Raw genomic sequence first — 72089 nt, 5'->3', positions numbered from 1 at the left:
TACTTATTATCAGTTAGTCAGTACTCGCCGTTGCCGGGCACGGTCTGTTGAATTAAAAAATGTTCTTACTCTGCGAAAGTTTTTAAGTTTAATTGCAGGTTATATCGATCTTGTATATCAATTATTAATAGGGTTATCAATTGCAGGTTATACTAATTTATGATTACTTTTGTATTTGTTCAAAGTATAAATTAAGAATGAGTTTGAATGTGGAATACATTAAGAACAATAGGTCGAGTTTTGAAAACAAAGTGATAATAAAAAATGCCTGTCCACCTAAAATCTGAACTGATAATAAAACAAGAGTGAAAATCTGGATCGAAGAAGTTAACACGATCATTTAACAAAACAATGTATAACAAAGCTTCGTAGCTCTGTGCATGTGATCAATTGAATAGTTTATTTTGTTTTACGTGTTTAATTTACGATGTTGATTCAGTTTGGACAATCGGCGGTGTTACTGATGTAACTCACCTTTCTTAAAAAATCAAAAAACATAATTCTTGTCATTTAAATTTACAAAAAGTTTTGAGCTTAAAGGTTTTAGGAAAAGTTGACATCAGAATGCAATTGGATTCTGGCTACCGTGCCTAAGTTAAACACCATAATGAGCTATTTAATAAAAATCGATACAGGTGAAATTTCCCAGAACATGATTTCAATGTTACGTTTAAAACGCATGACTTCCTAAATAAAGTTCAGTAAAAGTGAACTCTGTAGAATTTACGCCCGCGACGATTTTTCAAAAGCTAACGGCCCTTTATCAATTTTACAAATTTTTTATAGTACTTGTTTATTAGAAGACTTTCCCGAGACTGTGAAATTACTAAAACTTTTGTGCACCATTCATGACCTTTGGAATGACCTCAGTTGAAAGCTAAAGATGTTTCTCAACGTTAAAAAGAATAAAATCTTTTTTAAACACGTTGAGCCAGGACAGACTGAACGCACTATCAGTGTTAAGCATTGATAGAGGTCTTCGCTAAACAAAAGGAGCAGAGAATAGAACTTCTTTATAAATAGGTATGTACCTTTATTTAATTTATTTTATGACTTAATGTTGTAATCCGGTGAACCCCAATATATTTTGACCACCGGCCGCCACTGACCGCCACCCCGGGAATCATTCACAGGATGACCTGCCTTAGATATACCCAAGGTCTCGGTGGCGGATTTGTCTGCCCACTAGCTGCGATTTGACCTCTCCAGCCGGACTCTCTCTCGACCTATCGCCTTGCACCACACCACAGTGGAAGGGATGGATTCATATTACGTCCGTCACTATTGAACACACTGACCTCAAGATTCCTATCCACCCCACATAACTATTTCCTTTTCAGAATTTTCTCGCCTTCAGCACTCCCAGAGAGAAGTTATTTTCCTCATATCCTACCGTATCTAGTTAAAGTTTTAAAATATCTTAATAAATGGATATTTTGGTCGGAAATATCTTTTGGGAAGATTGGAATCCTACTGGGAGTGGTTTATTGAAGAAATGATTCCATGTTATCGTTTACATGCTTTCGTGTATAGGATCAACGAAGTATGTATGAAGAATGAGTTAATGATGAATGTAAGTAACTCTAAAGTAATGGTGTTTGAAAGAGAGAGTACGAAAACAGTGTGCAATATAGCTGTGAATGAGGAATACTTGGAGCAGGTGGATGAGTTTGTGTATTTAGGAAGCGTGTTCTAGAGAGATGGGAAGGCTGACAGAGATATTGAAACAAGGGGAAATGCAGGGAACTCCATTCATGGAGGACTGAACGCAGTTGGCGCTAACTAAACACTGTCCAAAGAAGCCAAGCTAGCAGTCCACAATGGAGTGCTGGTACCTACCCTGATGTAGGAAGTATGTTCTAGAGAGATGGGAAGGCTGACAGAGATATTGAAACAAGGGGAAATGCAGGGAACTCCATTCATGGAGGACTGAACGCAGTTGGCGCTAACTAAACACTGTCCAAAGAAGCCAAGCTAGCAGTCCACAATGGAGTGCTGGTACCTACCCTGATGTAGGAAGTATGTTCTAGAGAGATGGGAAGGCTGACAGAGATATTGAAACAAGGGGAAATGCAGGTAACTCCATTCATGGAGGACTGAACGCAGTTGGCGCTAACTAAACATTGTCCAAAGAAGCCAAGCTAGCAGTCCACAATGGAGTGCTGGTACCTACCCTGATGTAGGAAGTATGTTCTAGAGAGATGGGAAGGCTGACAGAGATATTGAAACAAGGGGAAATGCAGGTAACTCCATTCATGGAGGACTGAACGCAGTTGGCGCTAACTAAACATTGTCCAAAGAAGCCAAGCTAGCAGTCCACGATAGAGCGCCGAGTACTAACTCTGACATGACACCACGTAAGTTAATAAAATTGGAATGGAAAAGCTGGATCGTGTCAATAATCAGAATAACAGAGGAGTTTGAGACGAAGTATGAATGTGAATGAAGTAAAATGAGTGTTTGTCAAGACAGATTGATATGCCTGGTCTCTCTGCCTATCCTTACAGAGAACCGGATTGATGGTAAGCTTTATTAGTGAAAAGTTACACATATATTCAACGCCGTATCGGTGTTTTCGTTTAAAGCGTTGACACTATAAGCGAGCGTACATACAAAACAGAATACGGAAGCCGTACAAACGGTCAACAAAGCGTTATATCAGGTTACAATCCGTTCCTTTCGTGTAAAATCCCAAGTTAACCCCTCGTGTGCCAAGAAATAGAACCTAGTAAGTAGCTCACTAAATATATTTGATTCTCTTGGCGAGGAAACAGTGTATCTTAAGGCGATGCACTACGTCGTGTAATATTTTAAACCGAGCCGCTATCAATAACACCCCTTACGTGTAGAAGGCGTTAAGGTTCCCGCTTAACACCATCCGCCTGTTTTTATTTATGCAAGAAAAAAACATGGCCAAAAAGTGCCTTTTTTTGTTGGATGTTCAGGTATAAATATTTAATTTTTTTCCGATCATTTTATAAATAACTTAATTTGCCTCATTATACAATAAAATCATAGCCGAAAATGGGTTAGTAAGTAGGAGATTTTGAACTTTAAAGCAGTTTTTTATAGACCTTATACATTATTTGTTTCTGGGCTTATAAAAAGACTTATGTAAAAAATACTCGATTATTTCAAAGGCCAAGATGTATTCTACTCGCAGTATTTAATTAAAGCATCTGAAACATTTCAAGGGGACCAAATTTTCAAACCAAAAACACATGATTTTGCATTACTACGTAGTGCACCGCCTTAATATTGTTCTAGATTTTCGTCACTGGCAAACATGTTTATTTTATTTCAAGTCAACGATTTCAAACGTCAAAAATTTACAGGAAATCTATTCAATTAAATTTATGTTGGAAAATATCATTTAAAAATATATATATGTTATATTGGCTATAAGTGTTTTGTTTTGTTAATTTTTCGTTATAATATATAATCTTTTGTTTTGCACATATTTTTTAATTCATATTTTCTAACAAATTTAATTTACTTATTCCTTATTATGCTGTCTCTAGAGGTAAAGTCACCATGAGAAAATCCATAATTGGTTTTATTTTGGCTATATAATACTTATGTACAAACTGATTTCCCGAAAATTAATAAATAAATATTACACTAGCTGATCTTCCCGGCGATGCCCGGGTTTATGCAGATTTTTTCGAAATCAGAAAGTAATTTTCGTCTTATTTTGTACGTCAAATGTTCAAAAATTCGTCAAGTAGCATCAAACTACTGCTTTAGGAGGTAGGAAAAATAAATGGGGTGGTTTTTCGAATTCTCATATAGACAGTGACCTTCCCCTTGTTTTGTAGGTCAAGTGTGCAAATTTTCATCAACCTCGAGATAAAATTGTAGATTTTTATAGAAATCAAATCAACGCCGCCAACCAGCTACAAAAAGACTATTAACTTTGTATAATAGACTAGCTGTGCATCGCCACACATTGCTGTGCAGATAGAGAAACAATATAGCGTGTTGTCACCACATGTCACCACTGTTTTATCCTTTGTCAAAGTTTGAAAACCCATCTGGCAATATTTTGTTCGAGTTTCATTGAATAATGTACGTACGTACCTACGTTGGCGCGATTTTACAATCACAACGAAATGGCACGGCACCATTCGTCTCATTTTTAACTATTATTATTTAGTGTGTACGAAAGAGCGAGGACACTTTTTGACACACTTGCTAATAACAGCTGTTGAACACGAGATTCAATGCAAATGACAGTGACGGAGTGTGGATTTTTTATTTATTTTTTGTTTTTAATGGATAAAAACGTTACCGGACAGCAAAGCGCCCATAACATTTTTTACTCCAAATGTGCTGAGGAATAGCTGGTTAAAGTTTGTCGGGTACGTGCCGATACACCCTATACAGGGTGTCCGGAAACTCGTAGTACAAGCGGGAAACTGGTGAATCTACATCACATTTGGAGTCGATTTTGTAGTATATATTTTTTTTATTTGAGCTTTCGTTATCGAGTAAATCGAGTTTGAAGTTGATTTTTTTTTTTTTTTTTTAATCAAATTCTTATAAATTATTACTGAAGATCAAAGTACCCAACTAATTAAAACTATTTGAAAGTAAAACAAATGAAGAAACTCGGATTTGAAGCATTATTTTGAAATCACCCTTCATTTAACCCAGTGTAATCATAAAATATTTCTGCTCTGCAGGGTTAAAACATCTGTTATTCAACCCTAAACACCAGAAAAAACTTTAACCCTAAAATAGCCGAAAAATATTTTTTTTTGGTTTTTTTTTTTTTTTTTTGAAAATGCTCAAATCAAAAAACTTTATGTTTTTTTGGGTTCCCCATGTGGTGTAGATTCTCCAGTTTCCCGCTTGTACTACGAGTTTCCGGACACCGTGTATAGAATATTTTTGTTATAACATTAGAGAAAAAAAAATCTCTGAATATAAGTAGCATTCCTGGGTAAAGTAGGCAGAATAAATATAAATATTTAAAATAAGATCCATGAGGCGTATGTATGGTAAAACCATCTTCGATCGTGTGAGGAAAAACCATGTATGATCGTGTGAGAAATGTGGAGATCCGCAAAGAGTGCAAGGCTGATGTAAGCGTAATGAGTAAGATTAAGAAAGGGACGCTTAGATGGTTTGGGCACGTAGAGCGAATGAGCGAAGATAGGAGTGTAAGGAGGATATATGATGCAAATGCGAATGGTAGCAGAATTCGGGGACGCCCGAGGAAGACATGGCACGACCAAGTGAATCAGATACTTGAGTCGGGCCATGTCAAGAGTTAGAACAATAGAAGAGTATGTATGAGACGATGTATGAATGTGAATGAGGCAAGGAGTGTGTGGTGTGACCGAGTTGTTTGGCGGTCCGTCCTCTCTGCCTACCCCTGCGGGGAAACGGCGTGATGGTTAGTTAGTTAGTTCTTATGAGAAATACACAAGCCGAAAATATTATTATTGTGCCTTATATCACCACTAATGTAGGTAATAAGCTTAAAAATCGCTTGTCCAAGCACGCTGGATTTTAGCGTAAAAGTGGTTTTAATGTATTTTATGAATATTTTTTTAAGAAAGAATAAAAATAATCAAGGAAAACTGTCACAGATAAAATTAGCAATAATTTACTTTTATTTTTTTATAGTAAAGGAAACAACTTTTAAAAAAACAGTATTATAGCTAAGATTATCTGTGACAGTTTCACATGATTAACTTTTTTGCTTTCTTATAAAATTATTTACAAAATAAATAAAAACCAGTTTTTTTGCTTGAAATCGAACGTTTAGAATCCGTTTGTCAAGCGATATGAATGCCTATTACCTACAATATAAGGTATACCAAGAATATACACATTTTTGGCTTGTAGCTTCCTCTTAAGAAATTGCCAATACCATAGACATATGAATATTAGTAGACCTGCACTAAGTGATTAAAAGCGTATTATCCCCACTCCCCATACCGGTTCCATTGGAGCCGGCTGGGCTCGCGTATGGCCTCAAGTGAAATTTGAAAACGTGACGTCATCATTCTTGTGCGAACTATGGTCGAGGCATCATCGGTTCATTTTACGAAATAACACTGCAAAATGTTGTCTTGTGATATGAAAACTTGTAAAAATAGATGTGAAAAAGAGAATAAACCCAATTGTCGTATTACATTCCATAAGTAAGCATTATTTTACTTTATTTTAAGCTTATTCACACCGTATTATATGGATCAGTTTTAGAAACATATACTATCACATCACAATGTAGCGATTCTCAAGTGTGCTCATCGTTGTTTACTGGGGTAAGTAAATTATGAAACATTTGTAAAAGTGTCTTAACTAAATACTCTGAAACTAACTACGACTCTGAAAATAGAAGCTGCCTTACTTTGCCGAATTTGGACTTCGCAAATTAGTTCATAACGTGGCGAGTAATTTGCGCTCCCATGTAAAAATGTCTATTCATTCAAAAGCAGATTTTACTTTTAAGAAGTAAATGGTGATATTATAATGCGAGATGCCTATTTACTGTCAGATTGATTTATTGACGAATCACAGTCAGCTTCACTCCCTTCGTTCTTCAACAGTTGATTTTACCCCTCGCCATTATCTTCTCATCTATTAATTTCTATGTCTGTGGCCAATACTAATTTTTCTCCGTGTACTCGCTTGATAAACTGAAACTCCCATTCCAAAAAACGAATAGCAAACATTGATAATTTAAATAAATAAAGATGTATGTATGTTTGTTTGTTTTCTTCAGCCTCTCTAAGGATTATCGAAGTAATAAAAATTTCTATATTTATTTCTTATCTCAGTATTGTTTATCTAACGACAGTAAAAGTTCATGTAATAAGGCGTGTGGTTAAGTGGAATGGTTTTACTGGTTGCCGGGACGTTATCGCTTCGATAAGATGGCAGACAACGCCCCAAGAACCAAAGCAGTCGATATTCTGTATCACTCTGCTAGACAAACATTCAGAATCAAAACATTTAGCTTGAAATTACTTCTGCTGCGTTTACTGAATAGATTTGAATAGTTAATAATAATAATAATAATTGGATAATTTGTAGAGCGCCGTTTTTGTGAAAAATCACCTCAAGGGCGCTGTACAATTTATTTCCTAGGATCTACATTTGTTATTTAGACCAACTGTGCCAGCACGAGGTTCGTCATCCGTTCAGGCATGTGTCTGCCGCCAATATAGCGCTGACATGTGTCTGCTGCCAATAAAGAGCGCCGACACAACATCCTCACATAGACAACAAACCTTGGCAGCACCGCTGTGACGCTCGACAAAGACAGAAGATGGAGACTCTGCTGCAAGAGTCCTAGGTAGCGAAGGAACTGTACCAGCTGCTGCAGGGAGAGAGACTACCCCGTCCACCAACTGTGCCAGCACGAGGCTCGTCATCCGCTCAGGCAAGTATCCGCCACTAATATAGCGCTGACATGTGTCTGCTGCCAATAAAGAGCGCCGACACAACATCCTCACATAGATAACAGACCTTGGCAGCACCGCTGTGCAAAATCACCTCATCCTAGTCTACCTTAGTCTCTCCAGTCACCTCTCAGCCTTCCATGCCACCTAGTGCATCCTCTCGACCCTTTCAGACTCCTTCCTGGCTCCAATACCTAAATAAAATCCAGCAAAAAAATTAAATTCTTTCTATTGTCGTGATCCGACGATTTCACACCTCTGTCTCAGACCCTTAGGGCTTGCTTATCGCAGGCTATCATAAGCAAAATCTTGAACCAAAGTCAAAGTGAAGTTTATGTGTGTCATCTGTAACAAAATACATAAACAAAAACAGAAAATAAAAACAAAATATGGCTTATCTGTCCTCCAGGCAGACATCCTCGGTTGAAAAAATCCCGTAAATCCCGACACCACTTGACACTTGAGTCAGGTATAAAATCTTCGACTGCATTGAGAATCTTTGTTCTAGGTTCACTTTCAAAATTTAATCGGTTTAAAATGCTATAATAATTGCAAATTCCGGCTAAACGGTAGAAGTTACGCGCATTTCGTGAAATAAGAAGGTAAGCACTATATAAAACACGGATGCTGAACATTTTTCAGCGATCTCTTAACAAGGGAAACCTTCTGAAAGGATTAAACAAACCGGAGCGGTTAAAACACGTCCACTCTCGTAAGGGTACGTAACATGAGCATTAATCTTCGCTTTCTAGGGGATACCAAACTTGTGTAATAATCACAATAAATCTCCAAATATCACACTCCTATGCGACGGATTCAACAGCTAGGAAACATATACTAAGATGTTGTTGATAATTTCAATATATGAGCATACCATATTGAAGTTTTTTTTCATCAAGTAGTGGAATATTTTAATAAAGGTATTTAATTTGATTTGACTAACACATAATAATTTTGTCAACTGAAACAGAAAAAAATATTTTGGATTTTTTTATGTTTTGTGCCTGCATGCTGTGTAGATCAAGTTCAGTGATATTTTGAATTTATATTTATTTTTCTACAATTGTTTTAAATAGTCGTTTCCTGCACTATTTCCGTGTATAATTTCGTAAATATTTTCTATATATATATGTATGTAAAAGCTTTAATAGGCGTGAAATAAATAAAAATAAAATAAAGATAGAGACAGACTCCAATCATTTGTCCCGGAACCACCCCACCTCACTACCCACTAGAGGGGAGGTTCCCACCCTTGCTGGGTCCATTGTCCACTCTACAAGTACTGGGTTTTCCAATAAGAGGTGTTTTTTGATATTCAATCGTAAAATATCAATGGTTTCGTTGCTTGTGGGGCACGTAGCGCCGTCTTGTCGAAAGTAAACGTTGTCCAGATCAATACCATCCAATTCCTGCCATAAAAAAATCATTAATCATCTCTCGATAGCGCAATCCATTCACCGTAACTGTTGCTCCAGCCTCATTTTCGAAAAAGTAAGGTCCAATAACTCCGCCGGACCATAAACCGCACCAAACAGTCACACGTTGAGGGATAGAGAGACTTTTAATTTTTAAACAATAACTCTTGGGTTTTCCGAGCCCCAGATGCGACAACTTTGCTTGTTGACGAAGCCACCGAGGTGGAAATGGGCCTCATCACTCAAGATGATTTGCATTTGATTCACTCAAGTGAATTTTAATAATTTCAATGCGTTGTTGAAGCGTGTATCGTTCCATTGTTATTAATGGCGTGGTAAAAAAATGACAGCTTCAAAAGTAACATCTACCGAAATAACGGGCTATTCAAAATAACACCTCTTATTGGAAAACCCTGTATAATATATGTACAATGCTCTATCTTATTACTAACTATAGACTAGACAAACTATTATCAACAGATTGATGCACCGGTTATTCCATCACTAGTACAAAACTGTACGTACAATGCATTTGACTAATGAACTTGGTGCTTCGTTAGAATGTGAATATATATTATTTATTTATATTCTGTACAGGATCATATTTATTCCAATCTGACGCTCAAAATAAGAGTAATAATTGAAAACGAACCAAAACTCCAAGAGTCAAAGTTCAAAAGCGATATCTCAAATAAATTCTAAAATGAAAAGTGTCAATTGATAATTGTTCTTATCGTTTTTATAGAAACGGAATCACAATATTACGTAATTATTATAAATACACTATAATATACGATAACGAGGCGTATAATAAGTCGGAGGAAGACATGACCTCTGTCATCCTTGGGAATGCTGTGTGGATGCTCTTTTTGAGAGGGTTCTCAACAAAGACCCATGTTATTTATTATTATTTATATATATATATACGCCTAAAAAGGCTTTAAGGCGATGCACTACGTAGTAATGCAAAATCATGTATTTTTGGTTTGAAAATTTGGTCGCCTAGAAATGTTTCAGATGCTTTAATTAAATACTGCGAGTAGAATACATCTTGGCCTTTGAAATAATAGAGTATTTTTTAGATAAGTCTTTTTATAAGCACAGAAAAAATAATGTATAAGGTCTATTAAAACTGCTTTAAAGTTCAAAATCTCCTACTTACTAACCCATTTTCGGTTATGATTTTATTGTGTAATGTGGCAAATTAAGTTATTTATAAAATGATTGGAAAAAAAATAAATATTTATGCCTGAACATCCACAAAATAAAATAAAAGGCACTTTTTGGCCATATTTTTTTCTTGCATAAATCAAAACAGGCGGATGGTGTTAAGCGGGAATTTAAACCTTATCGCCATCTACACACATCCCAACCTTTCTCTTTCCCTCCCCACTACCTTCAGCCTTTTTTGATTTTCCAGATTTAAAAATGTAACGAATTATGAATTAATTAGTTCGCAGGCCGGGTTCGGCTCGCGGGCCGTAGTTTGCGAGCTCTGCATTAGCTCATACGAGAACTGTGACATAAATTGAACACATCCGATTTGCATTAGTTAACGAAGCGAGCGCAGAACTTGATTCGTTACATAATATGCAAATATCGTAAAATAAATATTTCAAAGCGTCATAACTCCGGATTAAGATGACACAGAAAGTTGAAAATAGGTGCATTGACCTAGAAAATCAAGGCACAAAAATCTGTACAAATCAAGTTCACGACGCCAGAGCTCACCGTTTGAGAGTTCTCTCTAGTTTTTTTGCCATTTTTTCCGATGGTAGCAAATTACTCAAATTTTGTCTATGCAGAAAACGTAATTAGGTAAACAAATTTCATGATATCAGAGCTCAATGCTCAAAGATCTGCTGTAAAATTAATGAACCTACAGCATGGCATTGTGGGCGTTTCCATGTGATTAATTTTTGTATGTTATTTCTGCCGAAATCGATAAAAACATTTTTTTTCTCGAGCAGATAAACAATAATTGAGTTTGACCGCCTGGGACCCAGGAGTCGAAAGTCGTATATATATTAATATATAAGTTTTCTTTCAAAGGTTCCAAAGGCACCACTCAGAATTGAAACATTTGTCACAAGTTAAACGGTCTCGAACATCTGATTCCTATCAAATCGATACAGATTACACATGGGATGGGTTGTTTCGTAGAATTTGAACAATTCATCAAATTTCAACGTTCATTTTAGGGTTCTGTGGAAGTCCTATTCAAGTTCTGTTATTATATCATTATAAGCTAGTTGCTTGACAGAACTAAAATAATAACAGAACATGAAAAAATCTTTTACAGAACTTGAAAATTAATTAATTAATTGAATTGTTCAAATTCTCAGAAACAACCCGTCCTTACAATACCATAACGTGTTAATAATAGATTTACTTATAAATACTATATTCATTGTAATATCAATATATTAATTAAATTGATACAAAATGGGTTCATTTTATAAATATGTTTGTCAATTATAGTTTGTGCTCGCAAAACTCGAAAAGTAGTCGAGCGATATCGCTTAAAATTTCAAAGTTTGTTCTTGTTAATGCCAGGAGTGTTTTGAGAGTGGTTTGATTGGTAGAAAAAGTCGGGGACGCCCGAGGAATAATATTTAATGCAATAACTCTGTCAAAAGTCAGCCTGCGCTTGTTTGTGTCGCTAAATAAATAACTACAATAATGCACTGTGTACTCTTCCAAACACAAGATAACCCTTCTATGGAAGAGTAGTAATGTACTTACTACAACACGTAATACCTATCATATTATTAATTAATTGTAAATAACTACATTAATGTACTGTGCACTCTTCCAAACACAAGATAACCCTTCTATGGAAGAGTAGTAATGTATTTAATTCAACACGTAATACCTATTATATAATTAATTAATTGTAAATAACTACATTAATGTACTGTGCACTCTTCCAAACACAAGATAACCCTTCTATGGAAGAGTAGTAATGTATTTAATTCAACACGTAATACCTATTATATAATTAATTAATTGTAAATAACTACATTAATGTACTGTGCACTCTTCCAAACACAAGATAACCCTTCTATGGAAGAGTAGTAATGTACTTACTACAACACGTAATACCTATCATATTATTAATTACTTATAAATAACTATAGTGATGTACTATGCACTCTTCCAAACACAAGCTAACCCTTCAATGGAAGAGTAGTAATGTACTTTACAATACGTAATACCTTTCGTATTATTAATTACTTATAAATAACTACATTAATGTACTGTGCACTCTTCCAAATACAAGGTAACCCTTCTATGGAAGAGTAGTAATGTACTTACGATGGAAAGAATAACCCGGCGTTGCCCGATAATACGTATTGTTTTTTCGGTGACCGGACAACTCAGGACAGTGGCAATTCAACACATTTCAACTTGACAGTTGGTTTACTTGATCGTGACATGTCTTCCTCGGGTATCTGAAGTGTAGTTTTTTTTAAATGGTAACAATGTAGATGTCGATGACGTCTGTGTAAGACATGACACGATCAAGTGAAACAGATACCTTTTACAATACATTAATGTTATTTCACTTGAGCTGTCAAATACACCAAAATTTGCCCATTTATAAGTCCCCGAGCAAGGCCGGGTAAAAGTCAGCTAGAATAACAAATCAAAACTAAATATTCATCTGAAATCATGAGATAAGTAGGTACTTAAATATATGTATACCTATATTTTATGCAACTTTTTTTTCAAATAAGGAATTATACAATCAGTCCAAAGAAACATCACTATCTCAATGACAATTTTTTTACAACAAATTTACAGACAGACTAAATTCATAACGGCCGAGTTAAAACAGGACTTCGTTACGCTCTAGAACGACACACTTATATTTGTAGTCGAGCTTGTCGTCGTGGTAGATATTTTGAATACAAAGGTTTCAAAAATACTGCGTTCTTTCGTTGATTCCTGTTTTTAAAGTAAATAACGCACAAAAGTCCCAATTGCCCGGGGCAAGTGGAATTATGGTAACTGGATTGAGGATTGAAAGTAGTGGGGGAGTGGAGGAGAAGTGGTAGATGAAGGTTGGTTAGTAACTGGAATTATTTAAACCCGGTCAAAACGTTACATTAAAGTTCTTCATCAAAGGCTTAATTTGTTTGGCTTTGGTAACAGTTCAACATATAAATAGTTTTCTCCCTCACTGTAATATTTACAAATATGAACTAAACAGTATTAGAAAGAGAAAACACCACGCTTTATATTAAAATATAGCAGTCAACAGAATAATTAAAATGTACACACCTATCAAATCAAAGGTTCCGACCGCAATTTGAGATAAATTGATGACATTTCAGAAACAGTTTTTAGTTTGAGAATACATTTAGAAATATACTTATTATTAGTCTGAAATATTTGTTATTTGTCTGAAATATAACGTTCAATATGCCAGTGGCCCGAGGGAATGAAACGAAGATGTGACTTCCCAGATGCAGTCACTAAACATAGCTAAAAGTCCGAAAATCCACTAGTACCAACCAAGTTTGAGAAATTTAAAGAACAGCGTTTGTTGGAGTAAATAAATAACAATATTACGTTTGTCCTTCCAGCGCCCTTTCCATTCGGAAGTTGGCCAACATCAGGACAATCTGAATGCAGCCCGCAATAATTGCACTAATATCGGTCATGTTTAAGTTTGCTTCAGTTTAGTGTGAATGTATAATAACGTACGTCGGTTGAACTAAATAACAGGTCGCCGGCAGTATGTCCTTCATTGCCTGTCATCGTCTAAAAATGGTTCCAGTCGACACACCCACCGCCCAATTTAACCAATTCAACTAATTCAACCACTCCACCGTTAATATCCTCGCCCCTAACACACCTTACAACCAAACACAACACTCAAACACAACCGATATCACATTTATAAAACATTAAACAACATTATAAAACTACTCACCGACAAAATCCAAAAATCCAAACCGCACAAAACTTCACTGGACGAATATTATTTTTTTTTGTCGAACTTTGAGTCGCTTGTTTATATGGAAAAACTTCACGGAATCTAGTGAAAATTAGCACAAAACACTCGTTGGACCTTCGCGCGTATTTTTCGGTTTATTATTCGTGATTTCGTCGGGTTTTAAAGGAACTGAGACATTAAACGGTGTCGGTCCCTTTTCACTTTGAGGAGCGTCTCTAGTTCTGGCAGGCGATGGTGGCTTCACCCGTTTCCGCTGCCGCAGATGCGTGCGCAACGAGCTAGGGATGTGCGTTTAATCGAAACACTCGATTATTATTGTAAACAAGCTGATTTTAATTTATTCATTATTATGTTAATCAGGTGAAAAATCACACAATAACTGTAAATAAGTCCGAATAGTGAAAAACTTGATTTATAACCATGGCTTAGTTAAACCGGATGACAGGAGGTGCGTAAGATTCTAATTATGATAGGTACAAGATGATGCAGGTACCTATTGCAATTTTTTTTATTTGAAGAAGTATAAAACAATATATATTTTATAATACAGAATGCTTGGTGAAATACTTTATCCACCCTAAATCTTGATTTAGATTTTGTAGTTCATTAAAAAACTTAAATTCAATAAAAAAAATGATGTCGAGAAGATTTGTTTGTAGCATTGAGCATATTTGAGATTAAAATGCGGTCTTATTTTGTCAAGAGGAGTCAACAACAATAAAATGAACAAGAATTGCTAATTACAGTAAAAGTGAACAATGGCGGGCAAGATTATTATCACGCGTACTGTGCCAGAATTGGCCGGGCATTAAAAAAAAAACTTTAAAAAATTATTATTACTATGAAAACTACATTTATTAAAAAAAAAATGGTGTTTACGTAAGAAAGAGAGTATTCATTAAGAATATTGACTGTAATTCCTTATTGGCATTCATAATTCGTGCGGAAAAGTTTTATTTTAAGAAAAGACCCCATAGATGGTTTGGATATGTGAGGCGGATGGGCGGTGAAATGCGTGGCAGGAGAATTTATTTTATGCGAGTACCACTAAAGAGTCCCAACTGATCCTAACTTGAGGCTGAAGGTAGTGGGGAGAGGAATTAGATGGGAAAGAGGAAGGTTAGGAGGAACCTGACTATTGAGATCTTAACACAAAACACGGCTTATTTTCCATTCGTGAAACGTTTCTGAAGAGTGGACTTTGACCAGAGAGTTACTGAAGGTATTTAACACTCTGCAACATGCCGCCAAAACACTTTATATTGTTTTGAATTAATAAATTGTGAAATAACACAAATTTATCAAATAAAATATACTTTTTCGCACTTTGAACCTGTGACCTCCGGATTCGTAGCCGAGAATCGCAACCACTCGATCACAGAGGGCGTCAATGATGCAGAAGTTAATAATATGTAGAGAAAGCCCTAGGAAGTGATGGCACGACCAAGCTGGTGTCGAGAGTCAGAATAATGAATGGATTGATGGAAATGCGACGGTGACCGGATAAATCATCAAAGTGATAATTCATCACATCTTTAAAACGTTATATAAAGTCATGGAAAGTGATGAAACAAAAATTTTATTTAAGTAGGTAAGGTTAAAAAAAAATTACTTTATATCACTTTTTAAAAGTGTGTTGAATAGACACTGTGTTGAGTTAGCATGGAACCTTATTAGACAATGCATGAAGCAGGACAGAGCTTTTCAACGGTCTATCTTATCTGCCTACCCCTCCTGGAAAATAACATGGTAGTAAACTGGTTACTTAAAGCTGACGTGTACCCAGCGTTGCTGGGGGTTATTCTTAGAAGAGAGACATATATCATAGTGGACTGTTCTGTAAACATTTTTAAGATATACAATTCCACAGTAAATTATTTTGACTTATCTCATGAGATTTAGCCAGCTTTAGCAATGTAATGCCCGAAAATATATTTTTACGTCTTGATTATAAAACATCGACTTTTCTCTACTTTCTATAAATATAATATGCACGTCTTATAATTATGTGTAAACCTTCCGGAAAAAAATCTCTTAATGATAGTGAAAACCATATTAAAATCCGTTGGGAAGTTTAGAAGAACTAAGCGCACAAACAGAAATACGCGGATAGCGACTTAATTTTATACTATTTATTAGAGATGATAGATAACTTTTCACAACAATATTAAAATTATTTAAACGAATAAATTGTTTTATTTGCAAGCCCTTACGGCATAAACTAATAAATATCCAGTTGTTAAGTTGCAAATTTTTAGTACACTTAAAATGTATTATGTCGTAATAAAATGTTAAAAAAATATGAGAGTATTTGTGTAAAATCGTACAATCTCGATTACGAAACAGTCGATTAACTCAAGTCCTCGATTAAATTACACCATCACTAAAACGCATCGCTCAAAAACGCCAAAAAACACTCAGTTCAAATTCATCCAACGCTCTACAATAATTATTATTTAATTTACTCAAAAAAATGATTACAAATCAATTGGAATTTTTAATAAAATGGTTAATTATTCTATCAAAAAAAAATAAAAGCATTTAAAATATATTTAAATTCCTCTAATAATTATTAAAAAAATGTTTTTAAAATTCTCGAGTAGTTTTTCGCGATACTAGTGACATCTATCGGGAAAAATGTGAACTAAAGAACTTTTTGCTAGGATTGTTTTGTTGACGTCTGTCTCGAAAGTCTGAACTGCAAATCCAGATGTCGCGGGTTGAAATCCTAGCGTGCGCAAGTAAATAATTTGTGTGGTAGGTACGTTCCAGAATCGAAGATGCTTCCAGTATCGCCCTGGTGTAGGACCACCATTCTGAATTGAAATGTTGCTTGAAACGGCTTTAACCGTGTTTGGTGACTAGATCTGAATAGAATGGTGCTTCCCTACGATTGGGGATGCTGTACAGGGCCGCTCCGGGAGCCAGATCGCCGAGGCGCTGATAATACTTAACACCTAACAATCTTAACACATCACCCTAGTGATTAGTTTTCATAAAAACGACACACAGTGGGCTGAAAATCGCCTTTCATAGACATAGAGACTTGAATTTTCAAGGGTATTTTTTTTGGCTAGAAATGGATTCTGCTGGATTATGCTTTGTCTAGTTTACAATATTTTATTTACACTGCAAGCCTACTCATATGTAAAGCATTTAAGCATTAAAATGAATCATCAACATTCAAAAGTGTTTTTTTCAACTTGAGGATTTAAAAAAAAAAATCGCAAGTTGCGCCACAATACGAAGTATGTAAAAAAACTACAAATAAATAGTAGTATATCTGTGTGTAAGGATAGAACGGCCAACCTTATGATTCCAGAGATAGCCTCATTTTTAATGTCAGTGCCATACAAATTTTTCTTTAAAAAAATGACAACGCCTTCATTTGTACGCGCAATTGCGTCGTACGAAATTTTATAGCATAGTAATGATCAGCAGAATCCATTTCTAGCCAAAAAAAATACCCTTGAAAATTCATGTCTCTATGTCTATGAAAGGCGATTTTCAGCCCACTGTGCGGCGCCACATAAATTTTATTTTTAAATTAAATATACCATTCCTGAGAGAAAGTCCAGTTATATCCAATTATGTCCTCAATCCTGTATCTAAATTTCGCTAATAAACCATTAGTTAATAAATGTTAATTAAGTGTTAATCTCAAGTGACCTACCAGGTAAGTATTGTACTGTATATTATCTCAATATATAGTTAGTAATAACATAGATCATTGTAGAAATGTATTATATATTTGTACAGCTCCCTTGAGTTGATTTTGCACAAAAACGGCGCTATACAAATTTGGTGATCTGGTGAGGAGGCACAAAATGAAAGATGTCGTGAAGGTCACAGTGTTTTATTTGAGTCAGCATGACGTATATGAGATGACTTGAGGACCGATGATGAAGACTCCGGATGCAGGCGGTGAAGTGCTGGTTAAGCGCGGGTCAGTGAGTTGACGCCGCTGCTGGTGAACGGACTCCTTGACTGTCAGGAACTGGTGAAGAGCGTGGGTCTTCCAGGTGCTCCAGTGCTGAACAAGGAAGCCGAAAGGTGCGGTGTACCTGGTCGGTGGTTGTGCGGGAGGTGCATAGATCAGCGAGGATGCCGCATGGTCTAGGAGCGTGGATGTAGCGCTGGTCAGATGTCCTGGAATCAGGGCGCTGTGTGATCCGATGTAGCGCTGGCCAGGAATGATGGGGCCAGGGCGCTGTGATCCCGTTGGAGTCCATAAATGAAGCATTAATGATAACAAAACAAATATTGAACGATATAAAAAATATTTTAGGTAAATCAATAACAAAGAAACTGATTCCACTAGTTTCACTTGAAAATCTTACAAATTATCCTACTACACTCTATATATCCTCCATAATATATGTATATTTTTTTCTTCCTTCCAAATACAATTTTTTTTAAACTTCCGATTTTGTTGTCCGGGTTAAATCTTCCCCAAAGGAAAAACTAAACCCTTCCACACACTTTTCCCCAAATGATCATCTAGTCAATCAACATTATGCAAGTGCATTATATAAGCAAAATAAATACAAAACAATACAAGAACAACACGTCAACTCACCAGAGATCAAATGGGAAAATAATTCACCGACTCCAGATATTTTCATATCAGAGGGTTCGGCTCGGTAAAACTCCTAACAGGGCCTATAAATCCTACTGATCCCTCAACATAAATATTTTAAAAATCTTTTGTTATCCTACATGTATTCAAAATGACCGACTTTTGCATCTTTATATATAATTTTTTTGAAAGATCTAATACGCCTAAATGTTGAATGAGAGAGCTAGGTATAATGCCAGTAGCCGAAATAATGAATGGTAATATTTTTATAGTCTGAGAATGCCAAATTCTTTTTATTTCATTTCCTAAATCTGTGTATTTTCTTATTTTTTCATTAACAGATTTTTGAATATTACAGGAATTTGGAATAGCGACATCAATGATATAAGTTATTTTTTTAATTTTGTCATGTAAAACTATATCGGATCTATTATAACTAATTTGTATGGATTTTAATTTTGTAATTTTTTTTAATTTGTAACCTAGTTATATTATTTATTTGCAAATGTACACTCCTCTTCCATCCACAAGCAAATGCTTTTAATGGAAGTGTAGTAGAAAAATTAAAACAGTATGACTTGTAAACATTGTATACTTATTGTAAAAACACAAATAAATAAAAATAACATAAATTATTTTATTTTTAATTTGGATATTTGTTTAATCTTTATTTCCAGGCAGTTTTGAAAGGTTATGGTATTTTTTGAAACATTCTGACATGTGGAGAACCACCAAGCATTTCTCACATTCCCATCGTGATTCACTTTTCTTTTTCAGTAATGAACACATTTTACAAAACCTGGACGGGTTTTGTTTAACAGGATTTGGAGGAATTTGTCTAAGGAAATGTGCCCATTGTACAGTCTGTAATCGTAAAGGACATGCTCCTTCAGATGCCCCTCCTCGCCTCTTGTACAGTGGTAGCGTAATATTCTCTAATATACTTTCAGCAATACCTATCCTATAGTCACTATATGTCAACCTGTGCACATTAGACATATTTTTATGTAATGCATAGGTATTATATAAGGCAATGTCGGCCAAATAATTTATTTTTTTTGTATCCCTTGGAGTACTTCCGCATTAGTGGAAAACTCAGTGTACTGGACGGGAGTCCGCACAAGACTATAGATTTGGGCGCCGGTTCCAAACCGTTTCTTCAACCGAAAATACTCCTTTACGACCGATGATGATGATTGTGGTGCAAATTTATGAACAATCTGCCTCCCGCACCTAGTGCTCGGTGATTGTTGGGCACTGGGAGTGCTGTCGTCTCTGCTCGCTTCTGGCGTTGGCGGTTTTCCAGAGGAGGGCCGGCTGGTCTTGAAGAGGTAACACCAGAAGGTTATGGAGCAGAAGACTCGGCGAGGTGAGGCAGTTGGTGGGCAAGAGTCACTTGTTGATAATAAAATGCTTGTTTTGGTGGTAAAGATGAACTGATTTTATTTTTTGTGTTGCCGCTTATATGCAATAAGCTTGACTCGCAGCCGACATTGTGCTGTCAGCCAAAAAGTGGTGGGGATTCTATCCGCGCCAGAAATGCGTTTATATGCCCCCGCAAAATGTCGCATATTCATTTTGCCGGTGGTATAGCCGAAGGCAGACGCTTAAATTTGGGAGTTTGCAAAGATTTTGCAAGCTCGCCTGAATAACAATTACATAGTTTAATTACATAGCAGTTATAAGAATGTGTACCTTGACAACTAGATTTTTAGTTTGCCAAGATACGACAGAAAATAAGAAAAGTTTGTAAATAAAAGTGTAAAAATGATCTTGAAGCGATCAAATTTGTAAAAATGGTTAAGTTAGTATTTTTCTCAGGTTCCCCGTGACATAGCGCTCAGAAAGAGAAAAGATTCACTATGCTACGAGGTTCCTGGATTTTTGTAGAGGCAAAAAAGGTAAAAATAATTGTGCAAAAATGGTTACATAAACATGTTAAAAAACAGCATTTTAAATATCTCCTCAGTGGTAGCACATAGCAAATAGTGTTTATTTAACTACCGCCGAGGAGATGTACAAGTAAAATATAGGCATTTGCAACATTTAATAAATTGTTATTTTTTAGTAAATTGTACATAGGAAAATTTGAACATCGTTCCGCTCGGCAGAGGTAGGTGCGCGATGCGGTACCGATGCTTTTCGGAGTCAGAGTTTTCAGGCGGCTTTGGCCGAAACGGGGACAAAATGAACAGTGGCGGGGAGTGAGGATTTCGCCAGTGGCGTGGAGTAGGCACATTTTATAAATGTAAAACATATTTTGATAAAAATAAATAATGTGGCCAACAACGTCGGTTACACTCAGTAAACGCCAAAGATGTAATTACCATCCAAAAGAGATGCGTAGGAAAAATTACAAACTCTGATCACCAGGATTCTTGTAGACCAATTTTTAAAAATCTCAAACTTCTGACAGTGACGGACATATATATATTGGAGTTATGTCTGTTAGTTCGATCATCTCCAGAAAAGTTTCCACAAAAAAACTCAACACATAAACACGCTACAAGGTTCACAGAAAACTTATTAATCACAAAAGCAAACAAAACTATATTTCGAAAAGGACCACACTACATGGCCATTAAAGTATTTAACAACCTTCCACGGAGCATCAAACAAATAACCGACACACTTAAATTTAAATCATCACTAAAAACATTTCTTTTAAACAAATGTCACAACACTTCAAATTTAAATGAATACCTTACATAAATTAAATACCTCTGTTTTTTTTAATTTTATTTACATATATTTGTTAACATGTAATTGTTGGGTTATGTAATGTAATGTGTATTTGTTGGGTTGGCTGGAAGAAATATGATGTAACCGCTATACCCTTTGTACTCTGAATTTTTGTGTAATAAATGTTTTTTGAATTTGAATATAGGTACACATTTTTGGCTTGTAGATTCCTCTTAAAGCCCATAAGACGGAAAAATGCATGAGGTTGTCGGAAGACAAATAAAAAAAACTAAATATGAAGCAATATTAGTAAAACGTAAGAGTAACATAAAGTAAAAAAGAAATTACAACAACACTACATATAAGACAAATCATTAAAACTAATTTACCAACGCTACTCTAATTTGTAGGATTCAACAAAATGTTGGTGTAGATTATGCTTAATTCTATAAATGGAGTCAATAAATAAATCAATAGCACCCCCATACTTGTTGCCCAGATCATGCATCCTATTGGTCAGTGAGTGTGTCTGATAGTTGGTCGTGTATGTATTGCAGAGGAATGTTATATTTTGTCTTGTATTCCTAGTCGGCACATGGAGTTTAACAGTGGCAAGGATGGCAGGACTATCAATCAAATTGTTAATGAATAATTCTCCTGTCAAACAGTGTTATTAGATGCAATTGATTCATCAAACTGACATAATTAATGTAATCAATAGGAATTCTGAGCTTAAAATGTACGTACTTAAGAAATTTGTGCTGAACTCTATGTTAGGAGAAGTCTACTTCTTCTGACGTCAGTGGGAGTCCCTGACTTCTCTCGTCATTCACTTTCGCTTCACATACTCTACGTACACTCCTCTTTACGTTCATCCACTACAGATGTCCAAAAAAAACTAAGCATTCCTTTCTTAATCTTACCCGTTACGCTAACATCAGTCGTGCATTGTATCCAGGTCCCCACATTTGTAAAATGGACATAAACGGTATCACCGCACAAACGCCTCAGAAAACTCAGGGTAAAAAGAACTATATTATACACTGCGTCCAGAAACTAGTGGTACAAGCGGGGATCTGATGAATCTCCATCACTTAGAAAAAGATATTTGATTTAGTTTTTTTTCTTCCTTTTTTTAGGCAAAGTAAAGCATTAAAAAAACATTTTGAGATGCGATTTTTTCAAATAACCTAAATAATTTCAAATTTTTTCTCGATTTACTAGCAAAAAAAAAAAATTAAATCAAAAAAGTTATACCACTAGTTACCGGACACCTTGCATATATCAATAAATAATAATGACAACATAAACAATTTAAAAATAATTTATTAACACAAACTTATCTAACTCTAAACAATTCAATAACATTATTGTAATATACAATATTATACAGGGTGTCCGGGGTTAGCACTTTACCCCCGGTCGCCCTGTTTACAATAAAAGAGGGATTTACTAATAAACATGTTTTAAATTTAACACAACTGATAAACAACCATTGATGTAGTCAAATTGTAAACTCGTACGGTAGAGAAATTGTTGCCTTACTGTCATGGTGAGAAATATGATAAAGACTGTGTTAGAAAGATAAAACACTAAACTTTATATACAAATCTAGAAGTTAATAGCAGAAGAATTCTCTATGAAATGCGAAGGTTCCCAACGCAATTTGAGAAAGATTTATGACACTTTGTGATTTTTTTTATTATTTTTTAAGGCGATGCACTACGTAGTAATTTAAAATCATGTGTTTTTGGTTTAAAAATTTGGTCACCTAGAAATGTTTCAGATGCTTTAATTAAATACTGCGAGTAGAATACATCTTGGCCTTTGAAATAATCAAGTATTTTTTAGATAAGTCTTTTTATAAGCCCAGAAAAAAATAATGTAAAGGCCTGTAATGAAAACTGCTTTAAAGTTCAAAATCTCTTACTTACAAACCAATTTTCGGTTATAGTTTTATTGTATAATGTGGCAAATTAAGTTATTTATAAAATGATCGAAAAACATTTGAATATTTGTGCCTGAACATCCACAAAATAAAATAAAAGGCACTTTTTTGCCATGTTTTTTTCTTGCATAAATCAAAACAGGTGGATGGTGTTAAGCGGGAATTTAAGCCTTATCGCCATCTACGTAAGGTGTTTTATTGATAGCGGCTCGATTTAAAATATTACACGACGTAGTGCATCGCCTTAATGTTAAACTAATGTTTATAAGACAAGGTTTTATGCATAGCACTGTAGCGATGACACTACTAGTATGTTTCAGAAAGAACGCCAGAAGTGTCTAGACAAAGGGTCTAGGCATAATCCAACGCTGCAGAAACTTCTAGAAGAATCTAGTTCCAGCTAGTGCCCGTAGTTTACCAGCGATCTCACACAGCTACTACAACCGCCGGCCTAGCTGTATAAATAGGCCCGACGCAGCGAGTTTTCAGTCTTCAGTCAACTACTATCGCGCTAGAAACCTTGACCTAGACATCACCTGCATTCCACGCTAAATAATATAGTGTTTACTCGTATTTATCCCATAAAATAAACACGTTATATTTGTGAAGTGATTGCTATTGTCCAATCTTAAATAAACGCTCCAACTGAGTAAAATGAGACTTTTCATTTAGTACACCAAGATAACTATAGCACAAAGGATAACAAATAATTATAAGCAATAATTAGTCGCCTGAAATATCAATACAAATTTAAAACATCAGAAGTTGCGGGTTCAATTCCCGTTGGCAGCATTTATTTTTACTCGAGAGATATTTTCAATTTGTATTGATATTACAGGAGACTAATTATTGCTTATAATTAATTATTTTTTATTTGAAACGACTAAAAAGTGAGGTGATAGTATACATTTATCAAGTACAAAATGTGTTTTTTTCGTTCTACGTAATTTTAGTTTTAGTTAACATTTAGATGAAAAAACGTAAGGTGAGTCATTTTTTGAACTTTTTTATGTTTGCATTCAAAATTTTAATATTTCGTAAATTATACATTTATTTTTGACAGTAAAATTTGATGGCGAATTTCATCATCTTTCAAAAACAGTTTTTAGTTAAAAGTTCAGAAATATTCCGTTTAATTGGATTTTATTGCAAAGCGGAAATACACTTGAATTCCGCGATCTTCTGACAGCGTCTTCAAGAAATATAATGGTCAATATGCCAAAGGCTTGAGCGGTTAAAATACGTTTATTAGGAAGGGTTCAAACTTTGAAAAAGACAATTAAAATGATTTTCTTTTAAATTGTAGTTTATCGGTTGTCTAAATTCTCCCGATAAGCACTTAAATTCAAAGCAAATCGGAATTCATCGAACCAAACAGACAGACTCACAAGCGAAATTGGTATTTTTTTATTAGATTATGTTTATGGTCTGTTGGTCGCATGATAACGGCAAATAAGACAAATCTCTCTTTGTTTCTAAATACCGATCGGTTGTAAAATGTCGGGTGTATTCTATTCCTTGGGTTTGCCCGAGTGAGTGTATTCGTCTCCGTACTTGGGGTACGAGTAGCGTCCCTTCTGGTCGGCGACCGACGCTTCCCCTCGCTCGATGCGCGCGTTCAGGGCTTGGGCCTCCACCTTCGCTCCGTTGATTCGTTTCATCTCCATGATGGCGCGGTTCTTTTCTAGTTCTTCCTGGCCAGGGGGCTCGGTTCTGTAATCAGATATGGGTGGAAGGTTACTATTATTATCTGTAATCAGATATGGGTGGAAGGTTACTATTATTATCTGTAATCAGATATGGGTGGAAGGTTACTATTATTATCTGTAATCAGATATGGGTGGAAGGTTACTATTATTATCTGTAATCAGATATGGGTGGAGGTTACTATTATTATCTGTAATCAAATATGGGTGGAAGGTTACAATTATTATCTGTAATCAGATATGGGTGGAAGGTTACTATTATTATCTGTAATCAGATATGGGTGGAAGGTTACTATTATTATCTGTAATCAGATATGGGTGGAAGGTTACTATTATTATCTGTAATCAGATATGGGTGGAAGGTTACTATTATTATCTGTAATCAGATATGGGTGGAAGGTTACTATTATTATCTGTAATCAAATATGGGTGGAAGAAACCGTAGCAGATAAGTTTGTTGAATATTTTACAAATAGTGTTAGCTCTATGATACATAAATGTGATTATTTAGCATCGACCGTCAGACCGAATGAAGTGCAACATAGTATGTACCTACCCAGAGCTACCTGCCAAGAAATCAATATTATTGTTAGCAAATTAAACAATTCAAAGTCACCAGGGATTGACAACATTCGAATGTTTGACATTAAGACACATATTAATATTTTAGGGCCTGTTATAACACACTTTATCAATTTAATTTTATCGCAAGCAGTAATACCAGATGAACTAAAAAGTAGCATCATTAGGCCAATTTACAAAGGGGGCAAACATACAGATATTCAAAATTATAGGCCAATAAGCATATTGCCAGCCCTAGAAAAAATACTTGAAAAATACATTTCCATAAAACTTAATAAATATCTAGAATCTTTCTCTTTGTTGGATCCCAACCAATATGGATTTCAAAAGAAAAAAAGTACGGAAATGCTGCTTCAGGAATTTTCAAATCACATAAATTATGAATTAAATCTAAAAAAACAAGTTTTGGTTTTATTCATAGATAACTCTAAGGCATTTGATACCATTGATACAAATAAACTATTAGAAACACTGGAGGCAATAGGAATTAGAGGAAAGCTGCTAGTTTTATTAAAAAATTTACTAACTGATCGACAAATAAGAGTAAAAATTCTTAAAAAATTTAGCAAAAGAAAATATATCTCAACAGGTGTTGCACAGGGGCAATTCTAGGGCCAACCCTTTATATTATTTATGTCTCAATTATGAGAAAATTGTTTTCATTTGTTAAACATTTTGTATATGCAGACGATACGGCGCTCGTAATATCGCACGAAGATCTGGTTACTGCAATGAACCTTATGCAACATGATTTTATTGCCCTACTGAAATGGTCGCATGATGCAGGCCTCTTTATAAACGCCAAAAAAACTAAAATTATGCACATCAGATCTCCACACGCCAGATGTAATGTAATTCCTTCATTATATACACACACATTTGACTGCATACATAAAAATGTTGCACAGCCCTGTTCATGTGAAACCATTGATTTTGTCAAAAGTTATGTATATTTGGGTGTTACTATTGACTGCTACATGAAATGGGATGTACAAATTGCTAATGTTTGTAAACGTCTACGAGCTATTGTGGGTAGGATTTATAAAATAAAATATTTCGTGCCTATGAGTACTTTAAAGTTAATCTACTTATCTCTGGCTGAATCCACTATACGTTATGGAATTACTTCTTGGGGACATTCTTGTAAAACTAATATAAGCTATATACAAACATTACAAAACTCCATTATAAAATTGTTAATCCATAAATATGACAATCAACACAGAAGTAACATTAAATTAATATACAAGTCTCTGAATATTTTACCTGTCAGAGGATTATTGTTTTATAATATTGTAAGTCAACATGTTATATTGTCTGATTCATTGTATAGGGAAAGAGTTTGCCATAAACATAACACAAGATTCACTCAAAATGAAGGACTGGTAGTTCCGAAATGTACTAATAAATATGGTGAAAGAACTTTAAACTATATAGTACCCAAAATGTTTAACTTATTACCAATGACAATTAAAAATAATAACATGTATACTGCTAATGTTAAATATAATCTACGGAAATGGTTATTGGATAATAATGATCTATACTGATGCCCCTGAAATGGAATTCATATTCTTAAAAACAATTATGTTGTAATACCTGACTACCTACCTCTATTTATGAAACTATTGATGTACTTGTTGATAATACTAATTTGTTCATACATTTATTTTTACTTGCTTATTTTATAAGGCTTTTATGTTTTATGTTGATAATACTAATTTGTTCATACATTTATTTTTACTTGCTTATTTTATAAGGCTTTTATGTTTTATGTTGATAATACTAATTTGTTCATACATTTATTTTTACTTGCTTATTATATAAGGCTTTTATGCTGCTATTTAAACTTTTCTGCAATGTAACCAATTTATGTAATTATGTACCGTTCAAATTGTATCTTATGAATGTATAAATGTTGTCTCTATGTCCCTGCTGACAAACTACATAAGTAGTTTAGCGGGTTTAAATGTGAATAAATTAAAAAAAAAAAAAAAAATTAAAAAGGTTACAATTATTATCTGTAATCAGATATGGGTGGAAGGTTACTATTATTATCTGTAATCAGATATGGGTGGAAGGTTACAATTATTATCTGTAATCAGATATGGGTGGAAGGTTACTATTATTATCTGTAATCAGATATGGGTGGAAGGTTACTATTATTATCTGTAATCAGATATGGGTGGAAGGTTACTATTATTATCTGTAATCAGATATGGGTGGAAGGTTACTATTATTATCTGTAATCAGATATGGGTGGAAGGTTACTATTATTATCTGTAATCAAATATGGGTGGAAGGTTACAATTATTATCTGTAATCAGATATGGGTGGAAGGTTACTATTATTATCTGTAATCAGATATGGGTGGAAGGTTACTATTATTATCTGTAATCAAATATGGGTGGAAGGTTACAATTATTATCTGTAATCAGATATGGGTGGAAGGTTACTATTATTATCTGTAATCAAATATGGGTGGAAGGTTACAATTATTATCTGTAATCAGATATGGGTGGAAGGTTACTATTATTATCTGTAATCAGATATGGGTGGAAGGTTACAATTATTATCTGTAATCAGATATGGGTGGAAGGTTACTATTATTATCTGTAATCAGATATGGGTGGAAGGTTACAATTATTATTATTAGTGTTGAGGGGGGTTTGAAGAGACTTGAAGGGTAAGTGAAGTGGTGTGGAGGGTAAGTGAAGGTGGAGTGTATAGTGTATATAAGAGAATGGGAAGTGTAGGGAACTGTGGGAAAGTTGAGAGGCAAGGGAAGTGGATGAGATATGGAGAGAAAGTGAAAGTTGAGTGTAGGGTAAGTGAAGGGAACTGATGAGAAAGTACAGAGGCAAGGGAAGTGGATGAGATATGGAGAGAAAGTAAAGAGAAAGTGTATGGTAAGTTAAGGGGGGGTGTGGGGCAAGTGAAGTTAAGGGAAGGGATTGTTGAGGGGAAATGAAAAGGAATATTCTGTCTGTTCTGCCATGTGGTATGCATATCAGATCGTGGTGCCGCCAATGGCAATAGTTGTTTGGTACAAACAACTTATAGCATTTCAGGAGGTATGAATTATCCGCATAATTTTATTTGCAGTTATTGCATTTGATGTATACAGCATGTATTGACGTATTTCTTCATTATATATAAGTAGTTATCCTGGAAAAACAATATAGGATAGATATATACGGATTTCATAAAAAAATAAACAGATTATCCAGTAAGACGGTTCAATTTATAAAAACATCATATAGTGTCAGCCGGCGCTTTGTGGAATTTTAGCTGACACAGTAAGGGTTAATGAACGAGGAATAAGGAGGCATCGTGAGCAGCGTGGTACCTTCGATACCGCAGCCAGGCCTCCCACTCGGCAGGCAGGTCTTGCATGAAGTCCCCGGATTTCGCCAGGAACCAGCGCTGGGCTCTCCGTTTGCCGATCGCCGGGTTGGGAGGGATCTCAAAGTACTTGGTGCCCAGGTGATCCTCACCTGCAGGCAATAGGGACAACTGATTAATAACCTACTGCATATATGGAATTATATTGAGCAACTTACTACCAATGAGATAACAAGCTATAGGGATGCTATAGAAATCTCCCAAAAGTGCTCCCAAGTGTCTGAAGCCAATGAGACTATCATAGGCATCACAGATAATTAATAATTAGTGGGGAGGGAAAGATTCTGCCTGTACAGAATATAAATAAATAATAATGTATGCATATTCTAATGCAGCATCACGTTCATTGTAACCTTCCTAGAGAAGCAACAAAACTACTTATCAACTTACGTAGTCTCACGTCTCGATTACTGTAATAGCATTTATGCCAGCCTTCCAAAATATCAAACTGACAAACTTCAATCAGTGTTTAATGCAGCAGCACGGCTCATAACCGGCCGGGGTTACTAAATATTTGCACATTTCAGTAACCTTCACTGGCTCAAGTGCCCTGAAAGAATCCAGTACAAACTGTGCTGGATGGTGTTTAAATCCATCAATGTAATGGCCCCACCCTACATCTCTGAACTATGTGTCCCGGAAAACACTCTGCTCTTAAACAGTCAACTCTTAGATCAGCAACATCATCAGCTGTAGGCAGACTGATAGAACCTAAGCGCAAGACAAATACTAAGTTTGGTGATCGCGCTTTCGGAGTATCTGGGCCGAAGGCATGGAATAAACTCCCTCCGGAACTAAGATCCATAACAAGTCCAACATAATTCAGGTCTAAACTAAAAACTTACCCTTATAAGCTGTCATACCCTTAAATTAAATATACCATTCCTGAGAGAAAGTCCAATTATATCCAATTTTCCAATTACGTCTTAAATTATGAATATAAATTTTAGATAGGTACAGAATTATCTAAAATTATTATTTATCTATTGTTTAGATTGAAACGAAACTACCGTAAGTGTCACTCCATACAAAAATGTCCGAAATAGGTAAATTTCGAACTTTGAATAAAAATGTGATTATAATGCATCTTTTACCACTATCCCGGCGTAAATAGTTGTTTCTTGTAGTAATTAAGTTGAAGCAAAGTGTAATTTCCATAACCTGATGCTATTAAAAGTGCGGCAGTTATAAAGTTACAAAAATTTGCCACGGTTTCTTCAGCTTTGATTTTTTACTGGTTCTCCACATTTTCATCATGGTTTTAGCACACATCCGCCTCAAGAATCTCATTTCATCCTTCCTCTGCCAGTTCCATGCCTCACTACCATACATCAGGGTAGGTGCCAGCACTCCACTGTGAACCGCTAGTCTCGCAAATAAATAATAACAAATGTTTAAAATAATGAGTTCGCGAGCGTTCAGTCCTCTCTGCCTGCCCCTACAGGAATCACAGTGACAAACATTGGATAAATACATAAATAAAACCACTAGAAGACCTACCTATTAGATTTCCTTTGGTCTGTCTCGGCTTGAACGAATCACGAAAGTTGTTCCAGACATTCCGCAAGAGGTAAGGTGTTCTTTTCGCCATTTTAACTCAAATTAACTAATTCAAAACGCAGATGCCGTCAGTTAAATGCGCAATTTGTGTTTATGTCTTGTTTATATAATGCATTTCTGTTTTTCCGATGTGTTTTGACGCAGAGCCAAAGTCGACAAAGATAACCTATAAACGTCAAAATTAGTAATGGCGCAACCACAAACCTCAAGATTGTGAGGGAGTTGTTTTTTCTTTTTAGGTTCTTACTTTCAAACATTATAGTTTAATCGAAATATTATTTTATAAATTATTTAATAATATTCTGGTGACCGAATGACTCATCAAAATAACAATTCAACACACCGTTTAAATTGATATAAAGTCATCAAAAGTTATGAAACAAAAACTAAGTTAATAGGTTAAGTTCTTAACTAAAGGCAATTTAGGTTCTCAACATCCATTTGAAATTATTTTTAAAATCAATCAATCAACATTTTAAATAAACTTAACAACCAGTAATCAGAACTTTATATTAATGTTATTAGAGTGCAGTGTAAAAAGTTAATAATCGAAAATTTTGCTAAAAAATATTCGAAAATCGCTGAACTTGAACTTGGGACGAGGATCGGTAACTGTAGGTACGCCAAATGTTTTCAACGGAATTCTCGGAAACTCTGAAGGCCCTAGCAAGTGTTTCTCTAAGCCAAGGGTAATTTATTATCCCGACCGTCGCTTTTTATTGCGGGCATAATGCACCACTAACTAACATAATCACCAGGAACAGGATTACAAGGAGATGAATGTTGGACTCGCCGAACGTAACAGCAGTGCTACCAAGGTTTGTTATCTATGTGAGGATATTGTGTCAGCGCTTAATTAGCAGCAGACACATACCTGGACGGATGACGAACCTCGTGCTGGCACTGTTGGTGGACGCGGTGCACTCTTTCGCTGCAGCAGCTGGTCCAGTTTCTTCACCACCTAGGATTCTTGCTGCAGAGTCTCCATCTTCTATCTTCGTGTCACCTGTTCATTTTAATTAACTTAATTTCACTTTATTTTTAAATATTTACATTTTTTGTAATACCTGCATCAATTGTGAAGCGCCCCTGAGGTGATCTCACAAAAGCGGCGCTATAAAAATTGTCCAATAAATAAATAATAACCGTTACTTTGTAATAACGGGCAAATATTTTATTTATTTACTGTTCGAGCACTTCTTAAACGGGCAAAATAAAAAATTACAAAAAATATAATTGCAAAATACGTAATTTGTTTAATAACACTTGGTTTCAACAATTATTTACTTCTGGGATATGGAAAATCATGCACAACATAGATTTTTGTGTCCCTGATTTGGGTTATTTTAACAATATACGTGTATTTCCTAACCTTCAAACTTAATCTACGACAAATGTCAGAAAAAACACCTTTCCCTCATTAAGTTTAGTAGAGTAAATGACCGAAGAAAGGCATGTAAGGAGAATATATGATGCAAATGTGAATGGTAGTAGAAGTAGGGGACGCCCGAAGAAGACATGGCACTACCAAGTGCCATGTCTTCCGGATTGAAGAATAATAACGATTCCCTTGTAATAGAAGAGTATGTACGAGACGATGTATGAATGTGAATGAGTGAAGGAGTGTGTGCCAAGAGCAGTTGTTTGGCGGTCCGTCTTCTCTGCCTACCCCTGCGGGGAAACTGCGTGATGGTTAGTTAGTTATAGAGTTTTATTTTACATAAAATGCTTTAAGCATGCAACGGAATTTTGAAATATTACCAAAATATTTAACACAACATTTTTATTACGTCAAAGTATAAAAAAAATTGTGTACCGATAATATTTGTATTAAATTACAAGCTATAAACCACCACGCGTTGCTGCGGCTCAGTATTTCTTTGCAGATAGAAAAACAATAGCTCGTCTTGCTTTTACGTTCAACGTTCAACACGGCGTTGTAATTTATTTAAAAAAAAACATGTTTATCCAACAGATTATGCAGTTTGAAAAAAGCATGTTTTTACCTCTCACAGTTATGTGACATCTACATAAATAGGTATAAAAAACAGATGAGTCTTCGAATGAAAATTTTCAAAGCAATCGGTGAAGATTTTTCGGGGATCTAAGATTTTGAACAACGGAAATTTATTTATTTTTGTTAAGTTTATTTTTTGAAGAACTCCATTTTAATTTTAATTTTTTATATATTCAATAATATTGTTATTGGGTTTATAAAAACAGTTTATTTTTAAGCAAGTTCTGCTGTGTAATTATTATTACGTCTGACAGCTGTTTCGCCCTCTGAAGGCATTATCAAACAGTTTGATAATGCTTTTAGAGGGCGAAAAAGCTGTCACGCGTAATAATAATTACACAGCAGAATTTGTTTAAAAATAAACTGTTTTCATAAACCCAATAACAATATTATTGAATATATAAGAAAAAAAACAAAAATAAACGGAAATTTACATTTTTATTTGTAGATTGAAATTTACAAAATGCTCTGAAGATGCAACAAAAATAGTGACGAAAATTTGTTATTAGTTTTATCAAATAAAAAAATATTCAAAAAGTTAACGATATATATATATATATATACATTTTTAAATGATTAACGGTAGCTATAAAAAAATCATTTTGATCGTGTGTCTCAACTTTCGTTTTACGACACAATGGAAAAAAAGTGAAAGATTTCTCCAGATTAGCGAATAAAACTCGAAAGTTCGATTATTTTTACGGTCGATTATTTAGTATTGCAATCTCTACTGTCAGCTGTCAAATGCAAATGTCAAAATACAAGAAGTTTACTCGAATAATTATTTTGAACCGGTATTTATTTATTCAATTATCTTCCAAGAAGTGATTTTTGGTGATTACCTCATTACCTGGGAAGTTATTTTTGTGGGACAACTTATCATCTCAGTCAAATATATAGGTTAGTGATACTAACATATATTTTTAAATAGAAATAATTTTTTGTAACAAATATACAGGGTTTTCCAATAAAATGTGTTATTTTGATATTCAATCGTAAAAGATCAATGGTTTCTTTGCTTGTGTGGCACGTAGCGCCGTCTTGTTGAAAGTAAACGTTGTCCAGATCAATATCATCCAATTCCGGCCATAAAAAATCATTAATCATCTCTCGATAGCGCAATCCATTCACCGTAACTGTTGATCCAGCCTCATTTTCGAAAAAGTAAGGTCCAATGACTCCGCCGGATCATAAACCGCACCAAACAGTCACACGTTGAGAATAGAGAGGCTTTTCAACAATAACTTTTGGGTTTTCCGAGCCCCAGATGCGACAATTTTGCTTGTTGACGAAGCCACCGAGGTGGAAATGGGCCTCATCACTCAAGATGATTTGCATTTGATTCACTCAAGTGAATTTTAATAATTTCAATGCGTTGTTGAAAATAGGTTAAACAGAAAAAAGAAAAAAGTAACATCTACCGAAATAGCGGGCTATTCAAAATAACACCTCTTATTGGAAAACCCTGTATATAATGATATCCACTGAGTTCTCCCGTGATTTTATTTACATATATGGATTATTATCCAAAGTTATTATAAATATATTACAAAGTGTTTTTTTGTTCAGTTGAGTGGTTTCAGTTCAATTCTGTATTTGGTGGCAGTTTATTATCTATTTCTAATCTCCCTATGTTTTGTATCCAGCTTTTTATTTGAGATTTAAATGTTAAAACGTTTTTGTGAGTTTTGAATGAGAGAGGGATTTTGTTGTAGAGTTTGATAAAAATAATATTTGGATGATTTATATAGCGCCTTTTTTGTGCAAAAACACCTCAAGGGCGCTGTACAAATATATAATACATTTCTACAATGATCTATGTTATTACTAACTATAAATGGAGATAATATACAGTACAATACTTACCTGGTAGGTCACTTGAGATCAACACTTAATTAACATTATCTAATTGTTCATTAGCAAAATTTAGATACAGGATTTAGGACATAATTGTAAAATTCGATATAATTGGACTTGCTCTCAGGAATGGCATATTTAATTTAAGGGTATGACGGCTTAAAAGGGTAAGTTTTTAGTTTAGACCTGAATTCTGTTGGACTTGTTATGAATCTTAAGTTCCTGAGGAAGTTTATTCCAAGCCTTTATTCGGCCCAGATGCTTCGAAAGTGCGATCACCAACTTCAAATTCAAAATCCAAAATCACCGGATAATTCTGTATCTAAAATTTATATACAGAATTGAAGATGTAATTGGAAAATTGGATATAATTGGACTTTCTCTCAGGAATGGTATATTTAATTTAAGGGTATGTTTTTAGTTTAGACCTGAATTCTGTTGGACTTGTTATGGATCTTAGTTCCGGAGGGAGTTTATACCAGATACTCCGAAAGCGCGATCACCAAACTTAGTATTTGGCTTGCGCTTAGGTTCCATCAGTCTGCCTACAGCTGATGATGTTGCTGATCTAAGAGTTGACTGCCTCAGACCAGTGTTTTCCGGGACGCATAGTTCAGAGATGTAGGGTGGGGCCATTTCATTGATGGATTTAAACACCATCCAGCACAGTTTGTACTGGATTCTTTCAGGGCACTTGAGCCAGTGAAGGTTACAAAGGTGTTCTGTTTAAGTGACTTGATGTTTAGTTTGTTGAAGATTTCTGCAGTGCTACTTCTTACAGGGATTTTAGGATGTTGTTATTTGGCCTGCCCCATCCGATAATATTAGAATAGATGTGGCTAATGCAATGATGGTGGACACTGTAATGCTGTCCGAAGCATTGGCTAAAGAAGTAAGCGCAACAAGGCATAATAACCCAAACATTAAGAATACTTGTAGCAGGTGGATGAGTTTGTGTATTTAGAAGTATGTTCTAGAGAGATGGGAAGGCTGACAGAGATATTGAAACAAGGGGAAATGCAGGTAACTCCATTCATGGAGGACTGAACGCAGTTGGCGCTAACTAAACACTGTCCAAAGAAGCCAAGCTAGCAGTCCACAATGGAGTGCTGGTACCTACCCTGATGTAGGAAGTATGTTCTAGAGAGATGGGAAGGCTGACAGAGATATTGAAACAAGGGGAAATGCAGGTAACTCCATTCATGGAGGACTGAACGCAGTTGGCGCTAACTAAACACTGTCCAAAGAAGCCAAGCTAGCAGTCCACAATGGAGTGCTGGTACCTACCCTGATGTAGGAAGTATGTTCTAGAGAGATGGGAAGGCTGACAGAGATATTGAAACAAGGGGAAATGCAGGGAACTCCATTCATGGAGGACTGAACGCAGTTGGCGCTAACTAAACACTGTCCAAAGAAGCCAAGCTAGCAGTCCACAATGGTGTGCTGGTACCTACCCTGATGTAGGAAGTATGTTCTAGAGAGATGGGAAGGCTGACAGAGATATTGAAACAAGGGGAAATGCAGGTAACTCCATTCATGGAGGACTGAACGCAGTTGGCGCTAACTAAACACTGTCCAAAGAAGCCAAGCTAGCAGTCCACAATGGAGTGCTGGTACCTACCCTGATGTACGGAAGTGAGGCATGGAACTGGCAGAGAAAGGATGAAAGTAGACTGAATGCTGTAGAAATGAGATCCCTGAGGCGTATGTGCGGTAAAACCATGTATTACGCTTACGATTAAATATGATCGAAGGGGATATGGTCGGATTAGCTCAGTGGTAAAGCAATCTTTTTCTGTTTCACATCTTTCGTTTGAGAATTGTTAATATCTTCAAAATACATTTCTGTGTCTTTGATAATGGTCTACCACAAAATTTTTACGACTCTTCAGAACAAATATATTTCTATTTCAGAGTTTAGATTCGAGATGTCTTCCAATTTGCACGCGCTGCTGCAGCCAATCTCCTGGCTGGAGGGCAGCTGGCTGACCAGCTCCGGTCAGGGTCAGTTCCCCACCATCAAACCGTTCACCTACGGAGAGAAACTACAATTCAAATGCGTTGGTAAGCGTAGTGCTTGTTTAGTATTGAAACAGTTTTGGATAATATTTACCATTTTTCCCATCATATACTATCATACCTACTATCCATTTACTTCCTTAACTCTTGAATTTTTAACTTTTGAATTTCTCAAAAATAAAATTGTATTTCATAAAAAAAGATCGATAATCAAGTGCGCCTCTTCGCGCCTTTTAGTCCTTTAGTTTACATTTTTGTCAACGGATGGCGTTAGTACTAGTATGTCATTCACAACTTTTCATAACTAAAAATGATAAGTGCTCATGGTGTCCCGCTTGTGTCTATCAACGCAGTGGCCTAAGTACACACACGCCGAGTGAATGGCGTGACCACATTCAAAAGATACGGTACGTCTTTGTGTGAAATTTTATGTTTTTGTTTTTATAAACATTTAAGAGTGTTGACACTCGAGGATTTGTTTTCATATTGTGGAGAATAATCTGTTCTGTCTATATAGTCCAATAAATCATTCCAGAATGCTATAATTTGACATTTAATTGCGTGCATAAGTATTTGAAAATATGTACCGCATACGGGTATAGATAAAACGGAGCAAATTAATGCGTTCAAAAGGTTAAAAACAACCTTACCCACACTTGGAAAGAATAAGATGATTTTGTTGCACTGTAAATTGTCGCAAGTTAACATTCGTATTCATGTCGTATGGCAAGAAGGTGTAATCGTCGTCTCCTCGTCGTATATTCACACGCTTTATGCTCTGTTTGCAAATATCAAAATCGCATCAAAGATTATCTCGTTTTGGAGGAAATTTCACCTTGTGAACAGTGAGAGTTCGTCTAGAGCCCTACTACCGATTTTCATGGGAATTCAAGGTAGGCTGTTTCCATAATTCCACAATTCCCGTGATTTTCAAACCCAATTGAATGAGCTGTATAAAAAGGGATCTAAATGATAATCTAGTCTCCTTCAACGGAAGCAATCTTCCGAACAGGCCTTCCATTGATATGCTTGGTGTAACTATAAGTGACCAGCTCAGGTACGGGGGCTCCATCGAAGCCAGAGTAAAGCTGGCCTCTCAGAAGCTGGGCGTACTGTACAGGGCCCGCAGATACTTTAATAGTACACAACTGCTGACCCTGTACAAATCGCAAGTGCGCCCTACTGTCGAATTTGGCAGCCATCTCTGGTCCGGAGCCCCTAAATACCTGAAAAAAACCCTTGACTCTGTGCAAAAACGGGCGGTCCGTTTGATAGATTCCCCAATCTTAACAAGCGGACTGCAATCTTTAGAGCACAGGCGTCAGGTAGGTATGCTGTCCTTGTTCTATCGGTATTACAATGGAAGATGCTCTGGGGAACTGGCGTCATTGATCCCTTCGGCACCGGTGCGTAGTCGGGATACACGCCAAACGCGCGCCCAACATTTGTACACGGTTGACATTTGTCACATGAGAACGGGTCGCTTCTACGATTCATTCTTAAGTTCAACAGCTCGGCTGTGGAACGAACTGCCGGCCTCTGTGTTTCCTCCCTCCTACAACATGGGACTCTTCAAGACCCATGTTCACTCCTTCCTCTCCACAAAAAGACCCTCCACACAGCATCCCCAAAGATGATATAGGCCCTGAGGGAAATTATTTTCTTCAGGGCCTCCTGTGTGGAGTTAATATAAAAAATAAAAAAATGTAATGGACAAACAAAATAAAATTCTCAAATTGGATCAAACAAAAATTCAGATTTTCAGGTTTCCTTCTCAGTTTTTGGAGAAACGATGCTGCTTCATGTTTCATAGAATTACTTAAAAATTCGGACTTTTTGATGTAAGAGCAATTTGAATACAGTCTTCGGTGTTTAATCGATTTCTGTTCTTCGTTTTTATGTTAATTAGAGTGGAAAAGCCTTGTTCACAAAGATAGGTTGTTGCAAATGGCAACAACTTTTTTACCGCCTCCTCATGTGCAATTTTGAAAGCCTTGGTAGCTTTTGACATCCAAAAAGACGACAGATTGGCTTTGCTCTCAAATTGAATAAGTGCTTCAGTATTAGATGGAAGTTCAAGTATTGTTTCTGTCAAACCCGGAGGTTCTTCTGGTATGTTAGCAATTTCACATTTAAAAGGATCTACAACCCAATTGAAAGTATGTATATCAAGATCTGGAAAGCAGTCAGAGAACCGCTCTCTGAGTTTGGTAAAATGTTTTATAACTGTATCTTGATGTCATTTTTACTCCGGTTCCCCAACCGCTGGTGTAATAGAACACGGTACAATGCTTCTTCAATACTTCTTACCTGTTTCATAAGCGTAATGAGTAAGATTATGAAAGGGACAACCAGATGGTTTTGGCATGTTATGCGAATGGACAAAGAAAAGAATGTAAGGAGAATATACGATGCAAATATGATTGGTAGTAGAAGTCTAGGACGTCCGAAGAAGACATGGCACGGTCAAGTGAATCAAACAACGGAGACGGGCCATGTCAAGAGTCAGAATAACAGAAGAGTATGTATGAATGTGAATGAAGCAAGTAGTGTGTGCCTAGACAGAGGTTTTTGGCAGTCCGTTCTCTCTGTTAGGTGCAACAATTAGTTAGTTATAATAATCATCCAAAAACAGCTTATCTTGGAATCAAACAATATTTTTGCTACTTGTTTTTGGGGTGTTATGCCGTATTGCGCTAACTCCTTCTTTAGCCAATGTTTCGGACAACGTTACAGTGTCCATCATCAGGGACAAAACGTTGTCCAAAACGTTGGCTAAAGAAGAAGTTAGCGCAACACGGCATAACACCCCAAAAACAAATTACAAAAATATTTTTGGTCGAGAAAATCTTAAATCTAATAATATTTGTTTTTGAAGAAATATCAAATTCTCAAAATATAACCCTAAAAGCTGACTGTAACGTCAGCGTAATATGACAGCGTAATTTACGAAAACATTGTTTTGCTAAAAACAAAATAGAATCAGTAGGCCTATTGTGAAAATTTAGTATCGGCACAAGAAGAGTTCACGTAAGAATTTAGAATAAAACCATACCGTATTGTGTTCTAGGTCAGCCGATGTTTGAATTCTCTTCAGACTCCTGGAATCTGCAGGGTGGCAAGCCAATGCACAAAGAGCGTGGCTTCCTGCGCGTCCAGCCACCTTCATCTTCCCCATCTCCCTCTCTGTCTCTCTCCATGATGGTGGCGCACAACTTCGGAGTCACAAGCATCGAGGAAGGTGAATCGAAATCAGACAATCAGACTAAATGTACTACCTAACCTAACCAAATCTATCCTAACCTCACCTATTCCAACCCTCACAAAACCTAACTGTAATACCCTTGATATTAGTGTTTGGGGATCTGATAAGGAGACAATGATAGATGATGTTGTGTTGTGTTACAGCGCTTATTGTGAGTCAGTGAGTTGCACAGTTGGGAGATGAGATGCAGACCGGGGAAGTGGTCGCAGGGTCGCTAGGTGCGTGAGGTCAGCGCTGGCCAGGAACGATGGCCGCGAACCCAAGGAGTCCATAATAAATCGTGGTACGTGATGGTCCCTTAGCGATGTGGTGAAGAAAGAGCGGGACGCGACGCGCAGGGCAACGGCGGTCAATTGATGGTAAAACTCGTAAAACTGCGAATTAATGACTGACTAAGTACTTCTGAGCGCGCCTCATTATATAGCTACCTGGGTGCACTAGAACTGTAGGTTAGGGTGTCCCAGGACATAAGGAAGATTTTTTTTTTTCATGAATTTAAATACGCATACCCTCTTATTTTATTCCATTTGATCCCAACAACCCGTGCCGACTTGATGCCAAACATATGGTATAAAAATTTGTATAGAGTTAATATGGATCGATTTTAAACTTTCATTTTTGTTGGATAAATAAAATTTAAAAATGCACAAATCTTCAATTATGTACTATTTTATATTTAAAAATGGTTTATTGATTAAATTTTCTCTTCAAAGTTTTCTTTTTTACAGTCAGGATAAATCTTCCGGTGTTCCTGACCGCATCGTAACAGTAACATCGTAATTATTTTTGTTCCTCTTCGGACGTGATTAAGCCATGAAAATCTTGCATTAACTTAACAGCTCTTTCAGCTGTATCATTCACTACCCTCAGCGAAGACACTTTCTTTCTGGCTTCTCTTCTGTTATTCTAACTTTTGGCATGGTCCGACTCAAGTATTTGATCTTGCAATGTCTTCCACGGTCGTCCCTGATGTCTTCTGCCATTCACCTTTGCGTCATATATTCTCCTTACACTTAGAATTCTACAATCAGCTCCTATTTTGATAATGTCATTTAAATTCAAAACAAATCAGAGTTTATTGAATCAGAGTTACGGCGGGTATGTATACCGCCGCCCCGGGAACCATTTGTGGGATAACCAACACCCCTGTCATAGGTCACCCTTTTGTCTGAAGTTTTATATATCAAGATTTGGTAGCATATTACACTATATGATTAACCTTAGAGCAAACTTCGATAGTTAAGATGAATTTGAAGCAGGCAAAGGAACCGTTGAAATTAATGTTGCAAAGACCCAATTATGTCTAAAAGGGATTAAAATGAAAATCTAGTCTCCTTCAACTGAAGCAATCTTCCCAACAAGCCTATTGATTCTATTGATAGGCTTGCTGTAACTCTTAGCACGGAGGCTTTATCAAACCCAGAGTCAAGTTAGCACAACAGAAGCTGGGCGTACTGTACAGGGCCCGCAGATACTGTAGATAGTACACAACTGCTGACCCTGTACAAATCACAAGTGCGCCCCACTGTTGAATTTGGCAGCCACCTCTAATCAGGAATTACAAAATACCTGAAATAAACACTTGACTGTGCAGAAACGGGCAGTACGTTTGATGGATTCCTCTATCTTAACAACTTTGACCGGGTATTTTTTGCGCTGGCGCTTTACTGAGTTCGGGCGAAAATAAAGGCCCGTGCGAATTTCTTTAATTTATTTTAACTCAGCATTCCCAAGCTATAAAAGTACTAAACGAAAATCGAATATTATCAGAAATGCAACTCAATTAACCTTGGAATATGTTTATTACCGTCCGCCTATCGGTATTTGCGCATTCCTGCTTTCTTTAAATACGCCCGACATCTCTCACTCGCTCGCACATAGGAGTTGAGTAGGTGCGGAACGGACAAAGAGATTCGAATCAGGTTTCACGGTCATAAAAACCCTCATTCCAGGAATTGAATTATTTCACTAACAAATAACATACTATCCTTTTGTTGAATTACCGATGTAAACGAAAGGCTCAAAAATAAATTTAAAAAAATACTTTCATTACGATTCTATAATCATGTACATATAGTTGGGACTTTACAAAGAGATTAGTATATAATATTCATATAAAAACATTGAATAATTCCGTCTTTTCTGCCATTGAAATGAGGCCGGCGTAAAAGGTAGAACTACCCTTCTCACCGTTCATCATCAATCGACCGAACGGGTAAAACTACCTTTCCCGGCCGAAGTGTGTTAACAAACGGATTGCAATCTTTATAGCACAGGCGTCAAGTGGGAATGCTGTCTTTGTCTTACCGGTATTTCAATGAAAGGCGCTCCGAGAAATTAGCGTCATTGATCCGTTTGGCTCCGGTGCACAGCTGGAAAATTCGCCAAACATTTGTAAACGGTTAACATTCGTCACAGGAGAACAGGTCGTTTCTGCGACTAGTTCTTGATTTTTCGGAACGATTTGCAGGCCTCTGTGTTTCTTCTCTTCTACAACGTGGTTCTTTTCAAGACCCATGCACATTCTCTTCGTTACTTCATAAACACCCGTCACACAGCACCCCCAAAGATGAGAGACACACTTTCACTTGTAAGGAGTTTATATAATTTATTTAAAAATATTATTTCAGGTTTTTACTCCGATGGCGTCATATCCCTGAAGTCGAAACAGTTCTCCCGGATGACGGGAGCCAAGGATCCGGCCGTGCTGCAGCTCGTGAGGACCTTCCGACTCCTGGGGGACGGATCCCTGGAGCTGGTCATCCACATGGAGACAGCAAATACTCCACTCACCGAGCATCTGAGAGCCGTTTACACCAAGGAAGCATGAATACCACCTCTTGTAATTTCTGTAATCCTTGTAAATTAGAATAGATTTTTCAAGAAGTGTAGTTAGTTTGTAGATCATGTATACAGTTTCTTACAATTTTTTTAATGTGAACAATCGCACAAGAGTTCCAACTGCAGGAAACTCGCTTTGTCAGATCTGGCTGAAATGCCTTTAGCTGTGTTTGGTGACCCGATCTGAATAACCAGGTACTTTCCCATTTTAATTTGAGCCTCACAACATACCAATTGGGGATATCAAGGTCCCACTGGCCCCAGAAAGTTGGGACTCTTGTGCGGTATTCGACTCGACCCTAAATGTGATGTAGATTCAGCAATTTCCCCGCTTGTACTACGAGATTCCAGACACCATGTATGTGAAGGATGAACACATTTGGAGTAACAAATGTAGACGTCATTTTGCTGTCTGATGACATTTTTTTCATTTAAAAAGAAAACTTATATCTCATGTCACTCCTGATTACGCTACCACTTTACCCTTTACGCGCTCTGTCTCGTCTGTACGTTACTGCAGGAACGAGACGGAGTGCAAGTGCTTATCATGTGATCCGCTAAGTTGTATCCAGTGGTGCCGTGCGTTACATCAGACAACAAATTGACATCTAACCTTTAACAATGTTTTTCCATTACCAATAATTTTGTACATAGTATTAATTATTATTTTCAATAAAGTTATTAAAAAATCTTTTTGTTTGATAGCTTTTGATTTGTCAAGGAAATCACCATTAGTGTCAAAATTGTGACTATCTACCCACGGGTTCCACGATAACTCAACAGTGACAATTCGACACACCTTTAAAAAATGATATAAAGTGTAACAATTATTTATAAGCAATAATTATTAGCCTGAAACACTCATCCACATTGAAAAATCTCCTGATAAAAGATACATGACGCAAACGGGACTTGAACCCGTGTCCTTTGATTTCCGGTCGGCAGCTCTGACCACTGAGCTATGGCGGCTTATCTCTTATCCGCCAAATAATTCAATATATACTAGTGTTTCATTCAACAATTACTGCTTGTTACATCTTTTCACCTGAAAACAACCAACTTTATTTTTTATATGAGAAAGGCATTGTAAGTGCTAACTCTCTCACTAGATGGCGTCGAGACAAATTGTCTACATTTTTTGGTGAAGATACTAGAACTTGTTAAATATTAATTATTATTTTTTTGGTAAACTAATGTAAGACAAGATTTTTTTATGCATAGCACAAAGGGTAACAATTATTTATAAGCAATAATTATTAGCCTGAAACACTCATCAGTCATCTCATCATAATGAGTGTTTCAGGCTAATAATTATTGCTTATAAATAATTGTTACCCTTTGTGCTATGCATAAAAAAATCTTATCTTAAACATTAGTTTACCAAAAAAATAATAATTGATATAAAATCATTAGAAACGATGAAAAAAATTTAATTTAAACCTTACCTACTTAACCCAGTTAATAAAGTTTTTGTTTCATCACTTTCCATGACTTTATACAACTTTTTAAAAATGTGATGAATTATCATTTTGATGATTTATCCGGTCACCGTACCCATGTAACGAATGATCGTTCGAACATTCAATTAACGTCAGCTGCCATTCTCACCAATTCTAAAACAGGTGGCAGTTTGTGCTCAGAAATGAGAATCTTATGGGCAGACATTTTAAAAAGGTGCAATAATGGAGTAGGGCTGCCACCTCTCCGGGTTTTCATGGTGCATGTCCGGGCTACGGGTTTAACATCGATATCTCCGGGTCAGACCGGGCGGAGGCGACGAAGCGACAGAAGACTGTCTGACTGAGTTTTTTTTTATATTTACTCTACACAGGAGGCCCTGAAGAAAATAATATCCCTCAGGGCCTATGTCATCTTTGGGGATGCTGTGTGGAGAGGAAGGAGTGAACATGGGTCTTGAAGAGTCCCATGTTGTAGGAGGGAGGAAACACAGAGGCCGGCAGTTTGTTCCACAGCCGAGCTGTTGAACTTAAGAACGAATCGTAGAAGCGACCCGTTCTCATGTGACAAATGTCAACCGTGTACAAATGTTGGGCACGCGTTTGGCGTGTATCCCGACTACGCACCGGTGCCGAAGGGATCAATGACGCTAGTTCCTCAGAGCATCTTCCATTGTAATACCGATAGAACAAGGACAGCATACCTACCTGACGCCTGTGCTCTAAAGATTGCAGTCCGTTTGTTAAGATTGGGGAATCTATCAAACGGACCGTCCGTTTTTGCACAGAGTCAAGGGTGGATGCACGATGAATTTTATGGTGCCAAAGTAATGAGAGTTTTTAAGGCCTTCTGATCAGGATCAATTAAAAAAAGAAGCCAATGAGGTTTACAGGAGAACTCTTGAATACATACAGAAAAATTATGATTTTGAGGATTCTGTGTTCAAAATCTTCAGTGAGTTACGAAGATACTGTCGAATCACTCGGTTTGAAAAATGTCGACGAAGATAAACTTTACGACGAGACCCGAAAATTAAATCAAGTATTTCCTCAGTTCGTACAATCTAGTGATTCAACATTGCCTGTTGATTTACGATGGGTTCGGTTATTCAAAGTGACCTCAACGTTCACTGAACTGCCAAAAATAATTGGAAAATTTTTTTCAATCCCTATAAGCCCTTTCGCCGTGTCAGGACCTAAAGCCCGGAATGGACTGCCACATAATTTGAGAATGATCGCAGACTCGACAGACAGAATTTAGGTCTAAACTTAAAACGCACCTTTTCAGACAGTCGAATCCATAATTTCAAAATACCTCCACTTTCACAGTCGACGGCAATTTAAATTAACGAAATGTAAAAAATTTTAAAAATAAAATAAAATAAATAGAAATAATAATTAAAAATAAATAAATAAAAATGATAACTAACAATTTGTAGGCTTTTAAGACAGTTAAAATACAGTTAAACTAAAATAAAAACTATAGCAGACTTAAGATCATGCGATGACCAGTGTTTTTTGATATAGTGTCCTCTGCGTGCTCTTGTATAAGCATAAACTTTTTAATATAAGTGTGTTTGTCGGAAGTGACTTGCCAGGTAAGTATGTTATGGTATCTTTCCTAAATAATAAATGTAGATCCTAGGAAATAAATTGTACAGCGCCCTTGAGGTGATTTTTCACAAAAACGGCGCTCTACAAATTATTATTATTAAGCAATGCTTTTGTTGAATGCGTCTTTTCTTTAGTGAGAAATTTGTGGACAGACAAGCGAAACTGCTTGTCAGTGGACACATTGAAGGCAGAGTTAATTACAATATGAATTGCCAAGAATTTTTGAAGAAACCTGAGCAAGAAAAGATGCAACAATCCCTTCAGAATGAAAAATATAGTTATAAGTGTCAAGATAGTCCAAGTTAGCTTAGCACTAACTAGGTTATTTATATATTTTTTTAAACATTACTAATGATAATTTACCATGACATTTTGCCTTAATTAAATAATTCATACTAAAAGTTTTATTTTAATAAAAAAAACTATATTTCTAAAATCTCCGGGTCTACTGTTTTCGAAAGGTGGCAGCCCTATAAAGGAGACAACCGAAACCAAACAATTACCAGAAGTTTGAGAATATGGTTAATAATAAAATATTGAAAAGCTAAGATTTTTTAAAGCCCGTTTAAATTCAGCCAAATTCTGGAGATTAATGAGCTGAGGAAAGTCTATTCCAGATGAGCGGATCAGTTACATGAAAAGGGCAGTCATATTAAACGGCTCGATTTAACCTAGAGTTTGATTAGACGATTACTAACATCTAGATCTGCTGACCTTAGAGTAAGCCGTCTATCGCAAAGTTTTGCCAGACACAATAGCCGCAGGAGGAGTTTTCTTTGCAAGATACTTACCGTTATTATGTTCAACTGAAGTATTCTTGTCCTGCATCACACATTGAAAGGTATTATATAAACAAATAACAATAAAGAAAACAAACTGATTAAATTATAAATTTCTTTTATTCAGTTCTTAGACAAAATGCTAATGAACGATCGTGGAAGTATCATCAGATTTAATACTCCTCTGCACCTTCGCCTTCTCCCTCTCCGGAGTCCATGCCGACCTCTTCGTAGTCCTTCTCCAGAGCGGCAAGATCCTCACGAGCCTCGGAGAACTCACCTTCCTCCATACCTTCTCCGACGTACCAGTGGACGAAGGCACGCTTGGCGTACATGAGGTCGAACTTGTGGTCGAGACGAGCCCATGCCTCAGCGATGGCGGTGGTGTTGGAGAGCATGCACACGGCGCGCTGTACTTTAGCCAAATCGCCTCCAGGCACGACGGTAGGGGGCTGGTAGTTGATTCCAACCTTGAAACCGGTAGGACACCAGTCCACGAACTGGATTGTACGCTTGGTCTTGATGGTAGCAATGGCAGCGTTGACGTCCTTGGGTACGACGTCTCCTCTGTACAGCATGCAACACGCCATGTACTTGCCGTGACGCGGGTCGCACTTCACCATCTGGTTTGCGGGCTCGAAGCACGCGTTGGTGATCTCGGCGACGGACAGCTGCTCATGGTAGGCCTTCTCGGCGGAGATGACTGGAGCGTAAGTGACCAGGGGGAAGTGGATACGAGGGTATGGCACCAAATTGGTCTGGAACTCTGTTAGATCGACGTTGAGGGCACCATCGAAACGGAGCGACGCGGTGATGGAAGACACGATCTGTCCAATCAGCCTGTTGAGATTGGTGTATGTTGGACGCTCGATGTCAAGATTACGCCTGCAGATATCGTAGATGGCTTCGTTATCGACCATGAACGCGCAGTCGGAATGCTCCAGGGTGGTGTGGGTGGTCAGGATGGAGTTGTAAGGCTCAACCACGGCTGTGGAGACTTGGGGTGCGGGGTAGATGGCGAACTCCAGCTTGGACTTCTTTCCGTAATCTACGGAAAGACGCTCCATGAGCAGGGAGGTGAATCCAGATCCGGTACCTCCTCCGAAGGAATGGAAGATGAGGAATCCTTGAAGCCCTGTGCACTGGTCAGCGAGCTTGCGGATCCTGTCGAGCACGAGGTCGACGATTTCCTTTCCGATGGTGTAGTGACCACGGGCGTAGTTGTTGGCTGCGTCCTCCTTACCAGTGATAAGCTGCTCTGGGTGAAAGAGCTGCCGGTATGTTCCTGTGCGGACTTCATCCACTACGGTGGGTTCGAGATCTACGAACACCGCGCGAGGCACGTGCTTGCCAGCGCCGGTTTCGCTGAAGAAGGTGTTGAAGGAGTCGTCCCCGCCACCGATGGACTTGTCTGATGGCATCTGACCATCGGGCTGGATTCCGTGTTCCAGGCAGTACAGCTCCCAGCAGGCATTTCCGATCTGGACTCCGGCCTGTCCAACGTGGATAGAGATGCACTCACGCTGGAAGAAAACAAACAGTAAAATTAGTACAGCTTCTTTATCAGATAGCATAAAGAGACTCGAGACGCCCTGGGATGACCAAGCTAATACAATAACCTGGTTCACGTCGAAAGCCAAAATAACGGGATTATTATAAAAATAAAACTTCAGTAGCTTCCCGGTAATATCGGTTATTTGCATTAAATTCCGCTATAATAATAATGTATTCAATAAACTGAAGGTTAAATTATTTACCGTTGAGAATTTTCTAGAACACGCCCGAAAAACCGTTGGTTATGAATCATAAAATGGCGCCCGGCCACATGAGCAAAAGAAAAAACCGATTTACCGGAATTTTTATATATCAATAAGAACTATTATTAAAAATGTTAATAGGTAAATAGGAACTGACGAAATGATTTTAAAGTAATTTTAACTCATGGCTTCTCGATAAAAGTTTTCAAATTTGAAAAACGAACTTTTTCTCAGTTGAACAAAATATCAAACTAAAAACTTTTTTTTTATTAATTCGGTTAAGTTTGGTAAATTATTGGGATAATAAAGTTAGCATTTAACTTATTTCTTCATTTTGTTAATTTCAGGTCATGGGTGCGGCCGGCAAAATGACCTCCATTCTAGGGCGGAAGGAAAACATGACTAATTGCAATAAATACAAGATGAAAGATTACGGAATTACGTTATTAATGTTGTTTATAAAACTGTATATTGATTAAATAAATAAGAATATGAAATAAAGCCGGTTTAATTTAAGTTTGAAGCCATGTTGAAATGATTTTCACGCCGGCCATCTGTCGCATATTTCACGTTAATATGCACAAAATTTTACTTTTAATGTCACAAAAGGGATGAGTTTTCATTGGGAATCATTCAATGATTGTTCAAATTGTATTTAAAATGATTTTTATAAAGATTGGGATGAGGCGAGGCCATCTTGAAACTATCATACCGGTTAGCCATCTGTCGCATTTTTAATGTTAATTTGCACAAAATAATGCAACCAAAGAGCCGAAAAGTTATTGACATGATTGCTGATGATTATAATTCTTCAAATTGGAATAATTCTTGGTAAATAAAAGTTTTTAGCTAGTTCATTGATGGCGTCATGGTGAGTCACTCGCTACGCCCAAATTGCAGAAAACTAGCGAATTACGGAGAAAGGGGAATGAAAATTATCGAGAAATGATTGAAAATGGATTAAATTAAGTATTGGGATTATCGCTTACCATTTTGATTGAGTTTCTTGAAAGAAATTCGTGTAAAAAGAAGTGGAGAACTGGTGTTCCGTTTAGTGCACCAACAAGGAGGTTTACCAAACTTACAATGGCTGACAAACGGCGCGTCTGGCGCTTTTATACAATGTGTGACGTCAGGCAACGGAGCGTTCTGATTGACCGAGCCGCCCGACGCATTGGAAATTCGACCAATCAGGAGGCGCCGTGTTGCCGCATAGGCAAATGTAGTAAATGTAATACACATGAAAAACGTTTCATCTGACATAGAAATCTTATGCAATAATAAACTCTAAAACTTATATTTGCTAGAGCCTATTATCGCGTAACATTGTTGTGTTAGATAAAACTTTGTTCTTCCAAGGGGTCGATATGGAGACAGCCGTTGTACCGCATCGTGGGAAGAGCGGATATCTCTCAAAATGGATTTAATACATTCATGCTCATTTAAATTAATTATCCAGCGACACGATATTATAATCATTAAAATGGGGATGGTTTCTTTCTGTAGTTTATTATCGCACTCTCAAAAACAGTATCACCCTTGTAAAATGCATTCATTTGGTTGGGTAGGTAGGCAAGTACCTACTTTAAATGACAGATGTCTAGTAAACTTGTACCAATCCCAATAAGGAGATAAAATCACATCCCACAACCGGTGACTTCATTTCTGCATCGCGTACTTGTTTATCAGAAGAACGAATTACCTCATTTCTAAATTAGACAATAATTTAAGTTTATTCGTTATCTCTTATTTAGGTATGAATTATAAAATGCATTGAGCTATTTTATTTACTAGATCTCTAGAAGTAGGGATATCTTTCAGTGCAGAAAATCTGAGACAAGCTTTTGTTCGTTTTTTTTTTTATGTGACACATCACAAGATGCCACTCTCTTAACAGTGTAAGGGCAGGGGGACTATTTTGCCACCCGGTTGGGCAGTGTTGTGAGACGGGTAAGGCTGTAGGGATTTATTAATGCGGCCCAGATTGTATGAAGGAGGAAAAACAGATGCATATACCTCATTCCTTTTACGAGCCGAGTCAAAGAAGCGGCCCGAGCGGCCCGCTGTTCGGGTGTTCCGCTCGTGTACGTCGAGTTTCACGTACGTGCACCGGTCATACATGGTTTTACCACACATACGCCACAGGGATCTCATTTCTACAGCATTCAGTCTACTTACATCCTTCCTCTGCCAGTTCCATGCCTCACTTCCGTACATCAGGGTAGGTACCAGCACTCCATTGTGGACTGCTAGCGTCGCTTCTTTGGACAATGTTTTGTTAAAGCTTAATGCTAAATCACTATTTTGATTAATCTTTATAACGAATTGGTGTACATTATGGATAGCAAAAAATATGCTTTAGATAAATTGAACGTTTTCTTATCGTTTCGCTTGAGTAGAATACAAATAAAATAATACATTAATCAATAGAAAATATAAATGTAAACTACAAAAAAAAAAACATTTTTTCAATAGAAATGTATGAACGCGTAAAGGAAACAACTTTTAAAAAATACAGTATTATAGGTAGCTAAGATTATCTGTGACAGTTTCACTTGATTAACTTTTTTGCTTTCTTATAAAATTATTTAGAAAATAAATAAAAACCAGTTTTGTGCTTGAAATCGAACGTTTCTAGACTCCGTTTGTCAAGCTATTTTAATGCCTATTAGCTTCAATATAAGGTTTACCAAGAATATACACATTTTTGGCTTGTAGCTTCCTCTTAATGACATATATATTTACATATGTAGAAACTTACAACTAACATCAACATTGACAATCTAATTTTTCTAGCTCCAGAAGAAGAAGGAAGTTCTATAATATTAGGGTGTTTTTATAATTAATTTTAGAACACGGTTGCAAAATGCGCTCAATTGGTTAAATGCATATATATCTTAAATGAATGAATGAAATTAATCGTCGATCTTTAGCGCATTTAAATGATTCATCTGCCAACAATTAAAGCGATTGACGTGTTATGTTCCCGCTGATATTGTCCATTGTCCATTGGTAGACAAGTCAATAGCATTTTGACATTATCATAAGTAGTTGAACGGAATCGCTAGAGAATATATGTGTGTATCAACACTAACGGTATATTTGGATAGAATGAAGGATTTATGGAAATTAGTGTCTGGTAGAGTAAGAGATTTTAAACTTTAACCCTAGATTACTACTCTACGTCGCAGAGGCGCCCGCGTTTTTTATATATTGCTCTCTCTTTTTATCCTTCGCGCATATCACATTGACGTTCAAGGACATCTCAGTCATCGGCAGCATGTGTCGCAGGACGATTGTTGCATTACGGTAAGTTTGCTAGTTTTTATGATATTACTACCCTTGGCGCTCCAAAGACGTATGAGTAGCTTGTATGTAAGTTTCACGCTTTTAGTCAAATTATTATCTAAAATATATTTTAGTTAATTACTGTTATAAATTAGGGTCCTTTTAAATTGAACTCCGTTATTTAGAGCAACTGATTCACTTTATTTAACAATAAATATACACTATCGCATGATATGACTAGGCACTTTTTACAGTAAATACTCTGGATACAGGTGATATGTGGTTCTTTAGGAAAGGTGAAACCTTTGGTTGTTTTTGTGCAAGAGAGCGTTATTAAGGAAACCCAACCTTTTATCTTTGATTATATAAATGTCCTTTTATATGAAAAGACAGTTGACAAACTTCAAATTCAAAAGGCCGCAAAACAGGAATCGGCGTTGCCGTCGCGACTTAATAATAAACATATAGCAGAGGCGAGAACCTTTCATAAACAATATAATCTCACCTTCATAGGTGTCACTAGTGGTACATAATTACTCTGAAAATTATACAATTACTTCATAATTGCATATTTTTTGTAGTGTAGTAGTAGTAGTTTTTTTAAAGTGTATACGTTAAGTGGTTTTTTTTAAAGAGATGTCTGTTTAATTGCCTAAGTTTCATTTGAGATTAAAGATAATAAAAAGTATATAAATATAATATAAAAGTGTGTAATTTTTTTTTGTAATATACAAAATTATAGAAACACTCAAAACATATCAATCATACTTATGGTTTTTTAATAAAATCATTAGTCAGTATGATGCGCCTCGCGGGCGTATGAGTGGTTTCTTTGTACGTCGCAACATGAGTTAGTTGTGTAGGGTTAAAGCAGTTCTTATAGGCCCGATACTTTATTTTTTCTGGGGTTATAAATAGGCTTATCAAAAAAATCAAACGTTTTAATGGCCAAGATGTGCCGAGATGCCTCGCAGTATTAAAATTTTTCAATCCATGCATTATTTCGTAGTGCTATAATTTCTCAAATGTCTTCTGGTTTGGGTTTTATTGTATTTTGGAATAAATATCTACCTACCAAGTTTGTCCTGAACATTGGAAGCATTCTTTCTTCTTTGTAGGGGATACAGACGAACGTATCGCTTTGGAGAACTATATTTATCTTAGGCAGAGATGAGAAACCTTTGGACCCAGTGTGTCAATTTAGTCAATTTATCCAATTACGCACAGCTCCGTTTTTTGTGTAAAATCACCTCAAGGGCGCTGTACAAATATATAATACATTTCTACAATGATCTATGTTATTACTAACTATATATGGAGATAATATACAGTACCATACTTAACTGATAGGTCACTTGAGATTAACACTTAATTAACATTAACTAATTGTTTATTAGCGAAATTTAGATACAGGGTTTAGGACATAATTGGAAAATTGAATATAACTGGACTTTCTCTCAGGAATGGTATATTTAATTTAAGGGTATGACAGCTTAAAAAGGTAAGTTTTTAGTTCAGACCTGAATTCTGTTGGACTTGTTATGGATCTTAGTTCCGGAGGGAGTTTATTTCAATCCTTCGGCCCAGATACTCCGAAAACGCGATCACCAAACTTAGTATTTGGCTTGCGCTTAGGTTCCATCAGTCTGCCTATAGCTGATGATAATTTGAAAAAAAAAATATTTTAGATACTATCAAAAAGTTAAATAATTTGTGTGTATTTCCACTTGGCAACAAAATCTAAATAAATGTGATATCTGAACCAATCACATTTATTTAAATCTAAATAAATATCTGAATCATTTAGATCTGTGATATCTGAATAAGATAATGTGAAATCTGAACCAATCACATTTATTTAGATTTAAATAAATGTGATATCTGAACCAATCACATTTATTTAAATCTAAATAAATATCAGAAACAATCACATTTATGTAGATTTAAATAAATGTGATACCTGAACCAATCACATTTATTTAGATTTAAATAAATGTGATATCTGAAGCAATCATATTTATTTAGATCTAAATAAATGTGATATCTGAACTAATCTGAGAGAATTGGAAATGAGGGTAATTATTTTCCTGAGGGTCTCCTGTGTGGAGGAAAATCAAATATACGTATTTAAATAATTATTATTTTGAGCGACTGATTGAAAACTTCGAAAAAAGACTACAAAACATTTAAATAATTTACTGCATTTAAAAAATATAATTTATTTTGTCAAGAAAAGAAGCACGCGGGCCGTGCCAAAATGGCCCGCGGGCCGCGTGTTGTTCATCACTGATCGAAGGGTTTATTTTTATTTTTGTAGCACAGGGGCGTCCAGTACTAATGTATGCATGTGTTATGCGTGCTGTGCACCCGGGCGGCCGAAACATGGGGCCGTCGCTTCGATTCACATTTTGAAATTTTATTTATATATATTTATATGTGATTTCAACCGTGGCATTAATTTAATTATAACGCCATATTGGTTTTTACAAACATGTGACATGTACCCAATCATTTTGTGGAACAGTAATCATGAAATAAAAGTTAATTTTAAATTATACTGCTGTCCGGGGGTAAAGTGGGCAAACTTCGGGAGGTAATTCTACATGATGGCAGAAGTAAAGAAGAAAGTTTTTAAATTTTTTTTCAACATTATTTTCTCAATACAGACAATTTAAATTTTGAAAAAAAGTTATTTATCTTCTTTACTTGTACTATCATGTGGAATCAGCTCTTTAGGTTTGTACAGAACCTGTACAGAACCCACGTGGAAGAATAGTATTATGCTAACCATAATTAACCTTATTTTTTAATGATAAACTAATGTTTATAAGACGAGGTTTTAATGCATAGCACAAAGGATAATAAATTATTATAAGCAATAATTAAAAAAATATAATAAGCAGTAATTGTTGGTTGAAGTACTAGTACATATTGAATTGTTTGGCGTGTTGGAAATAAGCCGACGTGGCTCAGTGGTCCAGAGCGCCTGACCGGACATCAGAAGGCGCGGGTTCAATTCATGTCGGCGGCATTTATACATATTTACTCGGGAGATATTTTCAATTTGTATTGATATTACAGGAGACTAATTATTGCTTATAATAATTTATTATCTTAAATTAACCTAATACATAAGTTAAAAGTCGCTTACAATAATGCTTATCGCTAACTGTTCCGCCTACCGTGATACTGCAGCGCTTCGGAAAAGTTCCTGGTATTTAAAATGACTAATTTTTGATAGATCTAATACGCCGAAATAACAAATGGTAATATTTTTATAGTCTGAGAATGCCAAATTCTTTTAATCTCATTTCCTAAATCTGTGTATTTTCTTATTTTTTCATTAACACATTTTTTAATATTACAGGAATTTATTTTAAGATTTATTTTATTTATTTATTTATGTCTATTCGTGAATACACATTTTACAAATGATTACATTGGTTTAAATTGTAGTACAGAGAAAAAAGTACAGAAAAAAGGTATAAAAAATAAAGAACATAGGTTGATATAGGTAAAACTGTGTGTGGGTGATATTGTATGTTACTTGAACACCTCAGGGCCCGTTCCCACTTCCGTTTTCAAATCGGAGGCGGGTCCCGTTTTAAAAACGGATGGCCAATGGCCCTGTTCACACTACCGTTTTAAAAACGGACCATACTCTACGAAAAAAAATAATTGTCGATTCAACCAAAACATTTTATTTGTTCATTCTTCAGTAGACGATCGTGCGCAATGGACGACGATGAAGCTCTTGTTGTCATGTGGTACTTATTAAAAAGAAGGAAAAAAGTGAAAAGAAAATTTTGGGTTCACCCAATCATAGCAGAAAGATTTTCTGTAGGAACTTTCCAAGTGTTAATTGGTGAGTTGAGAAGTGATGAACTAAAGTTCTTTAATTATTTTAGAATGTCTATCACTTCCTTTAACCATCTACTGGAACGAGTTTCAGAGAGCTTAACATATCAAAATACAAAATTGAGAGAGTGCATCTGTCCTGAAGAAAGGCTATCGATATTTTTAAGGTAAGAAAACAATAACAACTCAAATATTTTTAAATATGTGTTTATTACACGTACGTTCCGTGCAACGTGCAGCTCATTTAAGCTTTAAAATAAAGAAATATAAAACTAAGTAAACTTTAAAAAATAAAAAATAAATTTTGAAACAAGTTGATAATTTTTATACAAAAAAGTTGTGTACACCAAGTGTTTTGTTTTTATTTAATTAAAAATAAATTATTCTATTATGTTGACTACTGGTTCTTCCAGTGGCGGTCCGTGAATTTTCAGCGAGTTAGATTGCTAAGATAAAAAATACGACATTATTGATGTTGTTTTAACTGAAGGTATAGTTTTGTTTTCAACCAAAATGTGTGTAGGTATAAAAAATCTTATTACGAAAATTTTTATTTTTAATCTGATCATTTTCAGCTACAACAACTCAATAATGTCGTATTTTTCAATCTTATCACTCTAGCTCACTGTAAACTCACGGACCGCCACTGGGGTCTTCTAACCCTGCAATTAGTTAAAAGTCTTTAGTTAAATTCATCAAAATTTAAATCCGTACTATCTTGACTGGTGTTATTAGATAGTTGAGACAATACAGAATGAGTAGGTGATGCAGCCGGTTGATTTGTGGTTTGTTTCCGTGCATAATATGCAGATCCCGCAGGCGGCTCGTTCGGTTGACAATTCAATTGATATTGACACTCAGAAGGTGTAGAAGACGGTTGTTCGATGGTTGGGTTTTGTATATATCCGTGATTTCTTGGTTGCGTGTTCCATACATAATGTGGTGAGTAGAATTTATCTTCACGTTTCTGCTTAATTTTTTGAATTAACGATAACACGCCTGCTTGAAGCTCTAAAGTTTCATCAACATCGAATGATGTTACGGCCGGTAGAACCCCTTTAAAATAAGAAAGCATTGGATGTTCTTCTTTCACACCTAGCCTGTTGTCCAAAAACTGAGACATTTTTTCATCTACGTTCATTTTCTTCTTTTTAGAAGAACCTCGTAGAGAGTCTTGCTTTCTCGGTGCAGACCCATCAGAACTTCCTTCAAGATTATATGGGTTGTAACCCGAATCATTAGTGCTGTGACGTTTTGAAACAGATTCATGGGTAGTTTTAGGATTAATAGTTTTTTGCAAAAAGTTCATAGTTCATAAGGCCTTTTGAATTTTGCCGCTGCTCCAGATTTAACATTTTTTTCGTCTCTGTGTGCTCTCATCCATCCATCTCGTAAATTATTCCACTTAGCGGAAAGTAATTTACCTGCAATAAATAAAAGTAGTTTTAACTTGTGTTGCACCTAATATACGGCTGTGTACATTTCTTGTTATTTTTATTTTACAGATATTTAGCATCGGGATGTTCCTACAAAGAACTACATTTTAACTACAGAGTTGGTGTGTCAACCATTAGCAAAATTATTAATGAAATGAGTAGCATTATCTGGGACACGATAGGCAAAGAGTTCATAATGTTGCCTGATACTGAAAGTAAATGGGAGGACATCGCAAAAGGTTTTGAAATAAAAACAAATTTTCCTCATTGTCTCGGAGCGGTTGATGGGAAGCACATAAGAGTTGTGAAACCAAAAAATAGTGGCTCTATGTATTATAACTACAAACATTATTTTTCCTTCATTTTACTTGCCGTAGTTGATTCGGAATACCGATTTACCTACGTGAGCATTGGTTCATATGGAAAAGAGTGTGATTCCTCGATATTCAAGGAGACTACTTTCTGGCAGAAATTGGATGACGGTAGTTTGAATATACCAAAGCCTAGACCTCTTCATGATAATATTGAAAAAGATTTGCCCTTCGTACTTATTGGCGATGAAGCTTTCCCGTTGTCAAAAAATTTATTGCGACCTTTCGGAGGCACTCATTTGGATGACAAGAAGAAAATTTTTAATTATCGTTTAAGTCGAGCCAGGAGGTATGTTGAATGTGCTTTTGGTATGTTAGCCAATAAGTGGAGAATACTACATCGACCATTGGATGTCGACCCAGAAACAGCTATCAAAATAATAAAAGCTTGTACAGCATTACACAATTTTGTAAGAGAAAGGGACGGTCTTAATTTTGAAGATATCCAGTCTGCAACCCCAGTGGAGCATCCGATGCGTACACAAACACACATTACTCGTGGTGGTCCTACTGCAAATAATATACGATCAGAATTCGCCGACTATTTCGTTTCTCCAATAGGATCTGTATCTTGGCAAGCAGCAGCTACACACACAAAATAAAAACAAAAAATAACAATTTTTAATAAAAGTAGGTACTTACCAAAATCTTTTCTTTGTTTTTCTTCTAATTTATCAAAATCCGGCATGAATATACAGCAAACTTCTCGCCAAGCCGATAATTTTAATGAATTATTTTTATAGCCTTCTGTCGTTTTATCCCACAGCACAACTCTTTCTTCAACCAGTGGGATTAAATTTTCGGGATTTATTTCCTTACCCATTATTATAGTTTTAATTTATTTACAACAAAATAATCAAATACAACTGCGAAGCGTGCTTGCTTCCTTGCGACTGGAGCGGGCGGGGAGGGGTCGGGGTGTGAGAGGGGACTCTGCCGGAACGAGTAGACGACAAGTGTGAACAGCTCCATACAACACTATGAGCGAGCGTGTTCCGACACGATTTGAAAACGGACGCGCTGCGTAGGCGAGCCATCCGACAAAAAATGTCGGATCCGTTTTCAAATCGTGTCGGACAAGTGTGAACAGCTCCATACATCCACTACAGCCACTAGGGCATCCGTTTTTAAAACGGGACCCGCCTCCGATTTGAAAACGGAAGTGGGAACGGGCCCTCACTAGGAAAACCTGTGCTGAGTAAGGGCCCGTTCCCACTTCCGTTTTCAAATCGGAGGCGGGTCCCGTTTTAAAAACGGATGGCCAATGGCCCTGTTCACACTACCGTTTTAAAAACGGACCATACTCTACGAAAAAAAAATAATTGTCGATTCAACAAAAACATGTTATTTGCTCATTCTTCAGTAATGGTGCGCAATGGACGACGATGAAGCTCTTGTTGTCATGTTGTACTTATTAAAAAGAAGGAAAGAAAATTTTGGGTACACCCAATCATAACCGAATGATTTTCTGTAGGAATTTTCCAAGTGTTAATTGGTGAGTTGAGAAGTGATGAACTAAAGTTCTTTAATTATTTTAGAATAATAATGATTGGATTATTTATATAGCGCCGTTTTCACCATGAAAAATCACCTCAAGGGCGCTTAATGGCTTAAGAGAATGTCTATCACTTCCTTTAACCATCTACTGGAATGAGTTTCAGAGAGCTTAACATATCAAAATACAAAATTGAGAAAGTGCATTTGTCCTGAAGAAAGGCTATCGATATTTTAAAGTAAGAAAACAATAACAACTCAAATATTTTTTATTATGTGTTTATTAAACTAATACGCTCTTCCGTGCATCTCATTAAAGCTTTTAAATTAAAAAAAAGTAAACTTAAAAAAATAAAAATAAAAATTTTGATGTACAAAAGTTGTGTACTCCAAGTGTTTTGTTTTTATTTAGTTAAAGATAAAATATTACCATACTCTTTCTTCGACCAGTGGTATTAAATTTTCTGGATTTATTTTCTTATCCATTATTGTAGTTTTGATTTATTTACTTAACAAAATAACCAAATACAAGCACGCAGCGTGCCTGCTTCCTTGCGACAGGGAGCGGGCGGGGAGGGGTCGGGGTTTGGCGGGGACTCTGCCGGAACGACTGGACGACAAGTGTGAACAGCTCCATACAACACTATGAGCGAGCGTGTTCCGACACGATTTGAAAACGGACGCGCTGCGTAGGCGAGCCATCCGACAAAAAATGTCGGATCCGTTTTCAAATCGTGTCGGACAAGTGTGAACAGCTCCATACATCCACTACAGCCACTAGGGCATCCGTTTTTAAAACGGGACCCGCCTCCGATTTGAAAACGGTAGTGGGAACGGGCCCTAAGTTATTTTTTAAATTTTATCATGTAAAACTATATCGGGTCTATTATGACTAATCGTTCGGTCTGTTAGTATAGTTTTATCATAATATATTTTATGAAATTCGTTTTCATAAAATGAATTTGGTTCGTATTTATAATATGGTATTATATTACGGCAGTCAATAAAGTTATGTTTAATTACCAAACTTTGGTGAATTATTTTTAAAACTTGATTGTGCCTAAATGTATACTCGGACGGTGCTAATATAGAACATCCCGATATAATATGTTCTATAGTTTCCGGAAAAGCCAAATATTTTCTACATAAATCATCAATTTGATTTGTATCTTTGATTATATGCTTCCTATAATTGACTCTATCCTGAATGGCAAGCATAAATCCTTCTATTTCTGCGCTCAACTCTCCAATACTCAACCATTTGTTTGACGAAAATTTGTCAACATACGTTTGGTTGAGATAATTGAAGTGTTTTGCGTGTAAAATTTTATTTGACCAGGAATCTAAATTGTATGTAATCTGATAGTATTTATTATAATCTGAATGACTGTACAGTTTTGATTTTTCTAAACGGAAGTGGCGTCCTCTGTTATTTAAAAAAAGAACCGACCAATTTTATCTACATTTACTATGATATTTGATAGATTTTTTGATTCCATATATTTGATACATTATGACAAGCGATCGATCAAAACGTTTTTGCAAACTTGGCATAGTATAAACAGATACATTCAGTGGCGGTTCTTCCCTTAGGTCAATTGGTTTTTGACCCCCCAAAATTATAAGACAACAATAATAATAAATTATTTGCATAAAAAAAACTGGTATTATTCTTAATTTATTTGAAATGTACCACGAAACAGCAGAGCTGCGAGCTGCGGCAGCGAGTGACGAGCAGTGACATCTGTTGTCTCTAATAGAAGCTTTCTTTCACAAGTCCACACGATTCGCTGGGTCAATTTAAAGAATGTCCCCTTTGGCATTTTCTGTCCCTATGCGCGCCATAGAATAAACGAGATGGCACTATCTCTTTCGTCAAAGTAAAAATAAGGTACCGAAGAAAGCTTAGGGACGCTTAGGTCATGGCCGCGAGGGAGACAGTATGATGAATATTATGTTTTAAAGAGTTGGTGATATAAAAATATGTCGGTTTTTCATTTTGGTGTTTGAACATTGGTTGTTTTTCAATTGCTTCGCACTGCGGACGGGCGTTTCAAACTCTTATTTTATTTATTTTAATGTTGTGCACAACTAAATTAAAACGTAATCTCTTTAAAATAATTTGCCTAAGCACATGGATTGTTTAGTTATTTCCAATTTACTATATTAACATAATATGTATTTAGAGTATTCACATTCAGAACGCCTGGATCTCTAGAACCGCCTCTGGATGCATTGTATTTTTGGTTAGACTTCACACACTTTCATCAGAGCGTTTGTCATCCGTGAATATATTTACTACATCCATTGTAGGTATTAATGCCTTACTTATAATGATTATTTAACTTCACCCTTCATAGCAATTTTTATTTAATCCCCCTAGCAACTGGAAGGCAATATTCAGGGCGTGTTGCGTACTACGTAACACACAGTACTATAATGTACCCGTTGTACGCATAGGTTATAGAAGAATACTAGAAACGTGATGTAAAATGTCTTAAGTTTTCAATATAAAACTGTAGCTTATATAAAAAGATCTACAGTATCCCGTGTCTAGGATGAACCAAGTATGTATGAAGAATGAGTTAATGAAGAATGTAAGCAAGTCTAAAGTAATGGCGTTTGAAAGAGAGAGTATGAAAACAGTGTGCAATATAGTTGTGAATGAGGAATACTTGGAGCAGGTGGATGAGTTTGTGTATTTAGGAAGTATGTTCTAGAGAGATGGGAAGGCTGACAGAGATATTGAAACAAGGGGAAATGCAGGTAACTCCATTCATGGAGGACTGAACGCAGTTGGCGCTAACTAAACACTGTCCAAAGAAGCCAAGCTAGCAGTCCACAATGGAGTGCTGGTACCTACCCTGATGTAGGAAGTATGTTCTAGAGCAAGGCTGCCCAACCCCAGGCCCGCGGGCCATAATGTGGCCCGCGAACGAATTATAAGTGGCCCGCGTGAACCATTTTCAAAAAACCCGCCAATCCGCAAAAGTGGATGAAAAAGTGTCGCGGGCCTGCGGTAAAACAAACAATGCCGCTTGCGCGCGGTCACCAGTGTTGCCAACGAAGGCGATTTATCGCTATTTGGGCTACTCAGAACGAGAATCAGCGACGAAAAAATCCAACCTGTTAAACTTACCTTTTAAACAAAAATACACCGGTTTTGATACAGTATTTTTTGCGTTCGAAATGGAATCTTGTAGCCACCCCCCCCCCATGGAATTCGAAAAATTGTTGTGGGGAATCACATATGATGTTTTTGGGTGTGCGGAATTTTTTCTCAGCGAAGTTTCGTAACAACCCCCCCCCCCCATGGATTTCAAATATTTGGTGGGGAGCACTCATTTTGAATTATGTTTTATAGAAATTCTCTAACAAACCCCCCCCCCCCATGGAAATAGGAACCGTCAGGTATTCAGTGGCCCGCCAGTGATTCAAAATCGTCAATTTGGCCCAACTGTTAAAAAGGTTGGGCAGCCTTGTTCTAGAGAGATGGGAAGGCTGACAGAGATATTGAAACAAGGGGAAATGCAGGTAACTCCATTAATGGAGGACTGAACGCAGTTGGCGCTAACTAAACATTGTCCAAAGAAGCCAAGCTAGCAGTCCACAATGGAGTGCTGGTACCTACCCTGATGTAGGAAGTATGTTCTAGAGAGATGGGAAGGCTGACAGAGATATTGAAACAAGGGGAAATGCAGGTAACTCCATTCATGGAGGACTGAACGCAGTTGGCGCTAACTAAACATTGTCCAAAGAAGCCAAGCTAGCAGTCCACAATGGAGTGCTGGTACCTACCCTGATGTAGGAAGTATGTTCTAGAGAGATGGGAAGGCTGACAGAGATATTGAAACAAGGGGAAATGCAGGTAACTCCATTCATGGAGGACTGAACGCAGTTGGCGCTAACTAAACATTGTCCAAAGAAGCCAAGCTAGCAGTCCACAATGGAGTGCTGGTACCTACCCTGATGTAGGAAGTATGTTCTAGAGAGATGGGAAGGCTGACAGAGATATTGAAACAAGGGGAAATGCAGGTAACTCCATTCATGGAGGACTGAACGCAGTTGGCGCTAACTAAACATTGTCCAAAGAAGCCAAGCTAGCAGTCCACAATGGAGTGCTGGTACCTACCCTGATGTAGGAAGTATGTTCTAGAGAGATGGGAAGGCTGACAGAGATATTGAAACAAGGGGAAATGCAGGTAACTCCATTCATGGAGGACTGAACGCAGTTGGCGCTAACTAAACACTGTCCAAAGAAGCCAAGCTAGCAGTCCACAATGGAGTGCTGGTACCTACCCTGATGTAGGAAGTATGTTCTAGAGAGATGGGAAGGCTGACAGAGATATTGAAACAAGGGGAAATGCAGGGAACTCCATTCATGGAGGACAGAACGCAGTTGGCGCTAGGAAAAAAATGTCCATAGAAGCAAAGCTAGCAGTCCACAATGGAGTGCTGGTACCTACCCTGATGTATGGAAGTGAGGCATGGAGCTGGTAGAGAAAGGATGAAAGTAGACTGAATGCTGTAGAAATGAGATCCTTGAGGCGTATGTGAGTAAGATCAAGAAAGGGACGCATAGATGGTTTGGGAATGTAGAGCAAATGAGCGAAGAAAGGATTGTAAGGAGAATATATGATGCAAACGTGAATGATAGCAGAAGTCGGGGACGCCTGAGGAAAACATGGCAGGACCAAGTGAATCAGATACTTGAGTCGCGAACTTTTCTGTAGGCTTTTTTAAGATATACAATTCCGTAGCACATTATTTTGATGTATCTCATAAGGTTTAGCCAGCGTTATTAATGTAGTGCCCGGAAATAAATTTACACGACTTGATTATAAAATATAGACTTTTCTCTACTTTCTATGTATACAATATGCATGTATCATATATGTAAACCTTTCGGAAAAAATTCTCTAAATGATAGTGAAAACTTTATCAAAATCCGTATTTTTGGTACCTTCTTTAGCACATATTCAAAATTTGCTGTGAAAGTGAGTTTTGAATCGAGTGTTACACCCAGGTACTTAATTTCATGTACTTTAAAAAAAATTTCATCATTAATTGTCAATTTTAACTGAGAAAAATAGTTTAGGCATAATAAATGGTTGTTACATTAAAGTCAAGGAGAAAAATAGTTTGCTCATAATAAATGGTTGTTACATTAAAGTCAAGGAGAAAAATAGTTTATGCATAATAAATGGTTGTTACATTAAAGTTAAGGAGAAAAATAGTTTAGGCATAATAAATGGTTGTTACATTAAAATAAAGGAGAAAGATAGTTTAGGCATAATAAATGGTTGTTACATTAAAGTCAAGGAGAAAAATCCCCTGGATTTAGCAATGAAATACATCTGGAAAAAAATATGGTTATTATTCTGGATACGACAAGTTGAAAAGGGTGTTATACTCGTATATATCTGTCTAAGTATTTTGTATATTTCTATTGTAGTCGCTTGAAATGTTATTCTTCTGTATATATTTTCTGTATTGTGGCATCTCAATATATAATATTTGCTTTAGTGTTACAATTTAGAGGAAGCTACAAGCCAAAAATGTGTATATTCTTGGTATACCTTATATCGCAGGTAATAGGCATTAAAATCGCTTGACAAAAGGAGTCTAGAAACGTTCGATTTCAAGCAAAAAGCTGGTTTTTATTTAAGAAAGCAAAAAAGTTAATCAAGTGAAACTGTCACAGATAATCTTAGCTATAATACTGTATTTTTTAAGTTGTTTCCTTTACGCGTTCATACATTTCTATTGAATTTTTTTTTTTTAGTAATTTGCATTTATATTTTTTATTGAGTAATTTATATATTTATCTGTATTCTACTCAAGCAAAGCGATAGGAAAACCTTCAATTTATCTAAAGCATATTTTTTGGTATTCATAATGTACACCAATTCGTTATAAAGATTAATCAAAATAGTGATTTGGCATTAAGCTTCGCCTTAATTAAACTTCGATATTAATTACACGAGAACGGATAGTTTCTACGACTCTTTCTTGAGTTCAACAGTTCAGCTCTGGTATGATATGCCGGCTTCTGTGTTTCCTACCTCGTACAACACAGATCTCTTCAAGACTTTCACTCCTTTATTTCCTAGAAAATACCCTTCAGACCATCTCCTGCACTTCTAACTTCCGTGTGGGCTGAATGTTAAAAAAGGCATTTCTAGCGTGAATTGTTAATTCAGTGGAAACAGGGAACTATTGATTTAGCCGCAGTGCGCAGTCTAGACGGGATTACCTAGCTAGCAGTATATATCCAGTTAGGTACTAGTCGATGACAGGGCGCTCCTAATTTTACTGCTTTATTATATGCACCTACCTACTTATTGTGAATGGAAGACATGGCACGATCAAGTGAATCAGATATTTGAGTCGGGCCATGTCAAGAGTCAGAATAATAGAAGAGTATGAGGCAAGGAGTGTGAGGTGTGACAGAGTTGTTTGGCCGTCCTCTCTGCCTACCCCTGCGGGGAAACGGCGTGATGGTTAGTTAGTTAGTTAAGGTGATCGGGTATCAAAATGACAGTTTAACACACCTAAAAAGTGATATAAAGTAATGAACAGTGATAAAACAAAAACTAAGTTAAATAGGTTACATTATGTTACATATGACTATATCACTTTTTAAATGTGTGTTTTGTTGTCATTTTGATGAAATATCATAGAACCGTTAGTTAGTTAGTTGGTTACCTACTTATTATCTTACTGGAATGGCAAATACTCTCAGTAACGCCCTGGTTAATGTTCAGTATTCAGAATTGAAACGTTGTTTAAAATGGCCTTAATCTTGTTGAGACTACATGGAGAAAAATAAGTATTGCAGTTTTTTAGAATCTCTTGAAATTATTGGTAATCCGATTAAAAAGGGAATGGCAGGCCGTTTCCTGGTAATCTTTTAGTAAATTCGCAATAAACAGGAACATATTTATATTTGTGTTTAGTAATAGGAAGCAAAACCAAAATGAAATACATATGAATTACAGTAGACCATTGCCTAAAATGGTTCACAAATACAGGGTGTATCGGCACTAACCCGACAAACTTTAACCAGCTATTCCTTAGCACATTTGGAGTAAAAAATGTTATGGGCACTTTACTGTCCGGTAGCATTTTCTTTTCAATTAAAAACAAAAAAAATAAAAATTTCCACACTACATCACTGTCATTGGCATTGCTTTTCGTGTTCAACAGCTGTTATAAGCAAGTATGTCGAAAAGCGTCTTCGCTCTTTCGCACACACTAAATAATAATAGTTAAAAATGAGACGAATGGTGCCATGCCATTTCGTTGTGATTGTAAAAGTGCGCCAATATAGGTACACACGTGCATTATTCAACGGAATTCGAATAAAATATTGCCAGATGGGTTTTCAAACTTTGACAAACGATAAAACAGTGGTGACATGTGGTGAAAATATGAATAATAATTTTTTTATTAAAAAAAACGTTACCGGACAGCAAAGTGCACATAAGATTTTTTACTCCAAATATGCTAAGGAATAGCTGGTTAAGGTGACACAATACCCTGATAACGGAGATTTGCCCCGACGTTCACATTTTAATTATTTCTGATGAGTTTATTACTAAAATGTTAAATGTTTCTAGAGGGATTCGAAGGGATGCAAGTTATTTATATATAAGATTAATAAAAATAGGACCTTATCATTAAATATATTATGGAAAAAGGTATGTACATTTTATTAATTGTAAAATGTTGTAAGATAAGCGGCAAGCACCAGATTTTATTTTTGTAGACGATGAATTAGTAACTTCCCGACGAATCCCTCTAGAAACTTTAGAGATTTTATTAATGTATTCATAAGAATTAATCAAAATATAACACTCTGAAATTTCCAATTTCTATACCGCTAAAGGAAACACAGCCGTAAGTACTTTAATACTGTAACGCACGCAACTGTATTCGTGTGCAGGTGCTGAAGTACTTAGACCGTTCCAGGTCAGTGTCGGCCAGAGCTCAAGCCGGAAAGGTCGTTTCTGTCCCGGCCCGAATGTACGGTGATTTCTTTTACGTATTTATTTAATTAATCAAACGATTACTTTTAATTCTGTTAGTGAAATTTTCTGTTTTTTATAATTTAACTCCTTCCTCAAGTGAGTAAAGGTTTTTTGTATGTTTCACCAATATAAAAGAAAACATTACTTTTTTTCAATTGTTTATACTTAAAATGTGCACAGTGGTCATGTTTCAGATAAATTTGGACATTGTTAAAAAAATATGAAAACAGTTTATTAGGTAGAAGTTTTTTTAATTCTTAAGTTTCTTTATTTTAGTAGTTAAATATTACCTTAAATATTTTTTTGAATAAAAAGTTCCGCTGTTATGTGCGATTTTTATTTGTAATTGTCACACCTAAAAATGATTATCAAGTAAAACTTATTTCATATAAAAAGTATTTCAAATATAATAATTATAAACAATGTAGTTTCTTTTTACATATAAATCATATTATTTGGGTTTCAGTCACACCAATTTTTGGGCACAGAAAAATTGGAACTGATTGTGAAGAACTCAGACATGCCATAAATACCTAATATAATATTTTAACCAAAAATTGCTTTACTTTAAAATGCAAACAGATTTTTCAAGAATTAACTGGGTCTGCCCTAGTATAAGGTATTATACAAAGTGACCGGTATAAAATTTTGGAAATTCGAAAGTTTTTTTTCCATAAAACAAATACTCTACATCGAAAGTTTTTCTCCATACAGACAATTAGACATAATATATGTTACCTATAAAGTACCTAAAGTCATTCGAATATTAAAAAGAGTTATTCATCTTTTAAGTCTAGATTGTTAGATCATTTGTTGTAGATAGAATTGTACAATTATCTCCCCAAGTTACTGCACTTACTTACGTTGAAATGATTTTCAAATTTAAGGTAAAATTGAACCAATTTATAATAAATCTCTTGGCTAATATATACGTACGTTTCAGTTAAATATGGGAAAACAGAAGACAAAATGAGTTTTATCCCGAACAAAATGACGGCACCAAGGAAAATGCTTAACGGAATTGAGACGGTACTACATAAATAAACACTTAAAAGTAAATTTTTGGGCTAAATTTTCTACAGAACATAATTGTAAAATGACAGCTTAATTAATTTTATATATCTATAAATATGTAGGTATATACATGTATACGCACTCGATAAACTTCCAGCGATTCCTGAGCTTATTCAATTTGGAGTATAAGAAGTACATTCATTTTGGTTTCCGATGACATATTTTTTCCACTTCAAAAGAAAAACAAAGCATTGGACGGTGAAGGTTTTTTGATATCGAAATACTGACATAAAATTTTACCCATTAAATCCCACCTATGTATTGAAAATTCCTCTCGTCCTACAATGAGTTCTGTAACTCATCGGGATTGCTCTAGCAAGAAATAAAATCTAAAATCTGAGATGTAAAAAAACTGTAATGTACGAACTATTTTCTATGTCAAAGTTTTATTAGTAAAAATATTTTATTTTTCTATTTTTGTACTGTTTCGTATGTGAAACTTATAATTTTGATATCAAAATACCAATGTAAAATTGTACCTAATTACTCCCACCTATGTATTGTAAGTTCCTCCCGTCCTACAGTGAGTTTTTTAACTCATCGGGATTGTTCTATCAAGAAAAAAAATAATAACAAAAAAGTATTTGTGATTTATGATTATTTGGGATGCCTTGCATACTGCAGATGATTATATACTGTATGTAGATACCACGATTTTCAAAACACCATGCAAATTATGCAATTCATTAACTAATGCACAACAATAATGAAAATTATTATTATCATTTTAAATTTATAATTATAAAACTTGTCCGTGTGAAATCAAACTATGTCACACTGTGCGAAATTTTGACCAACGCGGGGCGTCAACGAAATGTTTTGGGCTATAGTATTACTCTAAGGGCTATAGCCGCGCCCACTAAAAACGCCCATAACTGATATTATTTTGACGTCTTATGTCCTCTTAAAGTTTGTCGGTTACGTGCCGATACACCCTGTATAAACATACCCAAAGACAGAGTCAGTAAACTAACATACATCTTTGTGGCACATACTGAATAAAGATTTACTCAGAATGACATACTTTGCTTTCTACCAGTCATACTGTATGGCATTATAGGAAGCGCCGGAACATACAAATCCATACATTATACTTACATCTTGCAACATTACAAATTTACAAAGAAAATATCTCTAAATAGTAGAAAATAAAGTCGCTTTCCACGTCTGTCTGTTTGTGCGCTTAATTCTTAAACCACGCAACGGATTTTGATAGAATATTCACTATCATTTAGAGAATTTCTTCCGAAAGGTTTGCATATATAATACTTGCATGTTATAATAATAAAAAGCAGAGAAAAGTCGAGTTTTATAATCAAGAAAAAAAATATATTTTCGGGCACTACATTGTTAACGCTGGTTAAACCTTATGAGATACATCAAAATAATGTAGTACGGAATTGTACATATTTAAAAGGCCTACAAAAAAGTCAGCAGTGGTATATGTCTATCTCCTAAGAATAACCCCCAGCAACGCCGGTGTACATCAGCTAGTTCTAAATAAAAATGCACATTTTAAAAACAATAAATTACTCAGTCAAACGTCAATACTCCCAAGTTCGAAATATGAGCAAACAATGGGGCAATTCAAGTATAAATATTTTTTATTCATCATCAGAAATTTTATTTATTTTTTTATTAAGTATAAGATTATACATTTATATACATTATTTAAGAAATGTTTTGACTGCCCAACTAGGAGGATTCCCGTTTTAGGACAATCAAATTAGGATAAGTATTAACATTTTGATAAGTTGTTTGATAAGTATAGTATTAAAATAATAATTAAATAATAGGTATATGTACTATTAACAGGTGCCTTAGCTTACTAACATATTTTGTATAAATATGAATAACAAAGAGAAGAAATAGAATAAAATAAAATATCCAATTAAACATAAGATTAACTGCTGCTTGGGTAGCATTCTAATTTAAAAGTACTAGGTAGGTACATATATACACATAATGATAAAGATTAGAACATAAAGGTATCTTTTACATGGTTTATTTTTTGTTGGAGTTTTTGTTGTTGTTTTTGGTTTGTGTTTGATTTCATTTTGTTGTGTAGTAAAAGTTCACTCTCCTTTCTACCTAATTGATGAAACCAATTAGTGGTCAATTTATGAAGAACAGCTGTGTTTTCCTTTTTGCAAAACTGAGTTATGAATGCCAGTACGCCTATTGCGCATTAATGAAGCTCAAAAAAAAACATTTTTTTTGGTTTTTAAGTCACATTTTCAGCATTTTTCGAGTGCCAATATCCACTCACGGAACAATGTTTTAGTTCTTATTTGTTCAAACTCCCGGATATTGAACATTCAAGCACTCAACGTTATGAATGTAATATATTTTTTAAAGTTCATAGATATTTGTTCAACATCCTGCCGAACGTTGAGGTCTTGAATGTTCAATCTCCACTCCCAACCAATCAGGAGCCGGCTAGTTAAAATTTGCGGCCATGTTGAATTTTAGTTGTTTTCTAACAACGAAATTGTTCCACTAAAAATACGTTTAATTGCGAATATATACTGTTATTGATCTGAAAAATGACTTCACCGACTCCAGAATCAATAAACCTTAGACCAGTAGCTCAAATAGAAAGGTAAGTCTTAAAATTATGTTATTTACTAATATAATTATTTATAGGCTTTTTCACCATATTTTACATGTACTTCTTGAATTTGCTAGTCAAATATACAGAATGCTTCATTTATTATTTACTTATTCAATTATTTATTTACAAACTTAGGGCTTTTACCTAAAATGCGTCTTAATAAATTAAATCAGTACATTAAAATTTATTTTAATTCAAGAAATACAACAAAAGAGCCAGGATATGGAAATGTGCAAGAAGTCGACTGTCCTCATAGTCTGACTAAAAGACATCTACGACTTTAGTCCGTTATCACTGCTGAGATCGCTGATGAAAACGAAGTCCAAATCGTTTAATTTTGAACTCATTCAATTAAAAGTTTGTCTAACATCCAGAACTCGGAACTCTTCAAATAGTGCATCGCTATGATGTCTAAATGTTTTTTGATCATTACCCTTAGTAGTGATTTTTGAGCTTTTGCTAATTTGTCCAAAACAGTTTTTGCACACCCACCCCTAAATATCAAAGTATCCTAAATATAATTAACAACAAAGATTTTAAAATTCTTGTTAAAAAAACACACTGAAAATATAAACTGAATACTTTAGCATATTATATAAAAAAAATAACGAGCAATTTGACACACCCCCATACACACAAGCCTAGCTTTATTTTGGTGGTACATCTTGTTTATAAAATCGGGTGAAATAATTACTTTGTTTTCTGTAAGTGATGTAACAATATTTTTTGTTAACTCTTCAGGCCTGGGAAGGACATTACTAGCCACAAACATCATATTCCATTATAGCCCCTGAAGGACAGAACTGACCGGGGCGTCAATACATTATAAAAGTATTTTTTATCTTTTTTTCTATAATGCGTAGATATGTGATATGTTCGTCATTGGAGAGATAAATAATTATTCTTCAAAGTTGGTATCAAATATTAATACATTATTACATGGATAAAATATAAACAAATTGTCAAAGTACGAATTGATTACGAATTTCGGCATTTTTTCACTGACACTTAAAAAATGATTTAATTTTTTTTATTGTATAAACGGTATAAAAAGTGAAGTAACAGTTTTGTTACTTATTACCTACACAAAAGGAATATGTTTTATAAATATCGTATTATTTCAAAATTATGGATGTTCCGAGTCAAAATGTCCTGGTAAGTTTTTTTGTTAACATTTTCGTATTTGATAAGATCAATGTTTTTTGCAAATGCAAATATTTGAAAGATAATTTAATCTTGTTTCTAAAAGAGTATTTATTTAGACAACAACTTCAAAACCAAGTAATATGAAGCACGTTTTAGATACCTCGGGAGAATTCCGAAATTCCATAAAAATTCACCATTTCGTTGAGACTTGTTAAAAACTTGGTAAAAATATTTAAAAAAATAAATATATATTTGTATATCGGTGTTCATGCACGAAGAAAACATACATATATAAAAAAAACTGTTCATTTCTTAAAAATCTGGGCAAATTATTCGTTTTCCTGAAAAATGGGGATGCATCATAGACATATGAATATTAGTAGACCTGCCCTAAGTGATTAAAAGCGTATTATCCCCACTCCCCATACCGGTTCCATTGGAGCCGGCTGTGCTCGCGTATGGCCTCAAGTGAAATTTGAAAACGTGACGTCATCATTCTTGTGCGAACTATGGTCGAGGCATCATCGGTTCATTTTACGAAATAACACGGCAAAATGTTGACTTGTACTATGAAAACTTGTAAAAATAGATGTGAAAAAGAGAATAAACCCAATTGTCGTATTACATTCCATATATAAGCATTATTTTACTTTATTTTAAGCATATTCACATCGTATAATATGAATCAGTTGTTACTATCACATCGAGAAACGTCTGGACGCGAAACACAAAGCTGGTTGGTTGCTGGGAAGTAAATTATGAACATTTATAAAAGTGTCTAAACTAAACACTTAAATGAAATATTCGACTCTGAAAATAGAACCGAATTTTTTTGCCGAATTTGGACTTCGCAAATTTGTTCATAACGTGGCGAGTAATTTGCGCTCCCATGTAAAAATGTCTATTCA

At 35.8% G+C, this 72089-nt stretch overlaps 3 protein-coding genes across 3 annotated transcripts; 1 reads left to right on the top strand and 2 right to left on the bottom strand.

Annotated features, from left to right (window-relative positions):
- Positions 1 to 22368: 22368 nt before the first annotated feature.
- On the bottom strand, positions 22369 to 30430 carry LOC149413995 (NADH dehydrogenase [ubiquinone] 1 alpha subcomplex assembly factor 2). The gene is made up of 3 exons (XM_089643753.1): positions 30202 to 30430; positions 28646 to 28793; positions 22369 to 24721 (listed from the first exon to the last, which is right to left on the bottom strand). The coding sequence occupies exons 1-3, from the start codon at positions 30290 to 30292 to the stop codon at positions 24520 to 24522; spliced, it is 441 nt and encodes a 146-aa protein (XP_089499879.1). The 5' UTR covers positions 30293 to 30430; the 3' UTR covers positions 22369 to 24519.
- A 2597-nt stretch (positions 30431 to 33027) lies between these two features.
- On the top strand, positions 33028 to 42909 carry LOC149413994 (peroxynitrite isomerase THAP4-like). The gene is made up of 4 exons (XM_089643752.1): positions 33028 to 33178; positions 36050 to 36199; positions 39225 to 39395; positions 42050 to 42909. The coding sequence occupies exons 2-4, from the start codon at positions 36064 to 36066 to the stop codon at positions 42247 to 42249; spliced, it is 507 nt and encodes a 168-aa protein (XP_089499878.1). The 5' UTR covers positions 33028 to 33178; positions 36050 to 36063; the 3' UTR covers positions 42250 to 42909.
- A 3302-nt stretch (positions 42910 to 46211) lies between these two features.
- Positions 46212 to 48994, bottom strand: LOC149413993 (tubulin alpha-1 chain). The gene is made up of 2 exons (XM_089643747.1): positions 48857 to 48994; positions 46212 to 47633 (listed from the first exon to the last, which is right to left on the bottom strand). Exons 1-2 carry the CDS (start codon positions 48857 to 48859, stop codon positions 46284 to 46286), a joined length of 1353 nt encoding a protein of 450 aa, XP_089499873.1. The 5' UTR covers positions 48860 to 48994; the 3' UTR covers positions 46212 to 46283.
- Positions 48995 to 72089: the final 23095 nt, after the last annotated feature.

The sequence above is a fragment of the Hesperophylax consimilis genome, chromosome 20 (assembly GCF_061612785.1).
Source record: "Hesperophylax consimilis isolate HC1 chromosome 20, BYU_Hcon_1.0, whole genome shotgun sequence".
Classification (NCBI taxonomy): Eukaryota; Metazoa; Arthropoda; class Insecta; order Trichoptera; family Limnephilidae; genus Hesperophylax; species Hesperophylax consimilis.
Note: the sequence above shows the minus strand (reverse complement) of the source record. Positions and strands in the feature narration are given on the sequence as shown.

Coding starts and splice junctions, on each gene's coding strand:
- LOC149413995 (XM_089643753.1), bottom strand. CDS start 30,292: ATGGCGAAAAGAACACCTTACCTCTTGCGGAATGTCTGGAACAACTTT. Junction 28,794..30,201: donor GACCAAAGGAAATCTAATAG/GTAGGTCTTCTA, acceptor TATTGCCTGCAG/GTGAGGATCACCTGGGCACC. Junction 24,722..28,645: donor GCCTGGCTGCGGTATCGAAG/GTACCACGCTGC, acceptor ATCTGATTACAG/AACCGAGCCCCCTGGCCAGG.
- LOC149413994 (XM_089643752.1), top strand. CDS start 36,064: ATGTCTTCCAATTTGCACGCGCTGCTGCAGCCAATCTCCTGGCTGGAG. Junction 36,200..39,224: donor ACTACAATTCAAATGCGTTG/GTAAGCGTAGTG, acceptor ATTGTGTTCTAG/GTCAGCCGATGTTTGAATTC. Junction 39,396..42,049: donor AGTCACAAGCATCGAGGAAG/GTGAATCGAAAT, acceptor ATATTATTTCAG/GTTTTTACTCCGATGGCGTC.